Source organism: Taudactylus pleione, unplaced genomic scaffold (assembly GCF_031769625.1).
Source record: "Taudactylus pleione unplaced genomic scaffold, aTauple2 ptg000098l, whole genome shotgun sequence".
In the NCBI taxonomy this organism is placed as follows: Eukaryota; Metazoa; Chordata; class Amphibia; order Anura; family Myobatrachidae; genus Taudactylus; species Taudactylus pleione.
In genome coordinates, this window is record NW_028284500.1 from 1,156,096 (window position 1) to 1,228,184 (window position 72,089).

At 46.3% G+C, this 72,089-nt stretch overlaps 3 protein-coding genes across 5 annotated transcripts in view; 1 reads left to right on the plus strand and 2 right to left on the minus strand.

Annotated features, from left to right (window-relative positions):
- Positions 1-512, plus strand: part of MLST8 (MTOR associated protein MLST8) — a 17,733-nt gene extending 17,221 nt beyond the window's left edge. For both annotated transcript variants that reach the window (XM_088470372.1, XM_088470373.1), the window contains one exon: positions 309-512. In XM_088470372.1, the coding sequence (XP_088326498.1) occupies positions 309-427 (119 nt within the window). In that variant the 3' untranslated portion in view covers positions 428-512. The remainder of the gene's footprint in view (positions 1-308) is intronic.
- Positions 513-13,521: 13,009 nt separating this feature from the next.
- Positions 13,522-39,709, minus strand: BRICD5 (BRICHOS domain containing 5). Of its 2 annotated transcripts, none has more exons than XM_088470374.1 (6): positions 39,186-39,709; positions 34,146-34,286; positions 22,603-22,752; positions 20,129-20,236; positions 16,556-16,706; positions 13,522-14,500 (listed from the first exon to the last, which is right to left on the minus strand). In XM_088470374.1, exons 1-6 carry the CDS (start codon positions 39,297-39,299, stop codon positions 14,262-14,264), a joined length of 903 nt encoding a protein of 300 aa, XP_088326500.1. In that variant the 5' UTR covers positions 39,300-39,709; the 3' UTR covers positions 13,522-14,261. The 2 variants fall into 2 exon arrangements, with proteins under 2 accessions (XP_088326500.1, XP_088326501.1); XM_088470375.1 differs by having other exon boundaries at positions 14,319-14,484.
- A 7,447-nt stretch (positions 39,710-47,156) lies between these two features.
- PGP (phosphoglycolate phosphatase) lies at positions 47,157-54,728 on the minus strand. The gene is made up of 2 exons (XM_088470344.1): positions 54,064-54,728; positions 47,157-48,976 (listed from the first exon to the last, which is right to left on the minus strand). The coding sequence occupies exons 1-2, from the start codon at positions 54,656-54,658 to the stop codon at positions 48,651-48,653; spliced, it is 921 nt and encodes a 306-aa protein (XP_088326470.1). The 5' UTR covers positions 54,659-54,728; the 3' UTR covers positions 47,157-48,650.
- Between the last annotated feature and the right edge of the window lie 17,361 nt (positions 54,729-72,089).

Genomic DNA, 72,089 nt, shown 5'->3' on the forward strand with positions numbered 1-72,089 from the left:
CGGACTCTTCATTCTGATCACATGGACCAACTTCAAAAGAACAAATCCTATCTGTAGCTGAGATCCAGCCTGCCAGGGAAAATGAGCCACATACGTTTTTTATTCCATTACTCCTTTGGATAATTCAAATGGAAATGGCTCAGAGAAATGAGTTCATGCCGTAAGCACTGCTACCCCAGCAATAGAAGATATATAAGATTTTGAATAGCTTATGTTTATAGGACAGTAACTGTAATCGGAGATGAATCACAGCCCTGGTGACCTCTCACAGTACAGATCCATGACTCTTCCTGTGCTCTCTCCCACAGCATCATCCGACAACCTGGCGCGACTGTGGTGTGTCGAGACCGGCGAGATCAAGAGAGAGTACAGCGGGCACCAGAAAGCAGTGGTGTGCCTGGCCTTCAATGACAGTGTCCTGGGATAGCAGAGACTGGCGTTTATAATGATTCACAGGACAATGGAGGTGGAAATAAAACTAGGTCATCATCTAATTTAGATGAAGTATATAACATTTGTCTTCACAATCCATATATTATATGACCTTAACATTATAATTCCAGCTGTCTGTAGCCGCAGATGTCGGCGCTAAGTATTTAGTCCGGGTACCAATAGCCATATTCTGCCGGGGTAACGTGGCATAAGAGAGATATACACTCTGGATTTGTGCTCCTCACTTGGAGATAATACATTGGTTACATGTCTATCATCACAGGTAACATAAGTTTGGAGATTGTATCTAGAGATCACTCTACTAGTGTCCTCACCTGCGCAATTGTGGTTCAAATAAAGCGGATATATATATACATACACACACACACACACACACACACACACACACGTACACACACGTGTAAAGGGATCTGGCAAGTGAAGGGTCACATTAGTCTCCCCCCTCTATATCTACTACTGCTTTGTCCCAACACTCCCATTTCTATAATTAACGCTGTTCCCTGTAGCCTGCCGGGTTTTCTTCCTAGGCTAGGTCTGTCCCATCTCCCTAGCAGTGCCAGTCGGGGTCCGCAACCTGCTCCTACTGTACTTCCATGTTGGAATCAGGACAGACCTTGGACAATTATTCTGTAGATACACCCTACATGGAGAAAAGTATGTGGACATCCATACCTCACACCCCATATGGGCTTGTTCATCTCAGTCTAAACAATTGTTTTCTCATGAAGATCCAAGAACACTCGAAGCAAATTAAAAAATGTAAAGGTTATTGAAAAACACAGATCGGGGAAAGGCTATAATAAGATCTCAAAAATTGTTACTCTCCCCCCATTTTGGAGAGTGTTCTGAGCTATGGGATTGCCATATGGTTTGGGAACTGTACCGCTGTATAATGCAAGGCTATGGATTTAGTGGTTAGGACAGCTGCTAGAGTGTTTGGCTACAATGTACCCAGGTGATCTATGATAAGCGTCCTGAAGACAAATTAATTCTGGAAGATCCCAACCATCTGAACCAGGCGCTTTAGAGCTGTGCGATCGCACACAAAACTGTTCTACTGTTCTTGCTTGAATTTTACTAATGCTGGCCATACACTATACAATTATCTGTCAGATATCTGTCCAATCTGGCTGGTAATGTATGGGAGCAAATGACAATCGATTATATGGTTTTAAACACTGGAAAACGGACAAAAACGATTGTTCAAATTGGTTGAATTTGTTTTATTTAACCAATTTGGCTGAACGTCCACTTTTGTCTGTTTTCCAGTGTTTGTGAACAAATGTTCAATTGTCATTTGCTCCCATACATTACCAGATTGGACAGATATCTGACAGATCATTGCATAGTGTATGCCCAGCATTAGATGTTTTGCTCATTTTAAATTGTAATGTAACTACTGCTTGCTTTGTGTTTGATAAAGAAAAGAGGAAAAAGATTTGGCACAGGTTCCAGCGTGAAGGTATAGATAGAATGGTATAAATTGTAATGTAACTACTGCTTGCTTTATTATGTGTTTGATTAAGAAAATATGAGATATGGTAAGAACTTACCTTTGTTATCTCTATTTCTACGAAGTCCATAGGGTTCCACAGGATACCTTGGGGTATAGGTGATGGCAGCAGACATCCAGGCACCACAGAGTTAAAAACTTCTCCATCCTCCCAGGATGCACTGGGTTCCCTCTCCTATACCCCGCCCCCGAGCCTCAGGCACAGTTTCGTCACAAGCCATAGGCCGGAGGAGGATAAAGAGAGAGAGAAGAAAGTCTGGAACACACAAGAATCACATTCTCACCAGAGGGAGACGGAAAAAACGGTGACCAGAACCACAGCCCATCTGCAGTACAGGTGCGACAGGGCGGGAGTCCTGTGGAACCCTATGGACTTCGTAGAAATAGAGATAACAAAGGTAAGTTCTTACCATATCTCATATTTTCTACATCAGGGTCCATAGGGTATCCACAGGATACCTTGGGGATGTCCCAAAGCAGTATCCTTCAAGGGTGGGGACGCTCCTGTGCTGAGAGGAGAATCCGTCGCCCGAAGGAAGCATCCTGAGAGGCGTAGGTATCAAAAGCATAATACCGTACGAAAGTGTGGACAGATGACCACGTGGCCGCCTTGCAAAGCTGAACAGCTGAGGCGCCACATCGAGCTGCCCACGAAGGACCCACAGACCTAGTGGAATGAGCCTTAACAGAAGATGGAACAGGAAGGCCCTCGTGAGCAAAAGCTTCAGAGATAGCCAGTCGAATCCATCCTGCCAATGTTTGTTTAGTGGCAGGCCAACCTCTTTTATGGAAGCCATAAAGGACAAACAAAGAGTCTGACTTCCTATAGACAGAAGTGCGGTCCACATAGATTTTCAAAGCCCGCACCACAGCCAAGGTGGCCTCACCAACCGAAAGGTCCAGTGAAGTAAACTATGGTACAATAATTTCCTCGTTGATATGGAAACTAGATACCACCTTTGGAAGAAACCCAGGACAAGTGCGCAGCACAGCCCTGTGTCTATGAAAAATTAGAAATGGAGGTCTGCATGAGAGAGCTCCCAATTCTGAAACCCTTCTGGCCGAAGCAATAGGCAGAAGGAATACAGTCTGAATGGGTAGCCATTTCAAATCCACTGAGCCCAGTGGTTCAAATGGCGGTCCTTGAAGAGTCTTCAACACCACAGCCAGATCCCATGGTGCCACAGGTGGAACAAAGGGAGGCTGAATAAGAAGCACCCCTTGCATAAAGGTGCGGACATCAGGAAGCATAACAATCCTACGATGAAACCACACTGAAAGTGTAGACACCTGTACCTTCAGGGAAGCTAGGCGAAAACCCTGGTCTAAACCCGCCTGTAGGAAGGCCAGAACCCTGGACAATCTGAACACCTGAGGAGCATAACCTCTAGTGCGACACCACTGGAAGAAACCACACTCTATTAGGGATGTGCAGGCTCGGATAGGTTCGAGTTTGCACGTGGAGTTCGGATTTTTCCCTCCAAAAAAACGGAACTCAGAAAGAGGCAAAACGTCATCTTACATGGACGAACATCATCATTCCTGGACAAAAGTCCAGGAATGATGATGTTCATCCATGTAAGATGACGTTTTGCCTCTTTATGAGTTCCGTTTTTTTTGAGGGAAAAATCCGAACTCCACGTGCAAACTCGAACCTATCCGAGCACGCACATCCCTACACTCTATGGTAGATGTTGGCAGATGAATGCTTCCAAGCTCTCAGCATGGTGTTGACCACAGAGCTGGAGAAACTTCTGGACCTCAAGAGGGCATTCTCAATAGCCCCGCCGTCAAAGACAGCCGACTCAGGTCCGGATGAAGTCAAGGACCCTGAGACAGCAGGTCCTGACGTTGAGGCAACAACAGCGGAGTGTCCACTGAGAGACCCTGAAGATCCGTGTACCAGTGGCGCCTGGGCCACGCTGGATCAATCAGCAGTAGCATGCCGCCTTCTTGCATGAATTTGCGTATCACTCGAGGAAGAAGGGAGAACGGAGTGAAGAGGTACGCATGCTGGAAGGTCCACTTGACCGCCAGAGCAGCCACTAGACAAGCCTTTGCGTCTCTTGTTCTTGACCCGAACATCGACAGTTTGTTGTTGTGTCGTGAGGCCATGGAGATCTATCTCTGGAAGGCCTCACTTGTTCACCAGTAGCTGACACACTTCCTGGTGAAGAGACCAATCTCCTGGATGCACGTCTTGACTGCTGAGAAAGTCTGCTTCCCAGTGGAGAACTCCTGGTATGAACACTGCTGATATTGCGGTGAGATGCTTTTCCGCCCATACTAGAATGCGGGACACCTCTGTCAGAGCCGCCTGACTGCGAGTCCCTGCTTGGCAGTTTATGTATGCCACCGTGGTGGCGTTGTCCGACTGTACCTGCAAAGATTTTCCCTGCAAGACCTGTCTTGCTTGCTGGAGAACCTTGAATACTGCCCGCAGTTCCAATATGTTTATTGGAAGAGCAGCTTCTACCGACGTCCACCTTCCCTGAAACAAGTGTGTACCCATCACCGCTCCCCAGCCCCGGAGACTGGCATTCGTTGTCAGAAGGGCCCAGTCTGCGATCCAAAAGGGGCACCCCTTGTTCAGGTGAACAGTCTGTAGCCACAAGACCAGAGATAATCGCACCTCCGGGGAAAGCACCATAGTCTGTGTCTTTATCCTTTGGGGCGACCCATTCCATCTGGAGAGGATCAGCTTCTGCAGAGGTCTCGAGTAAAACTGGGCAACCTCCACCATGTCGAACATGGATACCATGGATCCCAGTAACCTCATTGCCGAGTGAATAGACACCCGGCGACTCTGCAGGCAAAGACGGACCTTTGCCTGTAACGCAAAGATCTTTTCTCCCGTCACCAAGATCCTCTGATGTTGGGAATCCAACAGAGCTCGTTAGATGTGCAGCCACAGCTGCATTGAAGAACTTCAGGGGCCTGCAGACCCCCACTCTGTACGGTGCATCCGACTTCGGCCAGGCATCGACGAAAACTGAGTGCCTGAGGCTCGGGGGCGGGGTATAGGAGAGGGACCCCAGTGCATCCTGGGAGGATGGAGAAGTTTTTAACTCTGTGGTGCCTGGATGTCTGCCGCCATTGCCTATACCCCAAGGTATCCTGTGGATACCCTATGGACCCTGATGTAGAAAAGAGGAAAAAGATTCGGCACAGGTTCCAGCATGAAGGTATGGATAGAATGGTATAAATTGTAAAGGTACCAACTAGAGCATCAATAGGTTGGCCATTCAATGCCTTTCATTTCTAATTTGTTGGTGGCGCACCTTAGAGTCAGTAATATAGGGACAAATGCTACTAGAGAGAGACTCTTTTGTGATGCACTCGTTAAAGAAATTTGTTATTGTTTAAAATCTAAGGAGTAAATTTACTACAGTGAGAGTTTATAGAAGTAGAGATGTTGCCCATAGCAACCAATCAGATTCTAGCTATTATCTTCTAGAAGGTGCTATATAAATTTTAATTAGAATCTGATTGGTTGCTATGGGCAACATCTCTCTTTCAATAAACCTGCACTTTAGTAAATATACCCTTAACTTTTAATAAATTCTAATTAAAATCTATGTGTGTGCCTTCTGTTTATTTATATATCTCATAAAGTACTAAATAATATTAAAATTAAGCAGTATTTGCTGTAGTTTAAAACTTGTCTGTACAAATAGATTCATTAAATTAAGGGGGAAAAAGCCTCTGTGGTCAGGGAACTGACCTACAGATATGTTTCCCTCCCTATAATAATAATCCAACAGGTGGTGTATTCAGCAGTACAGACTTTAGGCAAAATTGTTTGAATATATTTGTAATCTATATATCTTATAATAGGACAATTAGAATGTGGAAGGAGCTCAGGGGGAGAAAACGTTAAAAATACAGACCAGTCATTGCTGTCATTGTTAGAAGGGGTCGGGATTCTGACCGCCGGTATCCAGACTGAATTAGTATACCAACACCTGCAGGTAAGTATCCTAACCCTCTTTCCCTGTAGCCTAAACCTAACCCCCTCCTCCCACAGCCTAACCCTAAAAGCAAAAGCTGGAAGAAATTCAAGCAACTGAACTCAAAGAGCCTGTATATTGTGTCATTGTAATAAATTAAGAAAAGCCTATAGCCGCATACACACACAATGATTTAGTAAATGAACGATTTTAGTAAACAATTTTCTACTTCAGGGTCCATAGGGGTATCCACAGGATACCTTGGGGTATAGGTGTGACGTCAGTCATCGGGCACCAAAGAGTTAAGCTTTTCAGCCTCCCAGGATGCAGTAGGTCCCCCTCCTATACCCCGCCCCCGAGCCAAGGCACCTCAGTTTAGTTTGGTGCCCGGCCGGAGTCGGGTGCACCTGTCGGAGTGGGGGCTAGAAGAGCCCCTGAAGCTTTCTTCTATGCAGCTGTGGCTGCACATCTGGATGTACAGCATGGACAGTCAGTCCTGACGTCCATGCTGTCTTCCCTACACCCCCGCCGGTACCAGAACGCCGGTACCGATCCGGGGATGCTGGTGAGCATCTGGGGTATCTTCTATTCTGACTGTCAGCTTTATTACTGTCCCTGTTCTTTCTGCTAAGCCCTTGCGGTGCGGTGCTGCAGGGTGGTCTCTCGCCTATTTAATATATAATTGGTGAGAGAGGTCACATACGTGGTGCCATCATGTCTGAAAGTGATTTTCCCCTCCGGCTACAGTGTACTACGTGTAAAGTACCGTTAGCGGAGGGGGAGGGTAGCGCGGAGGGCCTCTGCCGGCAGTGTTTGTCAATGGCGCGGCCTCTTACGGTTACAGCACCGGTACAGGAGCCGCCCTGGGCTTGTTTCGCTCAGGCGCTTACAGCCTTAGTGGGCCAGTTAGCTCCGCAGCCCGCGTTTACACCGATGGGTTTGTCCCAGCAGTCAGTGGTGTCGTCACCCATGCAGGGTTTCCCACGACAATTGGTACCCCACAGTCTCCCTATTTCCCCGCTCCCGGTTTCTCAGGAGCCAGCGTGGGTTAACTCCCTGACGAGTTCTGTACAGCACTTGTCGGATGTGTTGCAAGGGGAGTCTGTGATGCGGCCTCATAAACGGCCGGTGGCATCTCTGTCGGCTCCTTATGAGGATGACGAGGGGACGTCTGATGATGGGGAGATTCTGGATCCTTACGATCAGGAACCCCTCCATACTAAGGACGCTGATGCTAAGTCCAAAGTATATATTCCTGGACTTATTCGGGCGGTCCGCACAGCCTTGGTGATTGAGGACGAAGTTCCCCCAGCGGCTAAATCTAAGTATGCCTTTTTCAAGGATGTGAAGGGCGATGCCACAGTCTTTCCTCTTTCGGGTCAGTTAGTGGACCATTTAGAGGAGGCGTGGAAACAGCCTGGCAAAAGATACCAGCCGCAGAGGCGCCTGGCGGTGGCTTATCCATTCGCGGATAATTATTTTGCAAAGTGGGAATCCCCTCCACAGGTGGATTCTCACGTGACCCGTCTTGTCCGTAGTGCCACATTGCCGATGCCATCCATGTCCTCCCTTAAGGATGCTACGGACCGCAAGGTGGAGATCTGCCTGAAGTCCGCTTATTCCCTTGCGGGGGGGGCAGCACGGCCGGCTATGGCCATTTGCTGGGTTGCCAGAGTGATGGAGCGCTGGGCGGATTCATTAGAGGCATCTTTTGATTCCGACTGTCCGGCCGAACAGGCGGAGTTGATTGGTAATCTCCGTGATTCGGCCACTTATATCAACGAGGCGGCCTTAGACATTAGTACTCTGGTGTCTAGAATTTCTTCAGCAGCGGTGGCTGCTCGTCGCACCTAGTGGCTGCGATCCTGGAAGGCGGACGCAGATTCCAAAAAGGGTCTGGAGGCGTTGCCATTTACCGGAGAAGTTCTCTTCGGTCCGGATCTGGATAAGATTGTGGCCACGCTGGCGGCAGCCAAATCGGCTTGTCGGCCGCTGCTCCTTCTGGTTCTGGACCATCGTCCTTTCGGTCATCTAGGGCCCAGGGCAGGCCCAAACCACAGTCGTGTCCTCGACAGGCTGGCCCTAAGAAATCGGCCAAGCCCCGGAAGCAGGCATGGAGTACCAGACGTCCGGCCCCCAAGCCAGATGACAAGCCTGCGGCCTGACGGTCCGGGCCTCCCTTTGGGGGATCCCAAGGTGGGAGGCCGCCTGCTGCTGTTCGCCCAGTGTTGGTCGGCCACTACGACAGACACTTGGGTTCTCGAGGTGGTCTCCCACGGGTACCCCCTCTCCTTCCGGCACAGACCCCCGGATCGATTCTTCACCACGGGTCTACCATCAGACCGGAACAAGGCTACGGAGCTGTGGAAGGTATTGCACACTATGCTCCAGGCTGGAGTTATAGTGCCTGTTCCATTCTCCCAGAGGGGCCAGGGTTTCTATTCAAATCTTTTTTTGGTACAGAAACATAATGGGTAATATCGTCAGATTCTCAACATCAAAGCTCTCAACAGGTCTTTGCGGGTTCCGAAGTTTCGGATGGAGACCCTACGGTCCATCATACTGGCACTGGATCCTGGGGACTACATGGTGTCATTGGACATACAGGACGCTTACCTGCATGTCCCTATTCTTTTGCGCCATCAACAGTTCCTCAGGTTTGCAATCCGCAGCGACCACTTCCAGTTTCAGGCGTTACCTTTTGGCCTGGCGACAGCACCACGTGTTTTCACCAAGGTGATGGCGGTCATGGCGGCTTCTCTGCGGCTGCAGGGAGTCCGCATGTTGCCGTACTTGGACGACCTTTTATTGGTGGCAGGATCTCCAGAGCTCCTTCTACGCCACTTGGACCTGACCATTGCGCTACTGCAACGGCACGGCTGGATAATCAACTGGCAGAAATCCACTCTAATCCCATCTCGGAGGATTCTGCACCTCGGAACAGCAGAGAATCTTCGTGACGGAGGAAAAGATCTCTGCTTTACAGTCGAGGGTGCGCAGTTGTCTGCTCAGCCGCCGGGTGTCTCTACACTCGGCGATGAGGTTACTGGGCTCCATGGTGTCGGTGTTCGACATGGTGGAATATGCCCAGTTTCACTCCAGACCTCTGCAGCACCTGATTCTGTCCAAGTGGAACGGGCTGCCTCAGTCTCTGAAGTCCCAGACGATTGTGATCACCCCGGAGGTTCGCCTGTCCCTTGCCTGGTGGTTACAGACGACCCATCTCAGCGGGGGACGTCCGTTCTGGGTTCCAAATTGGGTCCTGTTGACAACAGACGCCAGTCTTCGGGGCTGGGGAGCAGTTTCGGGTCCACACTTGTTCCAGGGCAGGTGGACGCCGACAGAAGCGGAGCTTCCAATCAATATCTTGGAACTCCGTGCGGTCTTCAATGCTCTCCAGCAGGCACATCGGGTTCTACAGGGTCGTCCGGTACAGGTCCAGTCGGACAACGCTACCACCGTGGCCTACATAAACAGGCAAGGAGGAACCCGAAGTCGGGCAGCTCTCGTGGAGGTCTCTCGGATCCTGGTATGGGCGGAGCGCAATCTTCCGGCCATATCAGCGGTCTTCTTCCCGGGAGTGCTAAATTGGGAGGCGGACTTTCTAAGTCGCCAGGACGTTCATCCGGGGGAATGGTCCCTGCACCCGGACGTTTTTCAACTGCTGGTGGACAGATGGGGTCTTCCAGAGATCGACCTCATGGTGTCCCGGCACAACAACAAGCTGCCGGTGTACGGGTCTCGCACAAGAGACGAAGGGGCGTCTCTGGTGGATGCTCTGTCCGTCCGGTGGACGTTCCGGTTCGCATACCTGTTCTCTCCGGTCTCCCTTTTTCCACGGGTAATCCGGAAATTCAAACAGGAAGGAGGGACGCTCCTGTTGATAGCTCCCGCGTGGCCCAGACGGCACTGGTTCTCAGACCTTCAGGGTCTGTCCGTGGACAGTCCTGCGGTTACCGCTACGACCGGACCTTCTGTCACAGGGTCCTTGTCTTCACCTGGACCTGACTCGGCTGTCTTTGACGGCGTGGCTGTTGAGACGGCCATGCTGAGGTCCCGAGGGTTTTCCAGCTCTGTGGTGCGTACCATGTTGCGAGCTCGGAAACCGGCCTCCGCGAGGATATACCATCGCGTGTGGCATACGTTTTTCCAGTGGTGTCGACCGAGAGGTTATGCACCGCGGGAGTTTCGTCTGTCTCGGATTCTCGCCTTCCTGCAAGCGGGACTAGATCATGGGCTTCGCCTTGCTTCTTTGAAGGTACAGGTTTCGGCCCTGTCTGTCTGGTTTCACCGTAGGATTGCTACAATCCCGGATGTGCGCACCTTTATGCAAGGTGTTCTCCGCATTCAGCCGCCCTTTGTTCCACCTGTGGCGCCTTTGGATTTGGCTGTGGTCCTGAGGGCTCTCCAAGGACCGCCGTTTGAACCACTGGGCTCAGTGGATCTTAAATGGCTAACAGCTAAGACTGTTTTCCTTCTGGCTATTGCTTCGGCCAGACGTGTTTCTGATTTAGGGGCTCTTTCTTGTAGACCCCCTTTCTTGGTTTTTCATGGGAACAGGGCAGTGCTCCGCACTCGGCCCGAGTTTCTTCCCAAGGTTGTTTCCCAGTTTCATGTTAACGAGGAAATCGTTGTTCCGGCCTTTAACTCACCGGGTCTTTCCGTGGGTGAGGCCTCTTTGGATGTTGTGCGGGCCTTAAGGACTTATATTGACCGCACTTCTTCGTTTAGGAAGTCGGACGCTTTGTTTGTCCTCTATGGCTTCCGTAAAAAGGGTTGGCCTGCCTCAAAGCAAACTTTGGCAGCCTGGATCCGTATGGCTATTTCTGAAGCTTATCTTCATGAAGGCCTACTGGTTCCTCCTTCTCTGAAGGCTCATTCCACTAGGTCTGTGGGTCCTTCGTGGGCAGCTCGACGTGGTGCCTCTGCAGTTCAGATCTGCAAGGCTGCTACGTGGTCCTCTGTCCATACCTTCGTGAGGTATTACAGGTTTGACACCTTCGCCTCTCAGGATGCTTCCTTCGGGCGGCGGATTCTCCTTTCAGCACAGGAGCGTCCCCACCCTTTAAAGGATACTGCTTTGGGACATCCCAAGGTATCCTGTGGATACCCTATGGACCCTGAAGTAGAAAATATGAGATATGGTAAGAACTTACCCTTGTTATCTCTATTTCTACAAAGTCCATAGGGTTCCACAGGACTCCCGCCCTGTCGCACCTGTGCTGCAGATGGGCTTTGCTCTGGTCACCGGTTTTTCCGTCTCCCTCTGGTGAGAATGTGATTCTTGTGTGTGTCCAGATCTTTTTTCTCTCTCTTCCTTCTCCTCCTCCGGCCTATGGCTTGGTAACTAACTGAGGTGCCTTGGCTCGGGGGCGGGGTATAGGAGGGGGACCTAGTGCATCCTGGGAGGCTGAAAAGCATAACTCTTTGGTGCCCGATGACTGACGTCACACCTATACCCCAAGGTATCCTGTGGAACCCTATGGACTTCGTAGAAATAGAGATAACAAGGCTAAGTTCTTACCATATCTCATATTTTCGTTCATTTTGTCAAGGGAAAAATCGTTCATTTACTGAATGTAATGAACAATTTTATTTTAACTACAAACAATTTTTGCATGTTCCCTTACTGAAAATTGTTGAGTTGGTCAGTCTGACTGAACTACAAACGTGAACGCGCATGAACGATAATCGTTCATCGTTTTAACTCAGAAAGTGAACGTTTTTTTCAATGAATGAATGATAAACAATATCGATAATCGTTCAAAAAAATCTTTCTGTGTATGCATCTTTAGAGGTGTTTTTTATTTGACGTTACACGGTATTCTGTGTTGTAGGAATTGTCAAGTTATTTTACTCTTTTCCATTCCTAGGGGTAAATTTACTAAGAATCGCGTCTGGTCGAGATTGCAATCACAGGTGTGTTTACTAAATTTGCGAGTTGTAAAAAAAAAAAATATATATATATATATATGGCCAAAGTCAAACTTGGGTGAGAAATCGTGGAACTCGGCTTAGAACACATAGAAATTATAACACCATCAGCCAAACTCGCAAATACTTTTCATAGCCAGGAATACAACTCGGGAATTTACCAAGAATCGTGATTATAATCACTGGTGTAATTTTAGCAAACCCGGTCCTAAATAAAAAGGTAAATAGACTACCTCCCGAGCTGCAAGTTTGGCAGAAACATAAACAGATGAGTGTGATCTGTGTATGCTTCTGCCTCTTAATTACTGTCTAAAGGGTTGATTTAAACATCCCCCCCCTAAAGCATAACCAGCCCCGAGCTCCTGGGACAGTCCTGGTTTTACAAATACGGGGGAAAAACCATGTAGGGTTCCCCCGTATTTTAGGAATCGGCACTGGGTTCAGAGCCAGTCCTGGTTTTAAAAATAAGGGGAAAAAAAAGGCATGGGCTTCCCCCTATTTTTAAAACCAGCACAGGACTCAAACCTACCCGGGTGTAATGCCACAGCCAGGGGACCTTTTCACCTAGTCTCCCCAGCCAAAGCATTAACACCCCAACCCGGGGAAATAAAGTGGTCCCCCCTCTCCCGAGCACCCCAAGCTGAAGCCCGGGGATCTTCCCTGCACCCCTGGCCGGTGGGTGCAGTGGTAATAGTGCAAGTTTACCCCTTAGTGTAAGAAAGATGAAATGTGAACATGCCAAGAGGTTCAAACTCAATTCTCATAGACACTGTAGGTGTATATTTATGGCGGGTATATGCTAAAGGTGACATTTACATACAAGTCTATATTTTCACAGCTTTATTCCTCTCCACCAAAATTTATATCACTTACCATCTGGCTTATTGAGCTATGGACAAAAAAAATATTTATTTTCCCAGCAACCCACTTACTCTTTGCCACGCCGGCCTGCGATCCCAGCAGTCAAAATCCTGACAACGGCGTCCAGACTAGGATACAACCATGACGCCTAGAGGTAAGTAAGCCTACCATAAACCTAACCCTCCATCCCTGCACCCTAAACCTAACCGCACCCACCTAGTGCCTACCCCCAATCCTCCTAGTGTCTAACCCCCCCTACCAAGTGCCTAACACTTACTGTCAGGGATGCCGACACCGGGATTGACAGGTCTCAGGATTCCAGAGCCGGTATTCTAAGCCGGCATCGCGACTGTTGTTATAATGACTACATCCCACCACGATGAGCCTGTCATGGAGATTCAAACTCACCTGCACCATATCTCATATCACTCACTATAATCATTTCCACTCCATAGCGGTGTCACAACTCTCACATATTATTATTCTTTAGTTCAAACTCTTTCATCTGCCCGACCACCCCCCCCAGTGGTAGCTAAAACATACATATACCTCCATATTCATTTTATGAGCTGACAGAGAACCTGATTCAGAGATATACGTAATGCTGAGATATTTCTCTGTACGCAGATGCTTGTTTGGCATCTCAATACATTCCTGTGCCTCTGTGGCATTTGATACTTTCTCACGGGATCGCGGCCCCTGTGGCATTAGTGTACATCTCTGAATCACGCCCATAGTCCCAACATTTACACTCAGATCCACCCACGTTCCACACAAATATTCATCATCACAATCTACCTCTTCCACCATTTTATTCTTTCATGTATAACGTCACAGCAGGCAGTGACCTGTCAGGGTGCATTTCTGTGTGTATGACATGTGTAACAGTAGGTTTAGTTTTCTTTTGCATAAATGTATCCAATAGTGACACTATGGGGTATATTTATTTACTGACATAGCCTGCTTTTACATTTAATATTGGTGTCGTTTTAAATCCCGCAGGCAGAACGTCTGACAATCGGAGGTTTTAAAAAGTTGCCGCTTAGGAATTATACCGCTATGGGATCCTCTAACCCAGCCCTCTTTTTACTAGGCTAGAGAGTGATCTAGTGATCTATTATATGTTACCTACAGACATAGGTGCATATTCAGATGATAATATTGTCGTCTTTATCAGGTGTTTCACAAATGTAATAAACTTTATTTAACAACACAGAACACTATCTTGTGCAGGGATAGGGCAATAGGCATGTTAATGTATTTCCCCCAACTCCATTTTTTATGGACTACGTTAGAACAGAAAGTGGAGCTACACCTTAACCAGTGCAACAGTGTACCAAGCCCATTAAAGGCTTCCTTATATAGAAGTCACGGTTCTAAGCAACACTTAGTCATACTGGTATTCAGTTCCATCATCAATCCGTAGTCCTTGTTGTCCTGGAGTTGAGTAGAAGATCTACATAACAGACTGAGCATTGTACTGTTGGCAGCAATTGGTGGGTTAACGGGAAGCGTGCAATAAACTTCACAGTCCAGCTGCCACAAAAGGGTTAACCGTTCACATTTAAAAACAAATCAGAATAAATCCTAAAAGAACTCCACCTTGACACTGTGCAAAATGTGCTGTGGAGGGACGGTCCGGGGCGGAACCGGGAGGCTTCGGACCCTGCGCAGGGCTGGCTTAGTCGGGCAGGTAGTAAAAACAGACAGATACACAGATGTTGTTGGGGAAACAGATGTCGATGCAGAGATAGATCAGGCGTCTGGTTGGGCCTGCAGATGACAGCACCTTATCACATAGGTATTAATGTAGAACATGCAGCTTGGAAAATCAACAGATAAAAACAAAGCATTGGAAAAAAAAATTGTAAAGTAACCTGTGCAAACCACTAAAGTTATATGTCAGTTCCAACCCAACCCTCTCCCACGTTAATGTGTATCAGTAGAATAGATGCGTGTGTGGTGCATTATGTAGGTGCGGCTAGATGCGTGTGTGTGGTGCAATAAGTAGGTGCGGCTAGATGCGTGTGTGGTGCATTATATAGGTGCAGCTAGATGCGTGTGTGGTGCATTATGTAGGTGCGGCTAGATGCGTGTGCGGTGCATTATGTAGGTGCGGCTAGATGCGTGTGTGGTGCATTATATAGGTGCAGCTAGATGCGTGTGTGGTGCATTATGTAGGTGCGGCTAGATGCGTGTGCGGTGCATTATGTAGGTGCGGCTAGATGCGTGTGCGCGGTGCATTATGTAGATGCGTGTGTGGTGCATTATATAGGTGCGGCTAGATGCGTGTGTGGTGCATTATGTAGGTGCGGCTAGATGCGTGTGTGGTGCATTATGTAGGTGCGGCTAGATGCGTGTGTGGTGCATTATGTAGGTGCGGCTAGATGCGTGTGCGCGGTGCATTATGTAGATGCGTGTGTGGTGCATTATGTAGGTGCGGCTAGATGCGTGTGTGGTGCATTATGTAGGTGCGGCTAGATGCGTGTGTGGTGCATTATATAGGTGCGGCTAGATGCGTGTGTGGTGCATTATGTAGGTGCGGCTAGATGCGTGTGTGGTGCATTATGTAGGTGCGGCTAGATGCGTGTGTGGTGCATTATGTAGGTGCGGCTAGATGCGTGTGTGGTGCATTATATAGGTGCGGCTAGATGCGTGTGTGGTGCATTATATAGGTGCGGCTAGATGCGTGTGTGGTGCATTATGTAGGTGCGGCTAGATGCGTGTGTGGTGCATTATGTAGGTGCGGCTAGATGCGTGTGTGGTGCATTATGTAGGGGCAGCTAGATGCGTGTGTGGTGCATTATGTAGGGGCAGCTAGATGCGTGTGCGCGGTGCATTATGTAGGTGCAGCTAGATGCGTGTGCGCGGTGCATTATATAGGTGCAGCTAGATGCGTGTGTGGTGCATTATGTAGGTGCGGCTAGATGCGTGTGTGGTGCATTATGTAGGTGCAGCTAGATGCGTGTGTGGTGCATTATATAGGTGCGGCTAGATGCGTGTGGTGCATTATATAGGTGCGGCTAGATGCGTGTGTGGTGCATTATGTAGGTGCGGCTAGATGCGTGTGTGGTGCATTATGTAGGTGCAGCTAGATGCGTGTGCGCGGTGCATTATGTAGTTGCAGCTAGATGCGTGTGCGCGGTGCATTATGTAGTTGCGGCTAGATGAGTGTGCGCGGTGCATTATGTAGGGGTAGCTAGATGCGTGTGTGCGGTGCATTATATAGATGCGTGTGTGTAATCCTACCTGTTGCAGCTAGCCAATGACTGACCATCTTTTCCGAAGTCGCTGCTTAGTCAATGTTCTGTATTACTTTCCAGCGGTATAGGCCTGATTCAGATGTGGATGCCAATCCTGTCATGGCTGCATCTTTGTACGCAGCAGTACAGAGAATTTATGCTAATGCAGCAGCCACTGCACAGTGTACAGGGACGCCCACCTGCTGCACCTCTAATCCGCAGCTTGGTACAAAGACGCACCATCGAACTTCTGTGCAACCCCTATGGCTGCTCAGAATGTCCATCAAAGGTGCCAGAGAAGCTGCGCACACAGACGCAATCGCTGGCTGCGACACGCCTATAATATCGCCTGCGCTTCACTAGCCACCCCCATTACCTCCCCATACATGCACACTCACTGTCAATCGCTCCGCGGCCAAATACCACGGCTGCCGTCGGTAACCCATCGCATTTCTGACACCATTGGCCAACTGCAAAAACATTGGTGCAAGATCCACCTCTGAGCCAGGCCCTATGTGAGGCACCACATGCTAATAATCCTCATATAGAGTAGTTGTGATTATAGTCTTCCCTCATGTTTCCCTGGGCGAAGTCCTACTTACCCTCGCTCTTTTTCACCCAGTATATAGGGAGTTGGTCGCATAACAGTTGTACTGGTTCCCCTACAAGCTCGTGATTGACCTTTCGTCCTCCGATTACCCCTAGGAATTCCCGGTAGTATCTCGTCTTGTTGTTCTGCAGGAGGATCCCGTCCTGTATTATAGAATAAACACTGTTTTGTAATTCATTGCAGCGTACGCAGTGTTGTGAGTGCGAGGGATGTTGAGGACAGAACTATGTTTCATTAAGGAGAGTGAGACAGGAAGATGCAATTAACTGAATCCACTGGACCCTTCAGTAGTACAGAGAATAGGGATCACCGGAAATGCTCTTCTATTGGGCTAAAAATACTGTTCTGTAATTAGGGCCTGATCCATTAAGGATCGCTATTTAGATTGCAGCTCCGTAATCGCATGCAGATTTCCAGCTAAAATATGCTAATGAATGCAATCGTAATACCTTGCAAACCTCCATAAACATCGAGTACCATCGGCTCCTTACGCAGAATTATAGCAGCCCTGACCTTACTTAGAAATTGCTAACCTCATTGCATGCAGCGAGTACTCAAGCTGCGCATGCAATCGCACTGGCTAATTTATGCACGCCCTTGCAGCGGCATTTAAACGGACAGACACGCCTGCGTTTCTCTGACCACTCCCCCGTCACCACCCCCAAACGCTCACTGCCTAGCAATCACTTTGCGATGATTCTTCGTGGTCTGTGCGATCGCAGTGGTGCCTTCATGCACTGCGATGCATGCGCAGTACGCGACAATCGGATGTCTGCGTACGCTTTAGCAATCCTTAATGAATCAGACCCTTAGTCCACAAGTACAAGAGGGGTGAAGATAAGGAGGTGGAACAGCCATCACCACCCAAGGGCCAGCTACTAATAGACCTTTATTCTCTCAAAGCATGCAAGCTCCGGAACTCCTAAGATGACATAGCTCCTGTGCAAGGTCCTTCTAAAGGCATGCTCCTGGTCAGCAAGCTGGATGGTTGACTTGTCTTGACAAAGACCCTCAAGGGGTCGAATCGTTGACTGCTACATGGATTTGGTGACATGAACTTTCTATATTAAAGTGTCTTTTTGATTATTTCTCATAAATTACGGTGAGTGCCCTTTTTGGCTGTAAAAAGCCTAACTATGGATATTTAATTGGAGCACCTATCTGGTTATCTCCCTAGTGGAGCACCCCGTGGATCATTTGTCTCTAGCTGTGAGTGCAGTAATATATACTATATATATATATATATATATATATGAATGAAAAAAATGCATCATCTGATCAGCCAACATATAACCAATGTTTCAGAGCTTCTCAGACCCCAGTCATCAGGGAGTAGATATACACTGATTGCCAGACCACCTGTGTGAGGCTGATAATGGGTATGTCAGCTTCTTACTGTCAGGGGGAACAGGTCAGAGGCCTGTTGAGAGACACTGTTACTACTGAATGTATGTGCTGTGCTGCAGACTTCTGTTCTGTGAGAGGGACGTTAGGCCCCTCCACTCTTGAGAAAGGGAATCATTTTGTTTAGTTAGAGGCGGTCAGGCCGGGATACACACAATTTTTGCAGTGTGGCATGGTGCATTATCCTGCTGAAAGAGGTCACTGCCATCACGGAGTACTGATGCCATGGAGGGGTGTTTAGGTAGGTGTTGCATGTCAAATTAAAGCTGGGTACACACTATACAATATGTGTACCCAGCGATACGAGGAGTGTACAACTCCCCCCGCCCTCCTCCCCCCCAACAAGAATGGGCCGAGATATCGGGCGGGCAGTACACATTAGACGATCTTGTGGCCGACCACCCGATAAGTCGGCCCCTTCCGCATCCCGCTGCATGGGGTCGTCAGGCGGATAGTCCGGTTGAGCTGCATGTAGGGACGACAACAAATGGGAGTGCGCAACAGCCGACATAGTGTGTACACGCTAGACGATTTGGATGGTATGTCGTTCCGATCAGTCGGAATCGGCCTTATCGTCAGAGAAATCGTACAGTGTGTACCAGGCTCAACATCCACATGAATGCCAGGACCCAATGTTTCTCAGCAGAACTTTGCCCACAGCATCACAATGCCTCTGCCAGCTTCCCATAGTGCATCCTGGTGCCATCTCTTCCCCTGGTAAACAACGCACACACGCACCAGGCCGAACATGATGTAAAAGAAAATGTGACATCTCAGACCAGACCACCGTCTTCCATTCCTCCATGGTCTAGTTCTGACGCTTACGTGCCCACTGTAGGCCCTTTCGGCGGTGGACAGAGGTCACAGCAAGCTGCGATGTACCATTCTAACAACTTTTTCATCAATTTGTGCTACTTTAGCTCTTCTGTGAGATCGGACAAGCGGGGTTAGCCATCGCTCCACACGAGCATCAATGAGCCTTAGGCGACCATGACCCTGTCACCAGTTGTCCTTCCTTGGACCATATTTTGCAGGTACTAACCACTGTATATCAGAAACACCCCACAAGACCTGCCATTTTGGAGATGCTCTGAGCCAGTCATCTAGCCATTCAAATTGGCCCTCGTCAAAGTCACTCAGATCCATAGGAGTATATTTACTAAAGTGAGAGTTTTTAGAAGTGGAGATGTTGCCCATAGCAACCAATCAGATTCTACATAACATTTAACTAGCACAGTGGTTCCCAAACTGGGAGGCTCAGGGCACTGGCAGGGGTGCTTCGTGTTGGTGGTCCAGTACCAAAAAATAATATTTTTAGTCCAGTGTGATAGGCAAAACCAGTGCTAATGACTACGAATAAAAAAAAAATGTGTGTACAAAAAGAAGTGCAGCCCTGTCAATCACCACATAACTGAGCCTAAGGGTGACATACAAGCACAATTGACTTCATTTAATTTTTGCTAAATTTATCAATAAGAAACTTTTGGCCCAGGGGTGCCGTGGAAATAATGCTGATACTCTAGGGTGCCGTGATATGAAAAAGTTTGGGAACCACTGAACTAGCACCTTCTAGAAGATAATAGTTAGAATCTGATTGGTTGCTATGGGCAACATCTCTACTTCTAAAAACTCTCACTTAAATAAACCCCTTAGACTTGCCCATTTTGTACTGCTCCAACACATCAACTTCATGAACTGAATACATCCCACCCCTTCACAAGTGCCATTGTAACAAGATAATCAATGGTAATCACACCACTTATGGCTGATCAGTATATACCATACTTACCGACTTTTTTAGCTCCCCCTTCTGGGAGGGAGCTGTCGGACTTCCACTGCAGGGGGCATGTCGTGATATTAACGGCAATGTGAAGCAGGGCGGGGCCACGATGACGCCATACAGCGTGAATCGTGTCACCGCCCCCCGCTGCCGGGGTTTATAGTGTTACCGTGGGGGGAGGGGCGGAACGGTCGCCGGGGGCGGCACACGATTTTCAGGAGGCTCGCAGCCAAATCGGGAGGGTAGGCAAGTATTAAAACCGAACGGAACCGAATCCGCTCACCCCTAGATATATATATATATATATATATATATATATAAACCAAATATAAAATAAAGCTGTGTGGAGGTGGAAAGCTCACTAATAATGCAATACCTCACCTTGGGCATAGACACGTTTAGAAAGGACTGTATATTCTCTATGTCTCGAATCTCCATGTGGCGAAGGAAACAGGATTTCTCACCGGCAGCCCGATAGCAAACCAGTCCCTGTGGGGGATACAAGGGACAACAGTAGATTAAGGAAAACATCAAGAGCACAAAAGTAAAACCCATATTGCAATGAGATAACCAAAGTAATCCCAGTCCAAATCTATCCAGAATAGTATCTGTTGCATCCATTGTCTAATATCGTGCATGATGGAAACGGGACTGTCTCCAGCTTGCAGTATTGTAGACAACAGAAATGTCTGTACATATAGTTGATGTGTGCTCTGTGTCAACAAAAAGCATACTGTGACACCACAAGTCCCAGCATGGCCTGACAGCTTTTGAATGGTCTCATTTAGACAAATGAGAATGCATATGTTTTTTTGTTTGCTCTCCAACTTATGTTCTTTACTATTACCATGGTTATATTTAATATTGACTACATTGGTGTACAATGTTTCTGCACCGTTTTGCTGCATTACATGTACAGGTACCAAGGCAATACTTTGTGAGTTGAACGGGTGCATTGTTTTGTAGAACACACTTCTGTCTTAGACTGGTGATCAGTACAGCTGTCAACTCAATTTAATTAAAGCCAATTTTCATTGTAAATCCACAGTATACAAGTTCAGAGAATGACGAATATGAATGAGAGGGACAAGCTGGCCCATGCCGGCAGTCCTGGTGAAAATTAAACTGCTGAATCTCTATTATTATTACAAGATGACACACAGCAGTTATTTAGGTCCCTTAACACTGTTGGGGACTTTGAGGACAATGGGGTTTATGTATCTAGCAGTGAAAAGCACGGGGAAGTTGACCAGTGGAGAATTTGTTCGTAGCAACCTGTCGGCTCCTACCTATTATTTTATAGACTGTACTTGATAAATGCTACTTCAAAGCCGATTGGTTGCTATGGGCAACTTTTCCACTGGTACACTTCTACACACTTTTCACTGCTAGACACTGCTGGTCATATCCTAGAAGTGGTGAAAACTAAACACCTCTGAAATTAAAATTAAAGTGGCATTGACTGTAGGCAGCAGTTGGAGGATGGGACTGTAGTAGGAAGGGATGAGGAGGATAAACATTTACCCTTCCCAAAATTACATTTTATGGAGAATAAAAAAAAATACATAAAGTGCTCAGGCGAACCCATCTCTCTAAGGGGCCTATTCATCAAACAATAAATGGCCCGGTAACCATGGGAAACGTTTCCGCATTTCTAAGTTACCGGGCCATTCATCATTAGGGGGTACTATCGGACCCCCCAGTATTCGTAAAACTCTGAAAACAATGTTTTCGGAGTTTGCTGCCGAGAACAAGCGCCATCTTCAGACGGCGCTTGTTCTCGGATCCCCACTCCTTCCTATGGGAAGGAGTTCCGGGGATGCAAAGAGGAATCCGATCGGATCCCTCCGCCACCTTCTCACCAGCTCCTCGGCTGTGCGCATGCGTGACCCGAGGTCACGCATGCGTTGCCGGGACGACGGGGAGCAGGTAAGTAACGCAGGTACAGAAGTAGCTGCGATACTTTCCAAGGGGACAACTGCTTTTTGGAGCAGTTGTCCCCTCACCGTAGCAATGATGAATTGCTCCTGTGTCAGGCTTCCCCCGATGTGAGTTGGATACTAAAGTATCCCTCGCAGTGAGTTCCAAACTTCATCATTGGAGGCCATACGGCCTTCGATGATGAATAGGCCACTAAGTTCACTGTACGATAAAAGTCAGCAATACTAGTGTCAGGGCTAAAGAGGCATACAAAGGTAGTGCAGGCACATCAGTGTCAGGGCTAAAGAGGCATACAAAGGTAGTGCAGGCACATCAGTGTCAGGGCTAAAGAGGCATACAAAGGTAGTGCAGGCACATCAGTGTCAGGGCTAAAGAGGCATACAAAGGTAGTGCAGGCACATCAACTTTGGAGATGTATTTTCCTTAGTGTGTGACACACGTTTATCAGTTATGCACAGCGTACACATTTCTGAACATGCATGTGATTGTCAAGTGGTGATAGAAAAGGAACCATTGCTGCAACTAGATTCTCATTTGTCACGGTGCCGGTTGCTGACACTTGGCTGGGGTCGCTATTGGTGACAGCATGACCAGCCAAGCTGCATAGTCCTGACAGATGATGACTTAAGAAGGTAGCATTGTGAGGCATGAAGATGAAGGTGATTGGGCCGAATATGTAGAATTGTGAGGGAAAGCTGAAGTGGACAGTTTGGAGAATGTAAGGACAAAGCTTAAGTTGATGGGTTAGAGAATGTAGAATCGGGAGGGACAAAGCTGAAGTTGATGGGTTAGAGAATGTAGACTTGTGAGGGACAAAGCTGAAGTTGATGGTAAACTGGTAGAAAAAAAAAAATAATTCTGCCACGATTCCCAAATTCGGAGGCTGAACTTAAGCGAACTTTAGTTGAACTCACGTGTTTGCTGTCGAATAACACCAGAGAGGTCTGGTTCCTGGAGGTAACTCGATAGGTGACTGTATTCCTCCGTTTGTCAGTAACTGCCGACTGGTTTACAGAAGTACCCTGCAAGTTTTTGTAGGTCAGGCGGACAACCTGTAAGAGAGGCTGAACATAAAAGTCAGATGAATGAGGCAGAGCGAAAAACACAAGCTCAGGTCACACTGAGAGGCATTTTTTTAACTTTGAAAAATACTAAACATACCATGCCATAGTTACATATTTACCATGAAATAATAATAATAATGGTATTAAAATTCTTGCAGCTCTTCAGTCTGATACCAGTGACATCGCTGTGGCATGACAGCTCCATTGATAGCCATCATTATAATGAGTAATAGTTTAGCAGCCACACAATGGCTGCTTCCACTGGATGTCAGTTGCAAAGCGTATGCTATGCACAGACCAAAATGACCTAGCTGGTCCACCCAACGCACAACCAAGACCTGAACCCCTTCATAGAAAACCTGCAACCGCCAGACTGTTGCTGTAAGCACTGTCACCAGTGCACAGAGCACTACCCTTGCATTCTCCAGGCACTGGCGCATAGGATAAAACAGGAGCAGGACTGTATCCGTTAAGGATCACCTGACTGTAAATTGCTGCAGCACCCAATCAGGAGCCCCTATCATACTGACACACTTATATCATCAATGGAATGGGTTCTAATAATTGGCCCATTACATACGTCATATAAATAGTGTCCATGCAAACAGGGACGGCTCTAGGCATGTTCCAACTGAGCGGCCGCACAAGGGCGCCTCCTACAGGGGGCGCAACAATTTTCTGCAGCCATTTTACCCTGGCCGGCCCTGTCACTGTCTGTGCTGCCTGTCACTGTGTGCCGGGATGCCCACCCAGTGGCCGCGCTGTGCTTTTGGACACTCCCACAGTGCTTCGTGATTGGGCAGTGTTGGGTGGGTGTGACGTCACACGCCATCCCAGCCCACGCAGTCTCCGCTTCCGGTGGGCGGCGGTGGACTAAGTAGAAGGGCACTGGAAACGCAGCGTAGTGGCTGGTGGCCGGCCGGCCACGGGACCAGCATGACTCGTGAGTCGTGTGTGTCCCTCAGCAGCGGCAGTCGGAGCAGCAGGGATTGCAGCCAGACCAGCCCGGTGACAGGAGGTGAGTGATCAATGCGTGCAGACACTTAGGGCCTCATTCAGAGGCGGTCAGAGGATGCAAGTGGTCGCTCAGAAACTGGGCGGCTGCTTGCATCCTGACCGCTCGCCTCTGTTTCGGTCGTTAGGCTGTGGGTTAACACCCACAGCTCTAACGACCGCTAGGGTGATGGTCGCGATGGTCATTGACCATCGCGACCATCGGGGCTTACGACGAGACCCTAGGGAGAGCCTTACTTGTCGTAAGCCCCAGAGAGCTTCTGGCTCTGTCAGAGCCGGAAGTTCTCCACTGACATCACTAGTGATGTCAGTGGGGCCTCCCCCAAACGGCAGGCGTTCCCATGGGAACACCTCCGTTTGGGCTGCCACCCCCCCGGCCCGCCTTCCAAACGGGGCGAGCTGTCAATCAACATTGACGGCTCTGGAAAGAGACCCGCTACGACCGGCGCTGTCGGTTGTAGCGGGTCTCACGCATGCGCACGAAGGAGCCGGCTCCCTCGTGCGCATGCGCACTAGACAAACATCGAGGCGGCCGTGCGGTCGGAGACCGTACGGCCGCCTCTGAATGAAGGCCTTAGTTCCATTGCCAGCTGCCAATCTATTACTGTCCCAGTCTCCCAGAGCTATTTTTTTTTTTTAAATTTGTCCGCTGTCACTGGTCACGCTAGCCAATTACAGTTCGCGGACCGACAGCCGCATGGCTGCCCCTAATTGGCTGTCGGTCCGCATGGCCGGCACCATTTTCAGAATACTGCCGGGGACCCAGATGGGAGGGGAGCGTTGCTCAGTGTGCCGGACGCTGTCATGCTGAACGAGTGATGGGCGGGACTATGTGTGTATACACATACTGATGAAGGGGCTGTTTGTGTGTACAGATGGTGAAGGGGGGCTGTGTGTGTGTGTGTGTGTGTACAGATGGTGAAGGGGGACTGTGTGTGTACAAATGGTGAAGGGGGACTGTGTGTGTGTACAAATGGTGAAGGGGGACTGTGTGTGTGTACAAATGGTGAAGGGGGACTGTGTGTGTGTACAAATGGTGAAGGGGGACTGTGTGTGTGTACAAATGGTGAAGGGGGGCTGTGTGTGTGTACAGATTGTGAAGGGGGGCTGTGTGTGTGTGTACAGGTGGTGAAGGGGGGCTGTGTGTGTGTGTACAGGTGGTGAAGGGGGGCTGTGTGTTTGTGTGTGTTTACAGATGGTGAAGGGGGCTGTGTGTGTGTGTACAGATGGTGAAGGGGGGCTGTGTGTGTGTGTGTGTGTACAGATGGTGAAGGGGGCTGTGTGTGTGTACAGATGGTGAAGGGGGCTGTGTGTGTGTACAGGTGGTGAAGGGGGGCTGTGTGTGTGTGTACAGATGGTGAAGGGGCTGTGTGTGTGTGTACAGATGGTGAAGGGGGGCTGTGTGTGTGTGGGTACAGATGGTGAAGGGGGGCTGTGTGTGTGTGTACAGATGGTGAAGGGGGGCTGTGTGTGTGTACAGATGGTGAAGGGGGGCTCTGTGTGTGTGTGTACAGATGGTGAAGGGTGGCTGTGTGTGTGTGTGTGTACAGATGGTGAAGGGGGGCTGTTTGTGTGTACAGATGGTGAAGGGGGGCTGTGTGTGTGTGTGTACAGATGGTGAAGGGGGGCTGTGTGTGTGTGTGTGTGTGTGTGTGTACAGATGGTGAAGGGGGGCTGTGTGTGTGTACACATGGTGAAGGGGGGCTGCGTGTGTGTACAGGTGGTGAAGGGGGGCTGTTTGTGTAACTTTGTAAAGATGGTGAAGGGGGACTGTGTGTGCGTACAGGTGGTGAAGGGGAGCTGTGCCTGTCAGTCCTGGGCCCCACAATTTGTGATGGCAGCCCTGACACCGGTTGTGTGAATGGGCTGGCGGCCCTCAGCATGATCACTACACACAGGTTGTGAGACAGGGCTGGTGGCCCTCAGCATGATCACTACACAGAGGTTGTGAGACAGGGCTGGTGTCCCTCAGCATGATCACTACACACAGGTTGTGTGACAGAGCTGGTGGCCCTCAGCATGGTCACTACACACAGGTTGTGTGACATGGCTGGCGGCCCTCAGCATGGTCACTACACAGGTTGTGTGACAGGGCTGGCGGGCCTCAGCATGGTCACTACACAGGTTGTATGACAGGGCTGGCGGGCCTCAGCATGGTCACTACACACAGGTTGTGTGACAGGGCTAGCAGTCCTGAGTCTAATTACTTTGAACAACATTTCTCGCACAGGGTGCTGGAACACCTGGAGCCGGCCCTGCATGCAAATACTCAGAATTCAACACACATAGCAAATGTAGAAAACATCTGGGTAATGCTTCACTGCCCTAGAATATTGAACATGTCAAAGTGTCCAAGCTATAATTAGGCCCAAATCTGCTCCTCAGCACGCACCCTGAGCAGCTCAGGTTATCAAGATATTTTTAATGTGCCAGGTGGCTTAGTCTATTTAGCTGGGTCAGTAATTATACTATCTGTTTCCACAGGCATAAACACTCAAAACATGCTCTGTTAGGGGTGCTGGCCACATCCCAGACATCATGTCTTAAGGTGCCCACACGCTGCACGACTCGCAAAAGATGAGATGTCGTCAACGATTTCCCTTGAACTCTCCGGGCAACTTCCAGACAGACGATATCTTGCTAAACTGTGCAATGTGACTAAAGACCTACCATGCAGCCTTAATGATTTCCAGTGCCTCCTTAGATTGCCAGATCTTACCCGCAGTAGGTTAGATCTGAAGACACGACAAACGACCCGCGGGGCCGCGCATCCGATCGTTATCGTTCCTGAAAGCTGCACGATTTGCACATTTTTAAACGATGTAATGTTCCAATGCATCGTCTCCGTGCAAATCGTGCTTAAAATCGTCCAGTGAGTGGGCACCTTAAGGCGAATCCCTAAACTAAAAACTTTGTTTGGGCTGGAATTAGTTTGTTATAGAAAATCAATCCTAACACTTACTTACATGCAGGCTGTGGCTTTGTTACTGCAGATGCTCCCTGGATTCTCTCTCCTGCTCCCTCCCCCCTCTTTACCGTGTCGAAACAGCCAGAAAATGGCTTCCCACTTAAAACAATTTCTGGTGACAAAGGCACCGGACCCCCATTTCACACAACAATCTTACTAGATTATTATCATTTTATGCATTATTACACTACTGTGCTGTTAGGAGATCCTGTACCATCCAATGTGTGACTCTCAATTCCTCCTCATGATGAAAATACTGCCCTGTTACATGTAGGCCTGTTGACCAAACACAATAATACAAGTGGATAGGTCACTGCCTCCCACAAGATTACAACACATTTCCTGAAGTAATCTGTGCTGCTGTGAACTTAAGAATTATTTGTTTGGCGACAGTTTGTTCTATCAAACGCCCACTTCAAAGTTTGGTGTCTCACAGAATGAGAGAGATAACAAAAAGGTGCTTTTGCCAAATATACCTTCAAAGCTAAAATTCAGCCACTGTTCCTTCGTTCCTCTCACTTTTTCACGAAGCACATCTGAAGGAAGGACGCTCTTAATTTCCCTTTGTCTTTAAAATGGTCATTAGAGGAAGCCCTGAATGAAATGGGAGACCATTGCTTAAACCCGATATCCGCGGATCGCCCCGATAATTGTAGCGTGTGGAGGGGGCGATCGAGGGTTAAACATTGCTCAGTTGGGCATGCCGGATTGTCCAGCATGCCTGTCCGATGCGATATTTACCGGTAAACTGTCGGCCGCATCGGGCAGTGTATGCCCAGCCGCAGCTGACAGACAGACATTTCCTGTGTTCCTTCCCATGGAAGGAACGGCGAAATGTCTCCTCCCCCGGGGACAGAGCGCAGACGTCGGTCTAATACACAGTGTATGCCGCGGACATCTGCGGCTGGCAGATAAAATGTCTGTCAGTCTGACATTTTATCTGGCCATGTATGTCCTGCTTTAGTGGCCTCTGGCACCAAGAGACACCTGACAATGACACCTGACAATGAGACGGATGGAGCTGCAGCTCCAGGTCTCCACATAAAAATAGGCCCATCAGCTTATGACAGTATGGAGATGACCAGAAATGTTACTTCTTGTTTTCGCACAAAATGATGCAATATTTCTATTTTTAAGTATTTATGGAGACATTGGGGCTGATTGTGTGTGTGTGTGTGTGTATGTCGGGGGGAGGGGTATACGCCCACACAGCACTGGTCTCAGCTTCTCTACTTCTCAGTATAGGCCCTTGAACATTTTCTGCCCCAGGCCCGAATGGCCCTTAATCTGGCCCTGTCTAGCACTATGTCACCCACCTCCCCACGCCAATAAAGGTATTTTATAAAGGTATTTTCCACAAGTTCATCCTTACATAGGATAACAGCTGTGAGTGCAGGTAGAAAAAAAAATATTTTAAGGATTTACTATAAAATAGAATTTTTTATTTTTTTAAAAACCCAAAAAAACAGGGCAATCTGTCATGCCAGCAGCCTCATATGCAACTGTATTCAGCTTGTTTCTATCAAACCACAGCCTGATCATACCACCAGATAGCTTCATAATTGTATATTAAAGCTGCCATCATGTTAAAAAAATAAATAAAAACAACTTAGTTGTGTTTATTTTCATATACATCTCATTTTACATAAATCACTATGGCAGGCTAAATGTTGGTATTTACCATGTTTCACTAGTCTGTTTCAGCTATTAATGATGATGTATAAATCTGCTCAGTGGCATGGAATACCATGGCAACCACAGGCATGGTGCACATGATGTGAGCAGAGATGCTTTGGAACACCCCTCTAAGTTCTGTCTGTTCTCTAATGTAAAATCCTCCTTCAACTCCCTGTGCCTTCACAATACATGCTGAGAGCTGGGTGACCTATTTCTGGCAGGCATATTTGTTGCAACCTCCAGAGAGGATTTGAAAAGCATCAGGTGCTCCCAGCCCGGGCGGGAAAGCATCCCTGCCAGCGCCATCGACCTGGAACCCCCCCCCTCTGCGCCAGCATCCACCCCCCCCTCCAGTGTCCGCTCCCCCTTGTAAGTGGGTGGTCTGGGGGGCTTAATAATGGTGGTAATCTTGGCTTTGGGTAGTGGGGTGTGGCTGCTACAATAACGGACCCAAATTCGTGGCAGCCAGATTGTCGGCAAATTTGGTTGAAACCTAAAGTACCATGCTGGTTAGTCCAGCACCGTTCCTAAGTTCTTATTCGCAGCCCCTCAAAATAGAACTTTACCCATGGAGTTGACCTGATATCGTCCAAGGAGGGGTATGAACCCCCCCAGGCTCTTGCAGCAAACCTAGATCTCTCTGCGGTAATGGGGGCTTGTGAAGATCCTTGTTCCCTAGTCTGTTACTGTAACAGGGATGGATGGGACAGCTGCAATGGATATCATCATCCCTGTGCGTATACAACCCCGCCTACCACACCGTCAAGCCCCTTGGTTTGACAACAGTGTTATTGAACTCAAGAAAAGGACGTAGACTTGAAAGACGATGGAGGAAGATGAACCTGGTAAAGGATAAGTTAAAACTAATCAAACATATTAGAGAATAACAATCAACAATCACCCATAAGAAAACAGAGTTCCTTTCAAATTAGATCATGGCAGCAAACAATAGACCAGCTCAGCTTTTCTGTACAGTGGAGATATTTGCAAACCAGCATGCCTGCAGCATGATGAATCCCTCTCCCAGTCAAGATGCAATGAGTTTACAAAATGATTTGCAGATAACAGTATCTTCCGTCTGGGCTGGAATCCCTACAGTGTCATCGAAGGAGTGCCAAACTACCAAGCCTGCCAAGGTAAGCCACCTGTCTCCATGGAACAGCTTCGACATAATGGATGTAAAAGATATTGCTAAAATTACCCGAATGTTGCGTCCCACCACCTGTGATCTGGACCCTGCCTCAACCAAGCTTGTAATAGGAGGTATGGACATGGCTGGCCCTGTACTTGCAAAAAATAAAAAAACAGAACAAGGCGAAACAATCTAAACGGCATGCAGTCAGAAAACAGACAGTCGAAATGCTGATCGCCGCCTGAAAACAGACAGTCGAAATGCTGATCGCCGCCTTCCCGACTGTCAAATCCTGGCAGGGTACTAATGGCAGGTGTCGAAATCTTGACGCCTGTCATTATACCTACGCTGGGAGCATGACGCTCGGCATACTGAACAAAGGTAAGCTGGGCGGCGGGCACGCTTTTTAGGTTAGGGGCTCCCTGGGGGGGACTTAGGGTTAGGCACCCCCCAGGAGGGTTAGGCTAGGGGAAGGGGAGGTTTAGGGTTAGGTCCCCCTTCCAGGATACTTAGGTTTAGGCTGCGGGGATGGGGGTTTAGTTTTAGGTACTTAGGGGGGAGGTTACGGATAGGTTAGGGTTAGGCACCCCTAAAGGAGGGTTAGTTTATACTTACCTTTTTAGCGGTCGGGATCTTCACTGCTGCCGGTCTTCCGGGGTCGGGATTTTCATACCGATGCCATCTAAACAACTGTCAGTTTGTATAATTCAGTAACAGCAGCCTCCCACTAGGTAAATTTGAATTACCAATGGTTATGAAAAGGTAAATTAAGATGAATACACACCAAAGAGGGCACTCATAAATGATCCAAAAACATACTATAATAAGAATATTTAATAACAAAATAGTTCATAAAGCACAAATTATAAAACAAGTATAAAACTAGCTTTTTCATAGGTAGACCACATCCACTTATATGTATTCTTGATCTAACACAAGTGTACATGTAATTGAAACAGCTTACATATAAATACCAAGTTCTACCACATTTGTATAAAAAGATCAGAATTAGTTCACCTGTGTAGATACACAGATTTAATCCATTATTGAAGTGTCCAGGTAAAAATCAAAATTATGCAAAGTCTCCACAGATTGAGCTGGAGACCTAATAAACCCACATCCAGACGTAATAAACAGGAGCGGGTTAGTGTAACAAGACCTGTTACTGGTATCCCGCCAGCAGCAGAATTATGGGGCGTGGTCACGTGGACAGGGGGCATGGCCTCGCTGCCCGAACCCCGTACCTATTACTTGGGGGGGGGGGGGAGCGGAGGGTGCAGGAGGTCCCTGTGTGGAGTGCTGGCTCCCTCAGTGTCAGTAGCCGAGTGCTGCACTTAATGCTACAGTGCAGCACCCGGCTCCTGTCAGTTAGAGGGAGTCTGCACTTTGGTGTCACCCTTCCGCGGGTGACACCTGGGTGCAGTCCGCAGCCCCCTTGTGACCAGGGTTATGCACCGGACACTTTTCGTGTTTTGGTTTTGGATCTGGATCTCTCTTCGTGTTTTGGATCTGGATTGGTTTTGCCAAAACCACCCTTCTGGGTTTTGGATCTGTATTCTTTTGGAAAAAAGCATAAAAACAGCTAAAATCCCAGAATTTGTTTTTTGTTCCTACGCTAATATTAACCTCAATAACATTCATTTCCAGTCTATTCTGAACACCTCACAATATTGTTTTTATGGCCAAAAGGTTGCACCGAGGTAGCTGGATGACTATGCTAAGCGACACAAGTGGGCGGCACAAACACATGGCCCATCTAGGAGTGGCAATGCAGTGGCAGACAGCATGGCAGTTTGAAAAACTAGGCCCCAAAGAGTACATACTGCAAAGAAAAAAAAAGGAGGTGCAAGATGGAATTGTCCTTGGGCCCTCCCACCCACCCTTATGTTGTATAAACAGGACATGCACACTTTAACAAACCAATCATTTCAGTGCCAGGGTCTGCCAGACGACTGTGGTTGAAATGATTGGTTCGTTTGGGCCCCCACAAAACAAGCTGGCAATTCATCTGTCCCTGCACAAACTGGCTCTACGGAGGCAAGATGTCGTTCTCATCCTCCGATTCCTCACCCTCTTCAGTGTTGTGTACATCCTCATCCTCACAGAGTATTAATTCGTCCCCGCTGGAATCCACCACCACAGGTCCCTCTGTACGTTCTGGAGGCTGGTCTCCCTGGAAGAGTTGATAATTCATTTTGATGAACCTCATCTTCTCCACATTTTGTGGAAGCAACCTCCTACGTATTTTGCTGACAAGGTTCCCGGCTGCACTAAAAACTCTTTCGGAGTACACACTGGAGGGGGGGCAACTCAAGTAAAATAGAGCCAGTTTGTACAGGGGCCTCCAAATTGTGTCTTTTTCCTGCCAGTACAGGTAAGGACTGTCTGACATGCCTACTTGGATGCTGTCACCAATGTAATCCTCCACCATTCTTTCAATGGTGACAGCATTATATGCAGCGACAGTAGACATGTCAGAAATTGTTGGCAGGTCCTTCAGTCCAGACCAGATGTCCTATCTTGGTCCTGCCTGCCCTGCATCACTGCCAGTGGGTTGGTTAGGATATCTAAGTTGTTTCCTGGTAGCCCCAGTTGCGGGAGAAAATGAAGGAGCTGTTGACTTGTCACGTTCCGCTTCAGCTGACAGTGTTTTCACAAGCAGGTCTTTGCACCTCTGCAGACTTGTGTCCACCGGAAAGACACACAACATAGGCTTTAAAACTAGGATCGAGCATGGTGGCCAAAATGTAGTGGTCTGATTACAACAGATTGACCACCCTCAAATCCTGGCAAAGCGCATGAAGGGCTTCATCCACAAGTCCTACATGCCGAGTGGAATCGCTCCATCTTAGCTCCTCCTTCACTTTCTCCAGCTGCTTCTGCAAAAGCCTGATGAGGGGAATGACCTGACTCAAGCTCGCAGTGTCTGAACTGACTTCATGTGTGGCAAGTTCGAAGAGCTGGAGAACCTTGCACAACACGGAAATCATTCTCCACTGTGCTCGAGTCAGGTGCATACCCCCTCTTTTGCCTATGTCATAGGTGGATGTATAGGCTTGAATGGGCTTTTGCTGCTCCTCCATCCTCTGAAGCATATAGAGGGTTGAGTTCCACCACATTACAACTTCTTGCTTCAGGTGATGGCAGGGCAGGTTCAAGAGTGTTTGCTGGCGCTTCAGTCTACAGCACGTAGTCGCTGAATGGCGAAAGTGGCCAGAAATTTTTCAGGCAACCCAAAGAGTCTCCTGCACGCCCCTGTCGTTTTTCAAAAACTTCTGCACCACCAAATTTTTTGTGTGAGCAAAACATGGGACGTGCTGGAATGTGCCCAAATGTAATGCCCGCACAATATTGGTGGAATAGTCAGATATCACAAATCCCCAGGAAAGTCTAACTGGGGTAAGCCACTGGGCGATGATTTCCCTCTAAGAGGTTGTCGGCGGTGTGCCTCTTACTGAAACCGGTGATACACAGCATAGCCTGCCTTGGAACGAGCTGGTGTTTGAGATGTTGCTACTGGTGACGCTGCTGTTGTTGCTGCAGAATGCGATACATCTACCCAGTGGGCTGTCATATAGTCCTTAGTCTGCCCTGTTCTACTTGTCCACATGTCCGTGGTTAAGTGGACATTGGGTATAACCGCATTTTTTAGGACACTGATGATACTGTCTCTGTACATTCTCGGTATCTAGTCTATAGAGAGAAGAAGAATCTGCATATGGCGCACTTCATATAATTAAAATATAACTTTTATTAATGTGCATGTAAAATTTTTTGATTATATATATATATATATATATATATATATATATATATACATATATATACACACACACTAGCGAAATATATAAAAGAAAAGACAATAAGAAAATTGTGATTAAAGTAATGAAAATGTATAATAAAATTACTATGTGTCTGTTAATTGTCCTCTCAGTTTCTGTGGCTATTTTCTAGGGACTGTGCTAATCACCAGTTTACTTAGTACACCTAAGTGCTAGTCTTATATTGTTACAAGAGTATCAGTCAGTGTTGGTCAGAAATATTGCTACTTTGTAATAGTGTATGTAGCCATATATTTCAGCTTTTTCACAGTCAAATCTCTAGCTCTTTTTTCATGGGACAGGGTGTGTATCATTAATTCTACTGTTCAGATGAATCCCAATAATAATAATTTATAAATTATATCCAGTGTCCCTAATCATAATTATTGATTTATTATGATTTCCAAAATTGCAAGTTTCTATAATGTGTGATATACAGGTTTATTCATTTTACATACAGTATGTTATATATACAGAGGTTTTGATGGGATTTTTTAAAATGAAAAATGTCACAGACAGATCAGCGATCATTCATGGCTGCCTTGCGGATTGGGGAAACGGCCGTCTGCTGTATGGAGCCCTTAAAGTGCATTGCTCACTGAATGCATACCAACCAACAGAACATTACCACCTAGCAGTCATAAATTATGGAAAATCTCTGAAGGCTTTGCATGGCACCATTAAGCCAAACATCTTCCAGACCTGGGGATACAACTGTTTTGGTCAGGAAGGAGATTACTACAAAGTAAGTTTTTTTTATAGTAGAAATATCTGTCATTACCTTTGTTTTATTTTCTTTCCAGCCAAGAACACCAACCACGCTTATCCCCACTATGGAGAAGAGCAATGCGACAGCCAGGAATCCCCAGAATATTCGAGAAGCAGATTTCGATCTTTCTTGGGGTCCTCTTTCTGTAGGGGGCTAGGGGAAAATAAACCATATAAAGTTTACAGACAAGTGTTAAACGTGTTGCATGCACACAAATGTGTCCTTCTCATTACATGACAATGATCTTATGGTAATTAAATCGCTGCTTTTAGGGCATTCGCTTACATACTAGTACAATGTATTCCTGTTATAAGACTGGCATGTCAGTGTATGCAGTACTAACACAATTGTGTTCTTGCTCCCTTGCACAATTCAACATATGTTTCAGGGTGCAGATCAGGGACCAATGAAATGTTGGAGGTCAATTAGCAGGGGTAGGTAATAAGCTGCCCTCCAGCTGTGGTTGAACTATACATCCCAGCATGCCTTGCAACAGCTTTAGCATGACTAAATAGCACAACTGTGTTAGGACATGCTGGGATGTGTAGTTCTACAACACCTGGCCGCTTATTGCCCACCCCTAGAGAGTGCATGGTCTGGGCCCCTTATATATAGTAAATACTGTTATTGCATGCATGATAACAGACCTGATTCAGAATTGTACAATTATGCCAAGCTGCTATAGCTTTACATGAAGCGACTGTGCAATAATATATGCTTCTACTTGTGTAACCACTTCTGTGATCCACTGCTGCGTCTGAAGGTTACTCAGGATGATCGTTATCACACAGCTGAAGCAGAGTACAAGGATGCAGCCACTGGCTTCGGCATCCCCCAAAAACGGGGCCGACATGTCCCCATTTTCTGGGATGCTGCTCCCAAACACGCATGCAGCAGGTCAGTCATGCAGCGGCATCTGGGCACTGCGAGTGATACGATCTGCACACATGCAGTACAGGTCCTGCGCAGGGGCACATCCCCAAACATCGGAGTTGTATGCAAACCATCAGGTTTGCGTACAATATCAAGCATCCCTATGTACCATATTGATTACAGCAATGCACTGTGGTGAATACACCATAGTCCTGGAAATGAACATATGTATAATAATTACAGTGAACCTGTCTATATATGCACAGACCGACTAGTGTCTAATAATCAGTGAGAACTGCATTAGTAATGTAAAGGTAAAATACATGTAATTGTAAAAAAAAAATAATTTAACTATATAAGCTCTTACCACTGGAAAGACTATATTGTAGGTTGGTGAATGATTGCAGAGCTACCATGCCATTCCAGTCACAGGCAGGAATGATGTTCATTATGTTAAAGCCCACAGCCAACAAGAGGAATGGTCAGGGATGCATCGTGACTGACCCACTTTGATTGGCAGGAGGACAAATCTTGGTGTAGCTTCTATAGAAGTGAACCAAGCAGCCATGTTCATCAGTGGTCCTGCTTCCCCCAGGTAACGGCCGCTCTAATAGAGCAGCAATGTATAATTTGAGTGCACAGTCTGGAACTTGATCCCTCAGGCAATGAAGACTAAATTGATGGTTAGTGAGGTAGTTTTAAATCTAATCAGCATGTATGAGTACAAAATGGCCGCCAATCATGGCCAACATCTATTGGCTGATGTAGAGCATTTTCTCTCACTGCACAACCTCCAAAATTTGTCAATTGGCAAGTATGGACTATGCGATTAGATGCTTTTTGATAACATCTACTTTTGTGACTGAAGAGGCGAAAATGGGGTGTGACAGAATGTTCTCACATACGCAAAGTTCAGTGGGTGTCCTGTGCAGACCTCGACACAGGCCAAAATAATGCCTCTTTGGAGCCATGTCTTTTGCACCTAGTATAGGGGTCCAGTAGCAAACCAAGTACATATATGAGCAAGTACAGCAGTATGCCAGTATTCAATTTTTATGATATACATGTTTCTTGTGAACAATATGCACTAATTCACTTCCAACTCTTCATCAGGTTCCAGTAGAATATAGAGGTCAAATCGGGACTTGTGGAACATTTTGTGCGCATGTTGACCGCCACCTCACCATTTCTGCAGTCCTAGAGGGCACTACCTTTCCCAAACACCTACTGTCTGGTAGCATAATTGGAAAAAGATCTGACCGCCTGGAGCACATCTAACAGAACATTTATCTTTTATTTTCAACATTTATCAAATTGTAAAGTGCAACGGAATATGCTACGCTATATAAGAAACTGTAAATAAATAAAGCTACTATATAAAACCGAAAATTTGTCCATCTGTCTTTCTATAAAAATCCACAGTTTACAAGCCACGATCGTGAAATTTTACATATTAAAACACTCGGCGGAGGCAACTAAAAAAAATGAAATCGAAATTACTGTTAATTTTTAATCAATGAAAAACCACAATTTTTGCATAGCATTCGCCCTCTACAGGTCAGGGACGGAATTACAAAAGGATTCAGCTTATCTACTATTTTTTCTTTTCTATCTTCTCTCCTATATCAAAGCAAAAATTTGTCCTTCTGTCTTTCTATACAAATCCAGTGTTTGCAAGCGCAGATCGTGACATTTTACATACGAGCATATTAAGACACGGCGGAGGCAACTTAAAAAAATGTAAATCGAAATTACTGTTAATTTTGAATTAAGTTTAAAACACTATTTTTGCTGCATGCTCATTGTGGGGCCTCATGACACATGGGTAGGGCCTCGAAGCAAGCGTTTTTTTGTGTTGTCATGATCTTAATGTTTATTATTGAAGAGAGCTTTAGCAGACTTTCTCAGCTCTCTGACTATACCAAATTACGCAACAACATTTACTTCTTTCTTTCAACGGTGTCAAAATGATGACTTTGCAAAGACCCTGCTGTACTGTGAGCTGCCAAAATATTACACATGGAGTGCTTCTCCCAAGGTTTTTCTGCGCAGAAAACCTCTCTGTAGATGGTCATCCTGGTATCAGAGCAACAGAAGCTCTTGGCCGTGTTTACACTGTACATCCTACAAATTTTGAATGCTTCTATCTCCGAAGTTTACTTTACACCATTACAGACCTTAGGACTGTTGATGGGGAAGTTTGAGGTCTGCCTAAGGGGAGGTTGATTGGAGGATGATGTGTAAACATTCTTAAAATCCCGGGCCACGCCGGGTACTCCAGCTAGTAATAAATAAATAAATAATAAATGTATCTTGTAAGACTATTAAATACCAGGAGGTAAGTTTGTCTATCACCACTTATCAAGAGCAAATTGCTATAAACCTAATTTAACATTAAAATATTGCAGAGAAGCTTAATTATGCTATTAGGAGTGAGCAACGTAGCCGAAGTGGTTAAGAACAGGAAGTGCAAATAGATCTCATGCTCTGCTTTTCTGTTAAAGGTCCAAAATTGGACTAAAGCAAACCCTCAAATTCCATTAATTACACAGGGCAGGAGGAGAGCTGTGGGCACTTCTCAATGCATTATGTAAATCACTCTTCCTCATCGTTATATCACACAATGTAATAATATAACATACATGTTAATGAATAAAAATTAAAAAAAATGGAATGAGAGGGTAAATAATTAAAATTTTTATTTGAGTGTTATTTTTTGTGTTCTGATATTTTTAACTTATTGTATGAAAGTTTTTGTATACTATTATAATGTTTGGTATTTTTGCAGGTATGGGCCTATTAGGTCAGTAGATTTATGTTTCGGCATTTAACAGCTGATCGGCGGTGCAGTTAGCAGGAACCCACCTCTCCTATTAAAGCCGAGAGCGAGGGTATGGAAGCTGCAGTTGGGCTTTATTTTTACTCCTCTGGTCCAATCGTATAATTTTTCACATTATTTTATTTTATATCACAGTAACAATTTTTAGTTTATGAGGTTACTATTAGTGGAAGAGCTTGCTGTGTTCGAGGCAAGGGTGGACAACGGTAGGTGGCTTATGGATTATTACATTTATTAGATGGGTAAGGCCAAAATGAGTGTTTTATTACGTACATTGTAGGCTTTTCTATTATTAATGTAAGAAATCATGTTTGTGTCATTTATATGTACTTATTGGTAATAAATACTGGCTAATAAACATGGTCTATGGCTGTTCCCCTTAATAAATTTGTGCAAATTTTATAAATTATATCAGTCTTTCTCCTGTCCATGGATTACTGTTAGACAATTCAATGATCAGATAATTGCTATAATAGTGATGTACGTATAGACAGCCACCTTTTCTGTTTACGGTTGTTGAGAGAGATTATTAATAATAGTAAAAGTTTATTTGTCCCCTAGTAAACAAACCACTGCCAATTTTATCAGCGAGAAACTTAATGTTAAGCTCTTTATCTATATTATTATGTGCTTCTTTGATTATATAACTGTTATATTCCCATACTCAGTGTTAGCACAGGCTATGAAATGATCACTCCTGCATTAAATCAAATTATTGTATAGAAAGTACATTTTATACCATCCATTTACAATATCTTACAGTCAGCCACTTACATTATGTTCTGCAAACCTTAGGAAGCCATCTTTACAATTCAATTGCGTCAGGAACAGCATAGGGGATTATTTAGGCTGGGGGCTTACTAGTGGATTTACGGACTTCAGGGGGCAACCCTGAATTTGACCAGGGGCAAAACTTATACACCAAAACGTGCCAATTCCTGAGTGTGCCGGATTATTTGGGATATTTTATTTAAAAAAAAAATAATATATATTTATTTATATTATTTTTTTCTAAATTTTGAAAAATAAATAAATAAATAAATAAAATGATTAAAGTGATCAGGGAAAAGATCTATTTAATAAGATTAGATAGAAAACCAACAAATTTATTTTTCTTTAAAATAATAAAATAGCATATACACATTATATATCTCTAAGCGAATAATCCAACAATTGTTTTTTATTTTTAAGAACTTAAATGCTAGACATTTGGATACATAGCCATCATTGTTCACAGATATGGTAGCCCACAGTTACCAGGTGTGCTAATAGCACTATGATATGGGAGTGCAAGGTGAGCAGCAGGTAAATCCTGTCCAGGTGACAAGCCTGTCTCTTACCGTTGCCTCTCCGCTCCCCTCCATCCTGTGCTGCAGTCCCAGTCTCTGCAAGTCCTTGCAATGTGCAGACTCTGTGCATAGTCCTGGGCACCACAAGCTGAAGGGCGCGTCCATCAGCACCCCAGGAGCGTGCGCCTCTAGAGCCACCTTTCCCAGTCAGGCTCCACCTGAGAAACTCGAGAGGCAGGAATGTAACAATGACAGGGCTGTGATGAGAAAATGGGAGAGGGGACAAACTATCAGCCCCCTGGGACTAGAGTCAGTGAGATGGAAACACAAACCTGGGCTTTGTACTGGGGGGGAAAAAAGAGCTTATCACCGGTAGAATAGAACGGCCGCCAAGGGCGCACATTCCTGAACTTTGGAAGGTCACAAAAGGAACAGTGTACAGGAAACTAGTCACTGAGAAAAGAAAAATACTTGGTCTGGACGTCAAGGAATAACACAGAACTAGTAGGCTGGCAGCCAATCAATAACACAGAACTTTTCAGGCCTGTCTGCTGGTCAATAACTTAGAATCCAACCAGGCCCATGTTCCTATTCAGTTTGTATGGACAGTTCCATAATGTCACTTCTGTCTTTTTTTTTTTTTTTTTGGAACTGGACATAGTTCTACAAGGCTGTTCTTATTCATCAAGGTCACATATGCTGCAAGCCGTTCTGTACTACAGGTTTTGTTGTGCATGGCTGTGTTCAACTTCCTTTTAAAAGGAACACTAAACCTCTGACGCAATATGAACACACATCTTGCAACGTCCAATTTCATACAATTTCTCAAACACTAAGGATATGAAGCTCACTGCAAGCGATTTCCTTCTCCGAGAGGTTCCCCTACGCTCTCCTTCACTAGAAATCCTGATCATTCAGCATACACAGAGGTTAAAGGAAAAAATGCTCCTCGGGTAGTCTGAGCAGTGGCTCACTTTTTAGATTCCTTTGTATCCACCATCCTCATCACCAGAGACTAGTTTGTGATTTGTCCAAATCCTACACCACAGAAGCCAAAGGATGGCCTATATCTTGCACTGATGAGATCTAGCAAGACTGAAACTGTGGTCTGCAAGTAGGATGTGCAGCATTGCACAGGCCAGTGACAGGACAGCGTCAACAAAATATTAGGGCCTAAGGCCTAAACAATACAGGAGGCCCCACATAGCAAGCAAATGATAATACAGATCTATAAGCAATCAAATGTTTGTCAATGTGTATTACTGCCAAAAAAAGATCAGTGCAGGTACTTGGCTACCAGCCCCTTTAAACCCCAGCGTCCTAAGGCAGGGCCGTAGCTAGAGTAGTGCGACCTGTGCCAGGGCACCGCAGGGCAGGGGGCGCTGTTTGAGCCTGTCAATTTTCCTGTTTATTATCATTCTCACTTGTAGCTTCCTCTTCTTTTATCCCCAGCATCTCTTGGCCTCCCCTATCTCTTCCCTGGCCATGAGCCATGGCCTTTTTTGGGTCTGTTATCTCCCTATTTAAAAAAATAGGGGGGCGCCAATACTCTTTCTGGCACAGGGCACCAAAAAGTCTAGTTATGGCTCTGTGCTAAGGCGTAGCCCTGTACATGAAGAAAAAAAGTTTAGTATAGATAGTAAAGCAAATGTCTCTTTCTTCTTACATTAATGCCAGGGATGCCTGTGGTATACACACAAAGGGCAATTGCTGACAAATACTAGTACAAAAGCACCGGATTTAAAACCAGAAACCAAAACCATTTACTTCTACAATAAATATAAGGGATCAATATAAACTTAAAGAAAGAGAGGCAACAAGATGAAGCGTTTAGGTCCAATGAGTAAAGGGGTGAAGACCAAATGATCGAATCTGCTATTTAGAGAATGAACACTTAAGCATTGCAGGAAAATAAAAAGTGGCAGACATTTTGGAGTGGACATATTTACATGTTTTTTTACAGAAGACAAATAAACAGTGAGGAAACACAATAGACTTTTTTCCATTAATGTAAACTCAATCGTGGTAGCAGCTCCCTCCACACTCATATACAAGGCAACTTTTGGCGGTGTGGTCTTAGGGTGGTCAAACCCACACCTATCCTGTTGCTGGTCTGAAACAGAAGGATCACTGATGAATTACGCCATACTCGTGGCTGGCCAAATCAGACGTGAACTACCTATTTGGCGCTGGAGGCCAGTGGCCAGATTGCTCCTGGCTTAATTGAAGCCTGTTGGTGCGGATAACAGCACTTAAGCTGCATACACACATGATTTAGTAAATTAATGATTTTTGTAAACGATTTTCGTTCGTTTTTTCAAGGGAAAAATGAATGAAAATCATTTACTAAAATTGTTCATTTACTAAATGTAATGAATGATTTTTTTGAACTACAAACGATTTTTGCACATTCCCTCACTGAAAATCGTTGAGTTGGTCAATCTGACTGGACTACAAACGTGAACGATAATCGTACATCGTTTTAACTCAGAAAGTGAACGATTTTTTCAATGGTTGAACAATATCGTTATCAATCGCTCAAAAAATCGCTGCGTGTGTATGCACCTTAAGGTACAATAGTTTTAACATGTGTTTTAATGTGTTTTAGTTTTAAGCTGTGACTCAATTCTGATTCTCAAATTTGATCCAGTGGTAGTGCCCCAGTAGTGTAACAGACGTATTTTGTTATAGAATAATCCACAACATCACAACAAAATGCGGCAGAAATGCTACTTTGGGACGACCAATGGGCCAATATTTTATTGACAAATTCCTGAGTTTAGTAATGAAATCTGTTAGTGTATCCGACTTTTGGTGAACAAGACAAAAGCTAGATACACACTATAAGGTTATCTGCCCAATCTGGCTGGTTGGAACGGGGATGCAGTCAGAACGCCGACGGCTGGGATTGCGGCGGTCAGGATGCAGATGCCGGAATCCCAACCGCAGGAAACCAGAAGATAAGTATTGGGACTTTGGGGAGGGTTAGGCACTAGGGGAAGGGACAGGGTGCAAGAGGGGGAAGGGGTTGTGCTTAGGCTGCAAGGAGGGAGGGTTAGGCACTAAGAGGGGAGGTTAGGTTTAGGCACCGGGGAGGGTTAGGTTAGCCTTACTTACCCGGGGGCGTCGGCATTCTAACCTGGTCGGGATCCCGAGCACCAGCATCCCGTACCCAACCATGTTACAAAGTATGGGTGTAATAATACAGTGTAGGAGATAAGAGCAAGTTGTTGCGACTAAGAGCTTCCAGCACAATTTGACCCCCTGGTATACCATGGGTATAAGTAGTAACCGTGTACATGCCGGAGGTGGTTTAGGTTTTACAGAAAAGCTTCTTCATGTTTATGGTTTATAAGACTCTATGGGGCAGATTCTGGGTTGCACACAAACTGGCTGCAATTACACCCGCACTGCATGCACGGAGCCAAATGCGCATATTTATCTGTATGCAGAGTTTTCCACATCTAGGCGCTATCCCGATGCTTCGGGCCTGATTCAGAGGTGCACGCTAACCGCACACAATGCCGATGTTCATGTAGTGCAATGATTTTTTGCTACTGCACATAAAATTCTGAAAACCCTTACAGCGCTAAACCCTGTCTACGCACAAATGCGCTGTTGCATGGTGAACGCTGGTATCAGAAAAGGCGAGGGAAAACTATGGGCCAAGATGCAGCCACAGAGGCCAGGTTCAGACAGAGACACTGCCACAGGGCAGGTGCAAGTGTCAGTGGTGCAAGCGATGGTGCAGGGTCTTGAATCGCCAGCAGTGTTACACCATGCAGCACCGTGTTTCAGTGATTGCATTTCCAGGTGCACGCTAGTACACGAGGGGAAGGCAGAAAGTAGCATTTACATATTCAACCGCCACGGTTCCGCAAAGACACAGCTGCGACAGCAACTGTGTGCACCCCTGTATCCGGGCCATTCGTTTCATAGCAGTCATCATTATCAGCGCCCACTGATGCAAGAAACTGAAGATCAGACCAATCTCAGCACAGCCTGCAATTCCGCCAACACGCCCTCACTAAATTTAGCCAGCGTGCAAACGCCCGATTACCATCCACTTACACTCCTTCAGCCACAAGTGGGGATATGACAGAGATGCGCACGATTCGAACGCTTGGTGACAGATAATGCGCGGTGCACATATCGCCAAGATCCATCCGCAAAGTATAAGGGATTAAAGCAAACAGGAAAACACAAGGGGAACAAGAACCAGGTTTAGGCGGTTACGTGAAATCACTAAAGCAGTGAAAGTCAAAAATACGCGATGTAGACGAACTATTGGGAAGAAATTATTGGGGGCTGAAATCTGAGAGTACACACATTTACATGTTAATGTTGTGCTGCATAGAAACACAATTATACCCCTTTCACACTGACCCGGCATATTGTCAGAGCAACCCGGATCCTAGCTTGGTGTGAAAGGGTCAGTCTGGGTGGTGTACTCCAGGTCCTTAACCCTGGCCACGATCAGCATTATTCCAGAGACCAACCCGGATACGCTGCAGTGTAAAAGGGGTGACCCCAGTTATGTTTACAAGCTGCTGGTTGGCATATAAAAAGCGCACACTTTTCAATGCTCATCTTTGTGAGGCTGTAACATCCGCTTTTAATGACTCTATTGGTTTTACAGGGCAGACAAGGGTGCAGTTTGAGATGGGACAACCAGAGAATAAGCCGGGTCCAACGTGCAGTGTGAAAGGGGTTTGAGCAGCTGTGACAAGGCTGGAAACGGTGTTCCTTAACCTGGATCGGACCCGGAATTTAGGAGTGAAAGGGGTATAAGTCACCTGGAGTGATAAGGAATGAGAATAGGTTCTCCTGCCTCGGCTAAGGGCTCATCCACACATGCTGCTCTCTATGGACGGGGTGTGAGGAAGTCGCGATATCCAGGCTGGGAGGTAGCCATAAGAAATTGTTTGCTATAAAATAGTGCTGTCTCCTCCATGCCTTGTCTTTCACCCATGGTCTATGTTGCGCTATTTGTTAGGAGGTCCCCCATGTGTTGAAGTGCAGCTTCAGAAACTAAGGGGGTATATTTACTAAAGTGAGAATTTTAGAAGTGGAGATGTTGCCCATAGCAACCAGATTCTACTTCTAGAAGATAATAGCTAGAATCTGACTGGTTGCCACTAGTTATACATTTTATGTCAGCCTAGGGCAAAGCGCTCAATGGCCTTACCTTTAAACTGAGACTGGTTCGGATTCTATTGTTGCTCAAAGCGATAAATGATCAGCATTTAGCATTTTTCCACATTTCCATTATGGAAGAGGAAATCTTTCATGTGCCTGTGGAATAAAAGCTTGTTGTTGAAGTCTACAAGTCTACATATATATATATATTTTTTTTATCTTGATTAATATCACCTGTGTTATAAACTAACAACGTTATGTGCATCATCTTCTGGTCATTATCAATTCAAAAAGATGGTCGGACAGAGTCAGCATCCAGAGCAGAGTGTCTTTGGTTAAAGATCCATTAAACCTATTTTGTAAGTTGCTTTATATCTTTGTGAACGTGAATAGTAGATTTTGATATAGGTTACATGTCCTATACAAAGATGGTTAAATATAGGACCTTTTGTTCTATCGTCCATTGTTATCCACCATTTCTGGAAAAAACAAATATGTGCAAAAAGGCTGGCTGTGTAGTACTTCTGGCAGGTACCGTAGCGGCTGTGGAAAAGACTCTGCCCACAGCCCCATGTGTAGACTGCCCTCTAGAGTACCCGGGTGGAACTGTAATTAGGCAATAAACAGTTTCTAGCACTGGGCTAAAGAAGCACTTTTAAAAAACGCCTCGACTTCGGACACTGGATTTAAAGGAGCAATGATATTCAATACAAAGCACGGCTTTAAAAAGCGCTACATAGTAAATATAGAACGGGAAGCCGTCAGTGACACTGCGAGAATTTGCCTATCTGACTATACAGCCTCCGTTCACCAAAATGAAGAGAACACCACTTAAGAAACACTGGCATAAATGAGGCTGAAGAAGCAGGCTGTGTGCCCATGTACCATTGGTTTATGCAATTTGTTCTTCTATATGCCTCATACCAGATAATGCTTTCCTTCATTGTGACATCTGGACCTACTACGATGAACTTTTAAATAAACTTTAAAGCGATTTATATGAAGCGGTACAGAGCATTTAATTGGTAGAACCTGCACCAAAAAGGATCTTCCCTATTTGCAACACAAAGCACGCTTGGACTTACGTTGCGGCGGCTTATAAAAGCGTTCATTTTTTATTTCAGCCCTTGGAATTTACTGAATGATGACATATGAAATAAACAGAGTCCTATGTGGCTGAAAAACAGACGTTTAATACCAGGACCTTGATATAGCGCACCCCCATTCCTGATTACCACTAATAAAAAATATGTACATAGCGAAATGTTTATTCTGCTGGCAATACATTAACTAATCCAACACCAACAGTACAACGCTGTGTTCTTAGGGCGAATCCTTCTCTACTATGCATTTTTTGAATAGCAATTCTAGGTCCACACGGAGAAGTCAGCATGCTCTAATGCTTGTATGAACACCAGCAAAATGAGTATAAGAGACAACCCCTTTGTGAGTGTATTTTATGCTCTTAAATATAATGTAGCAATGACACTTACAATACAATTGTAATTCAATGGATTCTGATCATATTGATTTGAATATCAGCGTCTGCAGAATGTTGAGTTTCTGCTAGGAACAATAAAATAAAATAAAAATCCCTGCCGTCTTATTTATGATTAATAAAAATACTGCTATGTTTTTGTTGCTGATGAATAGCAAACTCCGTGCATGTACAGATGTGTCCTTATACATCTTTGCTGCAGCCACACTAAATAGGCCCTCGTCCCGCCAGGTCCTGTAAGACTCTGCTAGCGCCCGGCTTCTTTTCTTGTTGAAAATACATCTAATTCGCAATGCGATGTGACTAGGACGCACCATGAGACTGTGATTGATAAGCGACACTTGTGTATCTGTGTACGACTGAGTTCCTGAATCTGTATATGAAGTGCTACAATGTAGCGACCGCAGTTGTTTTTTCATTACAAGTTCCGTTGTCCCTTTAAGCTGGGGACACACTAGTCGATGTGCAAAAGACGTGATGGCCGTCCCGACTTCCCTTGAACCCCAGAACAAACTACAGTATATGGTGCGCTCACACTGTGCAATCTTTCAAACGACCAAACGATATATATAATTTGGTTGTTTCATCGTTAACTATACAATGTTAACATATCGCCTGGTTGTCCGGTAGGGTGTACACACTAGACTATTTGAACAAAATTGTTAACGATATCCTCAGATCTGCCTGATCTGAAGATATGATGAACGCCGCACGGGAGCACACAATAGGGCGTACACATTAGATGGTGTGGACGATGTGTCAATCCGGTTGGGCTCAAAACGACAAATCGTCCAATATATCGTCTAGTGCAGGGGTCTTCAAACTTGGCCCTCCAGCTGCTGTGGAACTACACATCCCAGCATGCACTGCCACCTTTTTGATATAACAGCATGATAAAATTATGTACAGTGCATGCTGGGATGTGTAGTGCCACAGCATCTGGAGGGCCAAGTTTGAAGACCCCTGGTCTAGTGTGTACCCAGCTTTAGACTCAGGTGCCAACGGATATCCAAGTGTTGCATATCAAATTAATCAGCACAATCTACTCATGCGTCTTAATCGGGTCACATATATTGGGGGAAGAAAAAAAAAAAAACACGACGCCTGACTCAGCATAGTACAGGACCTGGCGGCTCACTCACACCAGACAAGTAGCGATGGGTGGTGAATTGAGGCTAGATGTATTAGTACACATCTGTATCAGAGGACTGTCCAGGAGCCTGCTGTATAGCATTGCTATAGACTGGGATAGTTGTACTTTACATCAAAGCACCTACAGCTCAAACTGCATTACACCATATTACATATGTAGGTACATCTACTTTGTATTCAGTAACAGTCTTAAAAGGGGGCATTTACCCAAGGGGGGGGGGGGGGGGGGGGAAAGAAGAGAGAGAATGATCATGTAATAGGGAATGCTCATCTTTTTTTTTTTGGTTTCATTGAATGCCAGATACATGCCCTTCTCATGCCTAAATCACCTACATCCTGCAGATCACCTAATCCTGAGTGCCAATACTGTGGCATCTTCCCTTATACTCATTCTGCTAATCCTGATGATTTAACAGTAGGAGTAGCCTCCTAATGTCAGAGAAATATACTTTTACAAAGAAGGCCTAAAACAGAGCGCTCAATTTAGCTGCCAAATGAAATAATCTCGGAACAATTTCCCCAGTTGGACCTTAAATAGGTATTGAAACATTTGTTTGAATATGTAATGATAGCAACTCATCCTATGGTAACCGGCAGCAATATTGGCCAACTGACCCTACACAACACTGTTATAGCACAAAATCACCATGATGCCCAATAATAGTATATCAAATAATTATAGGACACATTTCCGCTAGGCCTGAAGTTGACAACCTTTGGCCTGTAAGTGTATGGCCTGGTTATGCCTGAAGTCACCATCACCCAGGCTGGGTGTGGGTGGCCTATCTGTTATCAGCACCAACAAATTGAAGAGAGGAAAAAAAAAAAAAAAAGTTTGCTGCCTCCAATTACACGTTAAATCTTTAATAATATATCGGCAAGGTGTATTCTCATAAATATAGTTTTAGATTTTATAGAACTCAATAAAGCATTTTTACAAGACACTTATGAGTGTTGTTTTAAGTAGCAGACTGTAGACGCGGTATGACTGGATGGTAATGGGCGGAAATGCCATTCATCCGAGACAGGCTTTCTGCTGTAGACACGGTTACAGAGATGAACACAACTGAGGGCAGCCAATTTCAATATAAAACTATACCCATTTCTGCCTGGTTCTACCCATCAGTAAAACGGTGTTCGGTTTATCTCCTAACAAAGGGTCCAGGTGTTAGATACACAGAACCACAGAGCACACTCTCCTCCATACAGCAGCTCGAAGCAGTTCTCCACCTATTAAAGCAAACGCTCATCACACCTCTGATCTGTCACTACTAAAACACTCCACAGGAGAGCGCTGCAGTCTGCACACAGCAACACTAAGAATATGCCAGTACATGACTAATAATCACATGTACAGAGTATGATTTCAAGGAGCACTTAGTCATCGTAACAAGGGAGAGACAAAATAATTTAAAACAATACAGAATCAAATCTGTAAAATTGATTTTTTTTTTTTTTTTTAAAACGTTACAAAATAAATTAGATGTTATTCCTGCCTTTAATCCATCATTCTGATGAGAGTTTGGCAGTTGACAGTTATTTCTGATAATAATCCTTATAATTAAAATAGCTGAGAAGCCCAATGCATCTGTGCATCTACTGGCCGAAAACCATTACGGAAGAGGACAGTATAACAATTATCGCATTGGGTGGTTCAAACCTGATGGCAATTTTGCATATATTAAAGCTAATCAAGTAATATGCGCAAATCCACTGCACCAATAGCTTCACTGATCACCGGGAGACAATGCTGGCAGCAGATCAGCAACAGAGTCCACGTAAAAATCAGGGACCATAGCGTGGGAGCCACTGTTCTGGTGGGACTTCACATCCTCCAGACTGGAGAAGCCTGTGAGGGTTAGGAGTGTCTGGATCCCACATGTGGAACCCATCTGAATGTCCGTGTCGAGGCGATCTCCCACCATCACAGTCCTGGAAGGGTCCAGGCCGCATTCTCTCACCACACAGTCATAGAGGAAGGAGTTGGGTTTTCCGATCACCTGAGCTTTGCGATGAGCAGCCGTTTCCACCGCCCGCACCAAGCAGCCAGTTCCTGAGAAGACAGAAATGTCAAAAATGGCATCAAGTCATCCAATACCAGTGCAACTAAATAGTACATCAACCTGGCAATAATATGCGGTCCTAATTGCTTTTGGGGAAAACCATGCAACACGGCAGGAGGGAGCAACTGACACAAAGGGTGGAATTCAATTATTGTGTGGGCGCGAGTGCTGCAGGTACCAGGGGTGATTTTTAGGAGAGGAAGAGGCCTGTGGGCAGGCTCCAATCGAGCCCCTTCCTCTCAAGCAGTGCAGTACTCTCTGGCTTTGTGCCAGAGTCCACGGCGCATGCGCAGGTCTCAGAAACACGGCGCCTGCGACACGTTCCCGGGATATCTATACTGTGCATGTGTGAATCACCGGAAAATGGCTGCAGTGGCCATTTTCCTCCTGGTTTCTGCATCCAGTGTCGGAGCGACGAGTATATTTATATGGTTGTGGCTAGATCCATATGGGTGCAGGGCGTGCAGTGTTTGGGCCCCCCCTGGACCACACACCTTGCACCCAACCCAATATGGATACGTCCTTGGTGGGCACCCACATTTCTGCTCACACCCTCCTAAGGTGGTGACAGAAATACGCAAAGAGCCTGTCTTTTGGGTGACCATGTCTAGTCACAGTACTACACATTTGAGGGTGAAAAGCATGACAAATGGGCACCTGCACCCATTTTCTAAAGAATTCATTAGCTCCACAGGGCGCCCACAATTGAAATGGTTTAAACAATTTCTGCATTACATGTTGGAATAGGCAGTGAAACACTGCACGACTATCTATTGCGATATAAAAGCGGTACCATGACCAACTCCTCGAGGATTCGAGAGTCCTCCCTGCACTGACCTTTGTAAACATACAACGCAGAGTGAAAGGTAAGACACTGATCCAACATTAGACCACATCTATTACAAGTAGGTGCAGCTTTGAAATAGTTTAAACCATTTATGCCAAATAGCACATTAAACTTAAAATGTGCAAAAGGAACTAACTTTGTTATGCGAATGGGTTTCCAAAACACACTATTGTTGGCAGTTTTGACCACGGGATTTAAACGGCAATAATATTAATTGCAAAACACACCTGTATTTAATTTAATATTACTGCCGTTTTAAATCCCTCAGGCAAACTGAGCTACTTAGAAATTTAGCTCAATGGGGGAGATTCAATTCTTCGCAATATTGAATATCCCCGGGAAGGAGCTCCCAGAGCTATTCAATTGAACGCGCTGTTAATCCCGACTACAGGATTCCTGCTCGCACCCTCCTGAGGTGTGAGTAGACATCAGACTTAAGTGCCGGCCGCGATGCTGTTTTCTGGCTTAGAGCGGGTCTAACTGCATCACAGCAGACACTTTAGGCCTGTATTCAATTTGAGGCGAAAAGTCCGGATCCGCAATACTTTTTCGCTGATGACGTAATTTTCGCCCGTTTTGCTTTTATCCCGTATTCAGTTTGAAAGACTTTCCGCCTAGGCGGAAAGTCAATGCAATGTAATAGGCGAAAAAGTTTTGCCTACGAATAGCAAGCGGAAAAAAGTGCAGAATTGGGGTTTTGGGGTGCAACTTTGCGGGAACCCCCCTGCAGCCTTCAGACAGTCCCCCAAATGTGAACTGTCAAAACATTTTTAAAAAACACTTAACACCCCCCCCCCCCCAAAAAAAAGTGTTGGGGTACAAAGTTAAAAACTAGCAAACTTGACTCTGGGGGGATCCCCAAGTATGCCCCAAGTGTTATTTTGATTGCCGATGCTTGCGGCAGGTGGATTTTTCATGATTTTTACAACTTTTAAATATGCTGACCCCCATTTTCAAGTACCCCAAATTTGCTGGGATAAGTTATTTTCTGCAAAAAATACTCCTGAATACTATTCTGCACCATGTATAGAAAAACGCTATTTAGCAGCTATTCAGCCCGTTTAAAAACGGACAAATACCTTAAGCAAGCCAAATCGGGGGGTACCATAGGGAACCCCCATGTCAGAGCATCTTTTGAGGGGTGTCAGGCTGATTTCCCCAAATCTGACAGTACTTTCTGCCTGTTCAAGTTTCGCCGGGTCCCATTTTCGCGTACTTTCAAATTGAATACGGGGTAAAGTGGGCACGCGCGTGATACTATTTCACCTGCAAAACAGGCGAAAAGTCCGGGTCGCGAAAAAGTATTGCGGCTTGGCTCAAATTGAATACGGCTCTTAGTCTGAGAATGCCAGTAACCGTGACTAAACACCCAGCTTAGGGCGCAGTAACCGGCATTCTCCGTTCTAGTCTGACAACAGCACGGTCAATTGAATAGCTCTGGGGACTCTTTCCCGAGGTTATTCAACATTGCGCTGAAGTGAATCGCCCCCATTGTCTCAATTTCTCATTAATTAGTAAATAAATACAGCATCAGGCATATCATGAGTTAATAAATGTGTAGCAGTCTCCAGACATGGCAGGAAACTACACCCGGGATGCCACATTTTTTATTCTATTTTACAAAATGGCTGCTTATAGCAAATAGTTTTTTGTTTTCTGTATAGGAAGCACCTTTAAGCTCTATTTCTATTGGCAATAATACAAAACGTTATGTAATCTTTATTCACCACCCCTACCAGACACACTATATAGCTCCCATCACATACAGTACCAAGCATCTTCCCTTTTGCAATTCATTGAGCAATACTTACATCACAATCACTATTAGCCAAGAACCCTTCCCTGAAGTAAACAAACCCTGCCTTAGTGTACAAGAATAAAGCAACTTCCCTGGCAGAATTCACCCCATACAGCCATTATCTAGGCATTACAAACACAGACTTGCGTTACCTTTACTAGTGTGGTAAATGCTACTAGCAATTTAGTTATTTCAAGAGTCTTTTCCCGCTGGTGGAAAGATTTTTTGTGTGTCAGAAACTTAACTGGCAGATAGCAGAACAGACCACCACTATACACCAGAATAGGGATAGCTTTGTAGGTACCCCCGGTATTGGTGGGTACACACTACACGATATGCTCCCTGAGCGATATCGTGTAGTGTTGTCCCCGGCAGGCTGTGCTCAATGTCGTTCATGACATTGAGCACAGCCGCTGAACGATATCATTAACGATATCGTTCAGCGCCGGGCTCTCACCCCCATTCCCTGACATGCAGCAACCTGACGAGATCGTCAGGTTGGCCTGCATGTCAGCCCGATGAACGATGATGACGAACGACCCACGGGAACGCGCGTCGTCGTCATCGTTTTGATGTTAAAAATGGACGATAAAGTGGACGACTGAACAATAACGATATCGTTCAGTCGTCCACTTTATCACCCAGTGTGTATGCACCATATTAGTGCTAAAGGAAATTAGGGGGAGATTCAAATGTTCTGTGCCCCCCCTGCTGGACGTCTATACGAATAAGCTCCCAATGGAGCAACTCAGAATCCGAACGGAACAATTAATTTGCTCCGTCGGATGTCTGTTCGTATAGAAGCCCAGCATCTTAAACATTGAATGACTGACTGACTCTCTCTCCCTCTCTCTCTATATATACGTGGAACTAATTATTTCAATTTGTGATACTGAGGAGCTGTGTAAACCATGCACTTTTAGGGGTCCCTGGGGACTGGAGTTGGAATATAGGAGTCACACCAATTAGGTGGAAGTTTGCACCATGAAACTCTCATACATCGCGTGAATGTGTGCTCCATAGAAATGCGAGATCCAGTAGGTAAAACTAACGCCAGGTACTCATGGCGAGGCTGAGAGACTTCTTCACTAAAAGTGAACTGGGAAAAGTACATGCAAAAGTGAGGAAACCATCCTGTACCCCAAAAAGTGCACTTTTTAATAATGGTTGAAAAATGATAGCAAGCGTTTTACAACAAATGAAAGTCTTTCTAGCAATTTGGGGTATGGAAAAATGTCTGCATATAGTTAGTGTTCCCACTAGAGGGCTCTTGTGGGTGCCGGCAGGGAGTCTATGCTTGTCGAAGGTATGCCTCCAATTTGTCACACTTGGGGGCGTGCCCAGCATTTACGGCTACCCCAAAGCTCTCCCCTCACGGTGAATAGATGCCGTGTGCATGCGCATGGCATCTATTTACCCGGTGGTGATCGGTCAACACAACCTTTCCCAACCGCGGGTGGGAAAGGCAGAGGGCATGCTATTTTGGCAGGGAACACTACATGTATAAAAACACTGAAAACTAACTATAGGTTTTTAAATAGTTGAAATAAACACTTGTACCTCTCATCTGCAAGTAAACAAAAAAAACCTTTCCCATCAATACAGCTCCAACATACCTGCCCCTCCATCCTTTACACCTCCACATACCTGTCCCCCCATCCTTTACACCTCCACATACCTGTCCCCCCATCATTTACACCTCCACGTACCTGTCCCCCCATCATTTACACCTCCACGTACCTGTCCCCCCATCATTTACACCTCCACATACTTGTCCCACATCATTTAACCCATTATTGAGCCTTTTAGAGAAACTTACCTGAAAACTAACAATGTCTTTATTGGTTACATTATGCCATTTAAACCCTGCAAACACATGATTATTCATGTGCTTGCCCCTGTACCAGAGGTTCTGCACTGTGTCCCGACATTTTTACCTTAAAAAAGCTTTCCCTATCTTTTTATCTGCTCAGGGGGATGCAGAAAAATCAATGCAAGTTTGGCATTGGATCGCAAATGTAATTTGCAGGACGAGTTCGCCAGGAGAACGGCTCCCCAGTACCCAACTTGCACCAATTTGGCATGACCCCATACATTGTAAGCTCCACTTAGTCAGGGACTGAACGAAGATGCTCTGTAAAGTGCTATGTAATATTTGTGTGCTACATAAATAACTGATCTATAAACACAAACACACATACATAATTACATATATAACAGGTGGGTGGATGATAAAAATGGTCAGCCCCCATTCATTTTAAAATGTTGCAACCTAAGACCACAAGCAGCTCTCCAGCTGTTGTGAAGCAACAGCTCTCTGGTTGACAGGACATGCTGGGCTTTATAGTATCTCCAGCAATTGGAGAACCACGGCTTCTAGCCCTGTGTGTGCAGCCATGATGCCCATAACCCAGTACAATGCCCATAGGTACCCGGGATGGTGCGGCCCCCCTCCAGGGGCAGCCTGGTGTCGGTGTTGGTGGCAATGAACAGGCAGTCCGGGTCCTGCAGGTACTGGAGCGCCCGGCTCAGTTTCATGTAGCTGAAGTGCTCATCGAAGCCGACTACCACGGCCTGCACCCCGGGGTCCTTTTGCACGGCTGCACAGTCCTTCACGCCCCCGGTCACCGGGTCCGGCCCGTTGCCCAGGTGGGGGATCCCGGCCGCCCCCAGCTCCTGACTAAGCGCCCCCCCTCCGATCAGGTAGACCTTGCCCCGCAGCCGCGCCGTGTCCCGCAGGTAGATGGCCGTGCAGTAGGCCGTGCCGAACACCTCCCCGGGCTCTGCCCCGAAGCCCAGCCTGCCCAGCTTCTCCGCGTACATGCTGCGGGTCTTGGTGCTGTTATTCGTCAGGTAGAACACCCGCTTTCCGCTCTGCTTCAGCCCGGTAACCAGCTCGGGCGCACCGGGCACCGCCTCGTCCCCTCGCCACAAGACCCCATCGCAGTCAAACAGCACCGTGTCCACCGAAGCCAGGAACCGGCGGGACAGCTCCCCTGACAGCCGCGTACACTTGGAGGCCGCCATCTTGCATATGGGCGCAGCCGGCAGTTGCTGAGCATGCTTTATCCCGGCCTCAGGACTGGCTGGCTGGGGACTCTGCTGTCATGAGTGAGGACTGGCTGTAAAGGGGGTGGGGTCTCAGAGGTAGGGACTAGCCGAGGGATCTCTGAGAGGTGGGTAGTGGGACATAGGCATACTGGCTACGTGATCTCTGGGCCTGATTCACTACGGAACGCAACTGCCATAGAAATTTGCGATTATGTACGCAGTTCAACTGCGATAGTATGCTAATTCATTGTGATCGCTATACTGCTACACTACATAAGGACGCCCACTTTACCTTACACACAGATGTAATGTTTGCAAGACTGCAAAACTATCGGTACAAGTACCTCCAGTAGTGAGCCCCCAGTAGTTGCCACGAGGCTGAAGTTGGCTTCTTATTCGGCCAGCTTCTTATTCATTTCTTATTCACTTCTTATTCATTTCTTATTCAAGCTCCAGCTTCTTATTCACTTCTTATTCATTTTCCAGCTTCTTATTCAGAAAATGTTACATTAAAACATTTAAATAAAGTTAGATCACTAAACTAACACTATGTAAACAAAGAATTATGTCCCCTACACAGTCTACAATTATTATTTTCCTGGCACAATAAGGATTTGGGCATGAATAGGGCAGTAAACGGGCACAGGCTGCAGAATTTGTCATTTTGAATAAGAAGCTGTAGTTGTGCAGGGGTTAACTAGCTTCGGTCATCAAATGTTACACTTGAAACCCACAGAGGGTGGTCTGGTACATATGACCCACTTGCCATTTGTCTTGACCAACAAGGATTTTGGCATGAATAGGGCAGTAAACGGGCACAGGCTGCAGAATTTGTCATTTTGAATAAGAAGCTGTAGTTGTGCAGGGGTTAACTAGCTTTGGTCATCAAATGTTACACTTGAAACCCACAGAGGGTGGTCTGGTACATATGACCCACTTGTCATTTGCCTTGACCAACAAGGATTTTGGCATGAATAGGGCAGTAAAGCGGGCACAGGCACCAGATTATCTCATTTTGAATAAGAAGCTGTAGTTGTGCAGGGGTTAACTAGCTTCGGTCATCAAATGTTACACTTGAAACCCACAGAGGGTGGTCTGGTACATATGACCCACTTGCCATTTGTCTTGACCAACAAGGATTTTGGCATGAATAGGGCAGTAAACGGGCACAGGCTCCAGAATTTGTCATTTTGAATAAGAAGCTGTAGTTGTGCAGGGGTTAACTAGCTTCGGTCATCAAATGTTACACTTGAAACCCACAGAGGGTGGTCTGGTACATATGACCCACTTGTCATTTGTCTTGACCAACAAGGATTTTGGCATGAATAGGGCAGTAAACGGGCACAGGCTCCATAATTTGTAATTTTGAATAAGAAGCTGTAGTTGTGCAGGGGTTAACTAGCTTCGGTCATCAAATGTTACACTTGAAACCCACAGACGGTGGTCTGGTACATATGACCCACTTGTCATTTGTCTTGACCAACAAGGATTTTGGCATGAATAGGGCAGTAAACGGGCACAGGCTCCATAATTTGTAATTTTGAATAAGAAGCTGTAGTTGTGCAGGGGTTAACTAGCTTCGGTCATCAAATGTTACACTTGAAACCCACAGAGGGTGGTCTGGTACATATGACCCACTTGTCATTTGCCTTGACCAACAAGGATTTTGGCATGAATAGGGCAGTAAAGCGGGCACAGGCACCAGATTATCTCATTTTGAATAAGAAGCTGTAGTTGTGCAGGGGTTAACTAGCTTCGGTCATCAAATGTTACACTTGAAACCCACAGAGGGTGGTCTGGTACATATGACCCACTTGTCATTTGTCTTGACCAACAAGGATTTTGGCATGAATAGGGCAGTAGACGGGCACAGGCTCCAGAATTTGTCATTTTGAATAAGAAGCTATAGTTGTGCAGGGGTTAACTAGCTTCGGTCATCAAATGTTACACTTGAAACCCACAGAGGGTGGTCTGGTACATATGACCCACTTGCCATTTGTCTTGACCAACAAGGATTTTGACATGAATAGGGCAGTAAACGGGCACAGGCTCCAGAATTTGTCATTTTGAATAAGAAGCTGTAGTTGTGCAGGGGTTAACTAGCTTCGGTCATCAAATGTTACACTTGAAACCCACAGACGGTGGTCTGGTACATATGACCCACTTGTCATTTGTCTTGACCAACAAGGATTTTGGCATGAATAGGGCAGTAAACGGGCACAGGCTCCATAATTTGTAATTTTGAATAAGAAGCTGTAGTTGTGCAGGGGTTAACTAGCTTCGGTCATCAAATGTTACACTTGAAACCCACAGAGGGTGGTCTGGTACATATGACCCACTTGTCATTTGCCTTGACCAACAAGGATTTTGGCATGAATAGGGCAGTAAACGGGCACAGGCACCACATTTTGTCATTTTGAATAAGAAGCTGTAGTTGTGCAGGGGTTAACTAGCTTCGGTCATCAAATGTTACAGTTGAAACCCACAGAGGGTGGTCTGGTACATATGACCCACTTGTCATTTGTCTTGACCAACAAGGATTTTGGCATGAATAGGGCAGTAAACGGGCACAGGCTCCATAATTTGTCATTTTGAATAAGAAGCTGTAGTTGTGCAGGGGTTAACTAGCTTCGGTCATCAAATGTTACACTTGAAACCCACAGAGGGTGGTCTGGTACATATGACCCACTTGTCATTTGTCTTGACCAACAAGGATTTTGGCATGAATAGGGCAGTAAACGGGCACAGGCACCATAATTTGTAATTTTGAATAAGAAGCTGTAGTTGTGCAGGGGTTAACTAGCTTCGGTCATCAAATGTTACACTTGAAACCCACAGAGGGTGGTCTGGCACATATGACCCACTTGTCATTTGTCTTGACCAACAAGGATTTTGGCATGAATAGGGCAGTAAAGCGGGCACAGGCACCAGATTATCTCATTTTGAATAAGAAGCTGTAGTTGTGCAGGGGTTAACTAGCTTCGGTCATCAAATGTTACACTTGAAACCCACAGAGGGTGGTCTGGTACATATGACCCACTTGTCATTTGCCTTGACCAACAAGGATTTTGGCATGAATAGGGCAGTAAACGGGCACAGGCACCACATTTTGTCATTTTGAATAAGAAGCTGTAGTTGTGCAGGGGTTAACTAGCTTCGGTCATCAAATGTTACACTTGAAACCCACAGAGGGTGGTCTGGTACATATGACCCACTTGTCATTTGTCTTGACCAACAAGGATTTTGGCATGAATAGGGCAGTAAACGGGCACAGGTTCCAGAATTTGTCATTTTGAATAAGAATCTGTAGTTGTGCAGGGGTTAACTAGCTTCGGTCATCAAATGTTACACTTGAAACCCACAGAGGGTGGTCTGGTACATATGACCCACTTGTCATTTGCCTTGACCAACAAGGATTTTGGCATGAATAGGGCAGTAAAGCGGGCACAGGCACCAGATTATCTCATTTTGAATAAGAAGCTGTAGTTGTGCAGGGGTTAACTAGCTTCGGTCATCAAATGTTACACTTGAAACCCACAGAGGGTGGTCTGGTACATATGACCCACTTGCCATTTGTCTTGACCAACAAGGATTTTGGCATGAATAGGGCAGTAAACGGGCACAGGCTCCAGAATTTGTCATTTTGAATAAGAAGCTGTAGTTGTGCAGGGGTTAACTAGCTTCGGTCATCAAATGTTACAATTGATACCCACAGAGGGTGGTCTGGTACATATGACCCACTTGTCATTTGCCTTGACCAACAAAGATTTTGGCATGAATAGGGCAGTAAACGGGCACAGGCTCCAGAATTTGTCATTTTGAATAAGAAGCTGTAGTTGTGCAGGGGTTAACTAGCTTCGGTCATCAAATGTTACACTTGAAACCCACAGACGGTGGTCTGGTACATATGACCCACTTGTCATTTGTCTTGACCAACAAGGATTTTGGCATGAATAGGGCAGTAAACGGGCACAGGCTCCATAATTTGTAATTTTGAATAAGAAGCTGTAGTTGTGCAGGGGTTAACTAGCTTCGGTCATCAAATGTTACACTTGAAACCCACAGAGGGTGGTCTGGTACATATGACCCACTTGTCATTTGCCTTGACCAACAAGGATTTTGGCATGAATAGGGCAGTAAAGCGGGCACAGGCACCAGATTATCTCATTTTGAATAAGAAGCTGTAGTTGTGCAGGGGTTAACTAGCTTCGGTCATCAAATGTTACACTTGAAACCCACAGAGGGTGGTCTGGTACATATGACCCACTTGTCATTTGTCTTGACCAACAAGGATTTTGGCATGAATAGGGCAGTAGACGGGCACAGGCTCCAGAATTTGTCATTTTGAATAAGAAGCTATAGTTGTGCAGGGGTTAACTAGCTTCGGTCATCAAATGTTACACTTGAAACCCACAGAGGGTGGTCTGGTACATATGACCCACTTGCAATTTGTCTTGACCAACAAGGATTTTGACATGAATAGGGCAGTAAACGGGCACAGGCTCCAGAATTTGTCATTTTGAATAAGAAGCTGTAGTTGTGCAGGGGTTAACTAGCTTCGGTCATCAAATGTTACACTTGAAACCCACAGACGGTGGTCTGGTACATATGACCCACTTGTCATTTGTCTTGACCAACAAGGATTTTGGCATGAATAGGGCAGTAAACGGGCACAGGCTCCATAATTTGTAATTTTGAATAAGAAGCTGTAGTTGTGCAGGGGTTAACTAGCTTCGGTCATCAAATGTTACACTTGAAACCCACAGAGGGTGGTCTGGTACATATGACCCACTTGTCATTTGCCTTGACCAACAAGGATTTTGGCATGAATAGGGCAGTAAACGGGCACAGGCACCACATTTTGTCATTTTGAATAAGAAGCTGTAGTTGTGCAGGGGTTAACTAGCTTCGGTCATCAAATGTTACACTTGAAACCCACAGAGGGTGGTCTGGTACATATGACCCACTTGTCATTTGTCTTGACCAACAAGGATTTTGGCATGAATAGGGCAGTAAACGGGCACAGGCTCCATAATTTGTCATTTTGAATAAGAAGCTGTAGTTGTGCAGGGGTTAACTAGCTTCGGTCATCAAATGTTACACTTGAAACCCACAGAGGGTGGTCTGGTACATATGACCCACTTGTCATTTGTCTTGACCAACAAGGATTTTGGCATGAATAGGGCAGTAAACGGGCACAGGCACCATAATTTGTAATTTTGAATAAGAAGCTGTAGTTGTGCAGGGGTTAACTAGCTTCGGTCATCAAATGTTACACTTGAAACCCACAGAGGGTGGTCTGGCACATATGACCCACTTGTCATTTGTCTTGACCAACAAGGATTTTGGCATGAATAGGGCAGTAAAGCGGGCACAGGCACCAGATTATCTCATTTTGAATAAGAAGCTGTAGTTGTGCAGGGGTTAACTAGCTTCGGTCATCAAATGTTACACTTGAAACCCACAGAGGGTGGTCTGGTACATATGACCCACTTGTCATTTGCCTTGACCAACAAGGATTTTGGCATGAATAGGGCAGTAAACGGGCACAGGCACCACATTTTGTCATTTTGAATAAGAAGCTGTAGTTGTGCAGGGGTTAACTAGCTTCGGTCATCAAATGTTACACTTGAAACCCACAGAGGGTGGTCTGGTACATATGACCCACTTGTCATTTGTCTTGACCAACAAGGATTTTGGCATGAATAGGGCAGTAAACGGGCACAGGTTCCAGAATTTGTCATTTTGAATAAGAATCTGTAGTTGTGCAGGGGTTAACTAGCTTCGGTCATCAAATGTTACACTTGAAACCCACAGAGGGTGGTCTGGTACATATGACCCACTTGTCATTTGCCTTGACCAACAAGGATTTTGGCATGAATAGGGCAGTAAAGCGGGCACAGGCACCAGATTATCTCATTTTGAATAAGAAGCTGTAGTTGTGCAGGGGTTAACTAGCTTCGGTCATCAAATGTTACACTTGAAACCCACAGAGGGTGGTCTGGTACATATGACCCACTTGTCATTTGCCTTGACCAACAAGGATTTTGGCATGAATAGGGCAGTAAACGGGCACAGGCTCCAGAATTTGTCATTTTGAATAAGAAGCTGTAGTTGTGCAGGGGTTAACTAGCTTCGGTCATCAAATGTTACAATTGATACCCACAGAGGGTGGTCTGGTACATATGACCCACTTGTCATTTGCCTTGACCAACAAAGATTTTGGCATGAATAGGGCAGTAAACGGGCACAGGCTCCAGAATTTGTCATTTTGAATAAGAAGCTGTAGTTGTGCAGGGGTTAACTAGCTTCGGTCATCAAATGTTACACTTGAAACCCACAGAGGGTGGTCTGGTACATATGACCCACTTGTCATTTGTCTTGACCAACAAGGATTTTGGCATGAATAGGGCAGTAAACGGGCACAGGCTCCATAATTTGTAATTTTGAATAAGAAGCTGTAGTTGTGCAGGGGTTAACTAGCTTCGGTCATCAAATGTTACACTTGAAACCCACAGAGGGTGGTCTGGTACATATGACCCACTTGTCATTTGCCTTGACCAACAAGGATTTTGGCATGAATAGGGCAGTAAAGCGGGCACAGGCACCAGATTATCTCATTTTGAATAAGAAGCTGTAGTTGTGCAGGGGTTAACTAGCTTCGGTCATCAAATGTTACACTTGAAACCCACAGACGGTGGTCTGGTACATATGACCCACTTGTCATTTGTCTTGACCAACAAGGATTTTGGCATGATTAGGGCAGTAAACGGGCACAGGCTCCATAATTTGTCATTTTGAATAAGAAGCTGTAGTTGTGCAGGGGTTAACTAGCTTCGGTCATCAAATGTTACACTTGAAACCCGCAGAGGGTGGTCTGGTACATATGACCCACTTGTCATTTGCCTTGACCAACAAGGATTTTGGCATGAATAGGGCAGTAAACGGGCACAGGCACCACATTTTGTCATTTTGAATAAGAAGCTGTAGTAGTGCAGGGGTTAACTAGCTTTGGTCATCAAATGTTACACTTGAAACCCACAGAGGGTGGTCTGGTACATATGACCCACTTGTCATTTGCTTTGACCAAGAAGGTTTTGGGTATGAATAGAGCAGTAAAGCGGGCACAGGCTCCATAATTTGTCATTTTGAATAAGAAGCTGTAGTAGTGCAGGGGTTAACTAGCTTCGGTCATCAAATGTTACACTTGAAACCCACAGACGGTGGTCTGGTACATGTGACCCACTTGTCATTTGTCTTGACCAACAAGGATTTTGGCATGAATAGGGCAGTAAACGGGCACAGGCTCCATAATTTGTAATTTTGAATAAGAAGCTGTAGTTGTGCAGGGGTTAACTAGCTTCGGTCATCAAATGTTACACTTGAAACCCACAGAGGGTGGTCTGGTACATATGACCCACTTGTCATTTGCCTTGACCAACAAGGATTTTGGCATGAATAGGGCAGTAAACGGGCACAGGCACCACATTTTGTCATTTTGAATAAGAAGCTGTAGTAGTGCAGGGGTTAACTAGCTTTGGTCATCAAATGTTACACTTGAAACCCACAGAGGGTGGTCTGGTACATATGACCCACTTGTCATTTGCCTTGACCAACAAGGATTTTGGCATGAATAGGGCAGTAAACGGGCACAGGCACCACATTTTGTCATTTTGAATAAGAAGCTGTAGTTGTGCAGGGGTTAACTAGCTTCGGTCATCAAATGTTACACTTGGATCCCACAGAGGGTGGTCTGATACATATGACCCACTTGCCATTTGCTTTGACCAAGAAGGTTTTGGGTATGAATAGGGCAGTAAAGCGGGCACAGGCTCCATAATTTGTCATTTTGAATAAGAAGCTGTAGTTGTGCAGGGGTTAACTAGCTTCGGTCATCAAATGTTACACTTGAAACCCACAGACGGTGGTCTGGTACATATGACCCACTTGTCATTTGTCTTGACCAACAAGGATTTTGGCATGAATAGGGCAGTAAACGGGCACAGGCTCCATAATTTGTAATTTTGAATAAGAAGCTGTAGTTGTGCAGGGGTTAACTAGCTTCGGTCATCAAATGTTACACTTGAAACCCACAGAGGGTGGTCTGGTACATATGACCCACTTGTCATTTGCCTTGACCAACAAGGATTTTGGCATGAATAGGGCAGTAAACGGGCACAGGCACCACATTTTGTCATTTTGAATAAGAAGCTGTAGTTGTGCAGGGGTTAACTAGCTTCGGTCATCAAATGTTACACTTGGATCCCACAGAGGGTGGTCTGATACATATGACCCACTTGCCATTTGCTTTGACCAAGAAGGTTTTGGGTATGAATAGGGCAGTAAAGCGGGCACAGGCTCCATAATTTGTCATTTTGAATAAGAAGCTGTAGTTGTGCAGGGGTTAACTAGCTTCGGTCATCAAATGTTACACTTGAAACCCACAGACGGTGGTCTGGTACATATGACCCACTTGTCATTTGTCTTGACCAACAAGGATTTTGGCATGAATAGGGCAGTAAACGGGCACAGGCTCCAGAATTTGTCATTTTGAATAAGAAGCTGTAGTTGTGCAGGGGTTAACTAGCTTCGGTCATCAAATGTTACACTTGAAACCCACAGACGGTGGTCTGGTACATATGACCCACTTGTCATTTGTCTTGACCAACAAGGATTTTGGCATGAATAGGGCAGTAAACGGGCACAGGCTCCATAATTTGTAATTTTGAATAAGAAGCTGTAGTTGTGCAGGGGTTAACTAGCTTCGGTCATCAAATGTTACACTTGAAACCCACAGAGGGTGGTCTGGTACATATGACCCACTTGTCATTTGCCTTGACCAACAAGGATTTTGGCATGAATAGGGCAGTAAACGGGCACAGGCACCACATTTTGTCATTTTGAATAAGAAGCTGTAGTAGTGCAGGGGTTAACTAGCTTCGGTCATCAAATGTTACACTTGGATCCCACAGAGGGTGGTCTGATACATATGACCCACTTGCCATTTGCTTGGACCAAGAAGGTTTTGGGTATGAATAGGGCAGTAAAGCGGGCACAGGCTCCATAATTTGTCATTTTGAATAAGAAGCTGTAGTTGTGCAGGGGTTAACTAGCTTCGGTCATCAAATGTTACACTTGAAACCCACAGACGGTGGTCTGGTACATATGACCCACTTGTCATTTGTCTTGACCAACAAGGATTTTGGCATGAATAGGGCAGTAAACGGGCACAGGCTCCAGAATTTGTCATTTTGAATAAGAAGCTGTAGTTGTGCAGGGGTTAACTAGCTTCGGTCATCAAATGTTACACTTGAAACCCACAGACGGTGGTCTGGTACATATGACCCACTTGTCATTTGTCTTGACCAACAAGGATTTTGGCATGAATAGGGCAGTAAACGGGCACAGGCTCCATAATTTGTAATTTTGAATAAGAAGCTGTAGTTGTGCAGGGGTTAACTAGCTTCGGTCATCAAATGTTACACTTGAAACCCACAGAGGGTGGTCTGGTACATATGACCCACTTGTCATTTGCCTTGACCAACATGGATTTTGGCATGAATAGGGCAGTAAACGGGCACAGGCACCACATTTTGTCATTTTGAATAAGAAGCTGTAGTAGTGCAGGGGTTAACTAGCTTCGGTCATCAAATGTTACACTTGGATCCCACAGAGGGTGGTCTGATACATATGACCCACTTGCCATTTGCTTGGACCAAGAAGGTTTTGGGTATGAATAGGGCAGTAAAGCGGGCACAGGCTCCATAATTTGTAATTTTGAATAAGAAGCTGTAGTTGTGCAGGGGTTAACTAGCTTCGGTCATCAAATGTTACACTTGAAACCCACAGACGGTGGTCTGGTACATATGACCCACTTGTCATTTGTCTTGACCAACAAGGATTTTGGCATGAATAGGGCAGTAAACGGGCACAGGCTCCATAATTTGTAATTTTGAATAAGAAGCTGTAGTTGTGCAGGGGTTAACTAGCTTCGGTCATCAAATGTTACACTTGAAACCCACAGAGGGTGGTCTGGTACATATGACCCACTTGTCATTTGCCTTGACCAACAAGGATTTTGGCATGAATAGGGCAGTAAACGGGCACAGGCACCACATTTTGTCATTTTGAATAAGAAGCTGTAGTTGTGCAGGGGTTAACTAGCTTCGGTCATCAAATGTTACACTTGGATCCCACAGAGGGTGGTCTGATACATATGACCCACTTGCCATTTGCTTGGACCAAGAAGGTTTTGGGTATGAATAGGGCAGTAAAGCGGGCACAGGCTCCATAATTTGTAATTTTGAATAAGAAGCTGTAGTTGTGCAGGGGTTAACTAGCTTCGGTCATCAAATGTTACACTTGAAACCCACAGACGGTGGTCTGGTACATATGACCCACTTGTCATTTGTCTTGACCAACAAGGATTTTGGCATGAATAGGGCAGTAAACGGGCACAGGCTCCATAATTTGTAATTTTGAATAAGAAGCTGTAGTTGTGCAGGGGTTAACTAGCTTCGGTCATCAAATGTTACACTTGGATCCCACAGAGGGTGGTCTGGTACATATGACCCACTTGCCATTTGCTTGGACCAAGAAGGTTTTGGGTATGAATAGGGCAGTAAAGCGGGCACAGGCTCCATAATTTGTAATTTTGAATAAGAAGCTGTAGTTGTGCAGGGGTTACTATCCTTGGACACTAAATTTGACTCTTGGAACCCACAGAGGGGGTCAGGTACACATCACCCACTTGCCATTTCCCTTCACCAACAAGGATTTTGGCATAATTAATTTGGGCAATGGACAAATGATCCGGATCTCGGTACCTGCAGATAAACACAAAACAACAGCCACCTACATGGCTTCACTATACTGACTTCTTTCTTTAGTGTTTACCACACACACTGGCATCACAAGGGGGGTGCGGGCAGGGCCGGTTCTAGACATTGTGGAGCTTAGGGACAACTTTTAGTTGCCAACTTTTTTTTAGAAGACGTTCCTCAGCTTGCACTGAAAGCGCATGCGCTTCCGGAAAGGGGGTGTGTCCTTGCGGATCACCCCCAATTCATCACACTGTAGGGCGTGCCCAGCACTTACGAAGGTGCTGGTCTTCCCCTCAAGTTCTCCCCTCGTGGCGATTAATTGCCATGTGCAGTAATGCCCTTTATAACACATAATTCCACACACAGTAATGCCCTTTATAAACACATTATGCCACATGCAGTAATGCCCTGTATAACACATTATGCCACATGCAGTAATGGCTTTTATAACACATTATGCCACATGCAGTAATGCCCTGTTTAACACATTATGCCACACGCAGTAAGAATTTGTATAACACATTATGCCACACGCAGTAATGCCCTGTATAATACATTAGGTCACACGCAGTAATGCCCTGTATAATACATTATGTCACACGCAGTAATGCCCTGTATAATACATTGTGCCACACACAGTTATGCCCTCTATAATACCGTATCCCCAATTCAAATTACGCCACACATTAGTCCCTTATTCATGTTATGACACACAGTGGTGCCCCTTTTACACAATGCTCAAATTAGTGCCCCTTATACACAAGGTCCACAGTACTGAGTAGTAGTGCCCCTAATACAATGCCCACAGTAGTGGTGCCCCTTATAGAATGCTCACAGCAGTGGTGTCTCTTACACAATGGCCCCAGTATTGGTGCTCCCCATGCAGTGCCCTCAGTAGTACCCACAGTGTTAATGCCCCCATTGGTAAAGTACCCTATAGTAGTGCCTCCATTGGTAATGCCCCCAATAGTGGTGCCCCCTATAGAAGTGCCCACATTAGTAGTGCCCCCAGTAATAATGCCCCCTGTAGTAGTGCCCACAGTAGGAATGTCCCCTATAGTAGTGCCCACAGTTGTAATGCCCCCATTAGTGCCCCCTATAGTAGTGCCCCCAGTAGTAATGCCCCCTTATAGACATGCCCCCAGTAGTAATGTCCCCAGTAATAATGCCCCTTTATAGACATGCCCCCAGTAGTAATGCCCCCTTATAGACATGCCCCCAGTAGTAATGCCCCTTATAGACATGCCCCCAGTAGTAATGCCGCTCCTGCGTCCGCTGCCGTCTGGTCCGACCGCGGCTCCACCACAGATCACAGATCTATGGGAGAGGTGTCATGACGTCCCTCCCATAGTGCTCTCTGCTGGAGCCGGAGCTCAGGAGTGAGCTCCGGTTCCACGGTTCTATGGGAGAGACTTCATGACGTTAGGACGTCCCTCCCATAGTGCTCTATGCGGGAGCCGGAGCTCTGGAGTGAGCTTCGACTGCCGCTGCAGAGAGGGAGCCGGGTGCCCGCTGATAACAAATATCAACGCGGGGGTGACTGGCGCTGGTTTTTTTTTTATTTTTCTTATGGAATTTTTATTTTTGCCCTCTTGGGGAATCAGTGGTGCCCTCTAGGGGCCGGCGCTCTGGGCGACTGCCCTGTTAGCCCGCCCCTAGAACCGCCACTGGGGGCGGGCTGCACTGGGTGACACCATCCGAAGGGTTTGACACCAAAATAGCAGAGCTGCTCTGCTATTTTGGTCTCACCCCGTCGGATGGTGTCACCGTGATGCCAGGACGCAGAGAGAGGCAGGGAGAGAATGTGGGCTGCCCCAACAGCTGCAGGAGCACTGGGGAAGCCCACTGTGTGACGAGAACGGGAGGCGGTAACGCACCCAAGATCGGCTCACATAAGGGGTGTCGCTTCACGGGCGAGGTCACGCCCCTTCCTGCGAAGCCACGCCCCTTCCGGGAGCACACGCCTATGGCGCGCAGGAGGACTCAGAGCATCCGCACCAGGTGACACCAAGGTAGGTGACGCCTCTGACCACACACACCAACTTGACTACTCATACATACATCAGCACCCTGCCAACAGCAACATAGGGTGGATGTAGTGCACTCCATATCACCATGCTACACCTATGCTCCCCAACAATGCATCTACACCAATAATGCAATAATTGTTACAGGACAAGGGAATAATGCAGTTACAAAACATTACCATAATCACAAACAGGTACCTTACTACAGCCTACCTTTTAATGGAGGCCTGATTGTAGTAGCTGAGATGACGAGGTAACAAGGTTACAAACCTCAATACATTCTTATCAAATCAGAACAACAGTACTACAGGGCTTAATCATCTTCTGCTGCCTCAGGCCTAGTGCCTGCCTTCTAGGGGATCAATGACACCTAACAATGGGTTAATGATGTGGATCCCAAATTAACCCTATAGGGTCTAATGCCCCTTATACCTTGTGGGACTAGTGCCCTCTCTGGCTCAGGCTTATTGTCCGCCTAACAAAGGCCGTCCCTGCTGGTTAGGGCTTAACGCCCACAGTGGCCATGGGCCTAATGCCTGACAATTAAAATAGCATGCAATTGAATGAAAATACAATGCAATTAGATTTACCAGTCCAGTAGTCTTTGGCTGAACTAAGCCTAGTTCATCCACAATTACTATGTGTTCTTCACCCGAGGTGGGTCAACTCCCACGATCTCAGTGCTTCCTGTAGTCTTCACCTTGAGCTGGCAAACTCCCACTGCCACAGCAGTCTTCACCCAGGTAGCAGTGACCAAGGTCCAGGGGAATAAATATGGTGTTTGGCACCCAGGCAAGATGAGAAGTTGACACCTCACTTATTTATGTGACCTGGGCCTATTGCCCAGGGTCAATTATAGCCTTAGGAGCACGTGCCTAATGCCCGCCTATTTGTGCCACAGGCTTAAGGCCTCATGACCCTTACGTGCCTACTGCCTAACAATCTGATGGTCTAGGGAGGAGTTAATGATGGTAAGGCCTCAAAGAGGGTCTACCTGTCGGGTGGGAGAGGATGCAGTGAGGATCTTCATTCGCTCTTTTACTTCCCAACCACTGCAGTACTCTCCGGTCCTCAGCCGCATTTTTCTGTCGCTGGCCCATTCTGTCCAGTAGCGGCGCTGTCAGAGCTCTTCTCTATTGAGCCCAGTGTCTCCTAGCATCTTGTGCAGCCGCTGGAGCTCTTCTCTTTTGAGCCCGGTGTCTTCTGGACTCTTCCACGGCCGCTGGAGCTCTTCACCCATTTCTGCCAAATTGACTCTTCCTCCCAGAGACATCTGACGCTAGATGCCACGGGCGTAGCCAGCCATGATGCGGCTTACAACGAATGGCTCACTGTGGCCGATTTCTATTGGCTGCTGGTGCACGCCGTGATTGGCTCAGATTGTCAAAATTGTCACCACTGTGATTGGCTCAAATTCAAATTGTCACCCCTCTTCAATGGCCGGCGGTCAATGAGCTGCACTCAGCTATTAGCTGGCGCCACATGTCAGCCGCTGCTGGGCCTTGACCGGCACTGAAAACAGACATACTGGGCCTGATTCAGAGCCGGACACTCTGACCAGAGCGCTCGCTCTGAATCAGGGCCCTCCTACCTAACATTGGAGCGGCCTCCTGGACGCTCGCATAGCTGTGGGTTACCACCCACAGCTTATGCGAGCGTCCATGATGATGGTCGCGATGGTCAAGACTATCGCGACCATCGGGCTTGCGACAAGACCCTGCGGTAGGGTCTCGGTGCCGCAAGCCCAAGAGTGATTTTGGCTCTATCAGAGCCAAATTCACTCCCTTTGACATCATTAGTGATGTCAGTGGGGCCAGACCCAGACGGTAGGCGTTCCCATGGGAACGCCTCCGTCTGGCAGCCACGCCCCCGGCACTCCCACTCACTATCGACAGCACGCCCCCTTTGGTGCGAGGCCCCGAGCGACGGATTCCCCGTCGCTCGCCGGGTCTCGCGCATGTGCACGACGAAGCTCCCTCCGTAGTGCGCATGCACCCTTAGGCACCATCGGACACTTATGTGTCCTGCTGGGGATACATCTCACCGGACTGCAGGACTAAGGCGCTGGGATCAAGCATTTGGTCACAGCACTGGCAGTGGCTTAACTAGGGTATATGGAGCCCAGGACAAGTTTAAAAATGGACCCCCCCCTATGTGCGTGTGACAAAAAATGGGCGTGGACACTTAAAAATGGGGAGTGTCAACATGACACACATCCCTATCTCATCACTCTGAACATTTCTTTCTATTCCATATGCACCTTAATGCAGTGCCCCTTATACAGTCCCCCCTCTGCAGTGCCCCCAGTAGTGGTCCCTCTTATGCAGGCCCCCAGTAGTACCCCTTATACAGTACCCCAAGTATACAATGTCCCCAGTAGTGATCCCTCTTATGCAGGCCCTTAGTAGTGCCCCTTATACAGTACCCCTAGTAGTGGTCCCCCTTATGCAGTCACCCATTAGTTCCCATTATACGGTGCCCCCAGTAGTGATCCCCCATATGCAGTGCCCCTTACACAGTTCCCCCTGTCGTAGTCCTTCTTATGCAGCCCGCCATTAGTTCAACTTATACGGTGCCCCCAGTAGTGGTCCCCCTTATGCAGATCACAGTAGTGGTCCCACTTATGCAGGCCCTCAGTAGTGATCCCCCTATCCAGTAATAGTCCCCAGTACAGCCCCCCCGATGCAGTGCCCCCAATAGTAGTTACCTCCATACGTTAGTAGTAGTCCCTAGTAGAGGTCACCTCCCCCCCTGATGCAGTACCCCCATTAGACAAACACACAAGTAAAAAAAATAAAAAAACTAACTTGAATCCCCGCTCCTGCTCACACCGCCGTCCGCACCACCGCAGTCCCCCGGGCTGGCGCACTCTGCATTATGGGAGAGACGTCGTGACATCTCTCCCATAACCCACTACAGGAGCTGGAAGGCGGAGCTCATGAGTGAGCTCCAGCCCAGCTCTTGCAGTGGGCCAAGCAGCAGCAGACAATGAGAGTCTGTCTGACTCTCATAGGCTGCTGTAAATGCACAGGCGGCTCTATGGGCTATCCTGAGCCCGCCTCCCACCCTTCGCCTGGCGCTATTAGGTAAGCGCTCAGGGGGAGAGAAGGGGCGTGGCTGTGCAGCACAGGACAGTGCTGGGCGCAGGGAAGCCTAGCGCCGGTCCTGAGTAAATGCTGACCGCACTCAGGAGCTCACTCAGAGCCACTCGCGAGCGCACAGCGATCGCAAGCAGCTCGATGTTTGCGTATGCACTGCGTCCAGCAGGTGCATGTGCGAGACCAGCTGAGCGACTGAAGGTCAGTTGCTACGTGGCTCACAACAAGACGGGACGGCTGTCGATGTTGATTGACAGCTCGCCCTGTTTTGTGGGCAGACAAACGCATGCGTTCCCTTAGGAACGTCTGGCATTTTTAGGAGGGGTTACTGACATCACTAGTGATGTCAGTAGTGGACTTCCTGCTCTATTAGAGCAGGAAGTACACTCGTGCTTGCGGCAGCTAGACCCAACCCCAGGGTCTCGTTGCAAGCCCGACAGTCATGATAATTATGACTGTCTTCAGCCCGCTCGCACAAGCTGTGGATGGTCACCCACAGCTTTGCGAGCGGCCGGAGATAAAAAAAAAACACCTGCCCACATGCAGAGCGAGTGGCCGCCAGCAGCGACCAACTCTGAATGAGCTCCTCACTGCGGTCGACACTACACTGTTTAACTAGGATGGGCCAGTACCGTGGCCGGCGGTGCGGGGGCGTCACCGGCCATGCCCTAGTTACGCTACTGAGCACTGGACATCGCCCTGGACATCAGCTCCCCCCTCTGCCGGGCCTGTCAGATGGTGCCCAGGGCAAGGTGCCCCACACGCACCCCCTTATTACGCCACTGCCGGTGTACCAGCTTTCTAAGAGATTCCAGAAACATGCTGAATAGTCTGGGGCTGGTTAATGTGATGGCAGGAGGACACCACGCTAAGTGTATCTCCCTACTATAGTGTTATCCCCTCCTTGGTCAAGACAAATGACTAGTGGGTCATATGTACCAGACCACCCTCTGTGGGTTTCAAGTGTAACATTTGATGACCGAAGCTAGTTAACCCCTGCACAACTACAGCTTCTTATTCAAAATTACAAATTCTGGAGCCTGTGCCCGTTTACTGCCCTATTCATGCCAAAATCCTTGTTGGTCAAGACAAATGACAAGTGGGTCATATGTACCAGACCACCCTCTGTGGGTTTCAAGTGTAACATTTGATGACCGAAGCTAGTTAACCCCTGCACAACTACAGCTTCTTATTCAAAATGACAAAATGTGGTGCCTGTGCCCGCTTTACTGCCCTATTCATGACAAAATCCTTGTTGGTCAAGACAAATGGCAAGTGGGTCATATGTACCAGACCACCCTCTGTGGGTTTCAAGTGTAACATTTGATGACCGAAGCTAGTTAACCCCTGCACAACTACAGCTTCTTATTCAAAATGACAAATTCTGGAGCCTGTGCCCGTTTACTGCCCTATTCATGCCAAAATCCTTGTTGGTCAAGACAAATGACAAGTGGGTCAT

Excerpts from the sequence above, each read along its gene's own strand:
- PGP (XM_088470344.1), bottom strand. The coding sequence starts at position 54,658 with ATGGCGGCCTCCAAGTGTACGCGGCTGTCAGGGGAGCTGTCCCGCCGG. Across the intron at positions 48,977-54,063 it reads GGGGGGCCGCACCATCCCGG|GAACTGGCTGCTTGGTGCGG; the intron begins GTACCTATGGGC and ends CTGTCTTCTCAG.
- BRICD5 (XM_088470374.1), bottom strand. The coding sequence starts at position 39,299 with ATGGACGCGCCCTTCAGCTTGTGGTGCCCAGGACTATGCACAGAGTCT. Across the intron at positions 22,753-34,145 it reads GGAAAGAAAATAAAACAAAG|CCTCTCTTACAGGTTGTCCG; the intron begins GTAATGACAGAT and ends TTTTATGTTCAG. Across the intron at positions 20,237-22,602 it reads TGTTATTCGACAGCAAACAC|GGACTGGTTTGCTATCGGGC; the intron begins GTGAGTTCAACT and ends TATCCCCCACAG.